The sequence below is a fragment of the Cupressus sempervirens genome, chromosome 5 (assembly GCF_028749045.1).
Source record: "Cupressus sempervirens isolate cs-2001-9-10 chromosome 5, ASM2874904v1, whole genome shotgun sequence".
Taxonomy (NCBI): Eukaryota; Viridiplantae; Streptophyta; class Pinopsida; order Cupressales; family Cupressaceae; genus Cupressus; species Cupressus sempervirens.
The window spans coordinates 481,996,739-482,068,827 of NC_143122.1; the positions used below are offsets into that span (position 1 = coordinate 481,996,739).

At 37.2% G+C, this 72,089-nt stretch overlaps 1 protein-coding gene across 1 annotated transcript; it reads right to left on the reverse strand.

The window, feature by feature from the left end:
- Positions 1-1,879: 1,879 nt before the first annotated feature.
- LOC149556844 (large ribosomal subunit protein eL42) lies at positions 1,880-50,381 on the reverse strand. Its single transcript, XM_089831433.1, has 5 exons — positions 50,250-50,381; positions 25,377-25,488; positions 25,218-25,285; positions 2,320-2,394; positions 1,880-2,172 (listed from the first exon to the last, which is right to left on the reverse strand). The coding sequence occupies exons 1-5, from the start codon at positions 50,250-50,252 to the stop codon at positions 2,113-2,115; spliced, it is 318 nt and encodes a 105-aa protein (XP_089687559.1). The 5' UTR covers positions 50,253-50,381; the 3' UTR covers positions 1,880-2,112.
- Between the last annotated feature and the right edge of the window lie 21,708 nt (positions 50,382-72,089).

Consider the following 72,089-nt stretch of genomic DNA (forward strand, 5'->3'; position numbering starts at 1 on the left):
GTGGTATGCAACACCACCTGACCATGTAAAACCCTTGTCCACTGCACCATTCTAGTGGAGATAGTCCCACAACCAAAAAAACGAACATACACAAGGAAGTAATAGATCTATAAATTTACCAAACATGATACACGCACTCTGCCAGTAGCAACTCGGCCATGTAAAAGGCAGAATGCCACAGCCATTATAAAAGCCACCATATGATCATCAAACTAAAGCCTGTGTTGAAACCCATAATGCCATTATTCAATATATGAGTTCCACCGTGTCTAGCTGTTTTCTAGAGACAGTAAGATTCAGGTGATTACAGCCTTACTATCGATTATGAAAATTGCTTAGAAAGGAAAACCTTTGGACCTCTATGGTTCTACTTATCATTTAAAAATTATGGTGCTTACAAGAAATACTCAGGTGATGCAAGGGCTGGTAGAGTCGCAATAAATCATGATGGCAAAGCTGTTTTTAGAATATGCAAGGGTTTGGGCAAGATTTCAAACAATGTTACTGAGTTTTCAGCTCAAAGCCTGAAAATTGCACTCTCAAAAGAAAAGAAAATTTTGACAAATTATGGTGATTTGACATTGGCCATTAAGTCATGAAAAGAACTTGAAGGTGGACAATCTTGTGCTAGATATTCTCATGCAAGATATAACAAAATTGTGCACAGGTTTCCTATCATAGTGAATTAACATATCAAGAAATATGGCTGATTCTCTTGCCAATCAAGGTATTAAATTGAGCCTGGAGTGGCGGACCAGGGGTTTCTTCTCTCTCATTATGGCTGTTTCTGTTTGTAGTGTGTACCGTTCTTTTCTTCCTCCCCATCTATAGCTCTACTCCTTGGGTTGGGGATTTTTGTACACTTTCTACAAAGTTAATGTGATGCATTTTCTCTGCAAAAATATCAGTAATGGACTTGCAAATTATCAAAATACAACTATTTCAATTTGAAATTAAACATCCAAACCCTTCAAATATTGTCTCTAGCAAAACAGTTCTGAAAAGAACATGGTTAGCAGATTATTCAAGCATGAAATCCTAATGATGCATTCAAACTCAAATAGAATTATCTTTCCGAAAGCACCTGTGATCTCAAGATTCAAACATGATATTGTGAGGGTAGGAAACAAACTAGGTGATCTGTAACAATCCCCCAGGTGCAAAATAGCATTACGTACTTTCAAGTTTCATGTCTGACATTTGCGATGTGCAAAAATATCATATATAAGGTGTTTCCTAGTAAATTTGTTGAGTTATAAAAGCCTGAAAGATTTGTCTAAACCTCAGAAAATATAGCTCCTATTGTATGATAGGCCTTTCTAAATCTGATTTTGAGATCAGTGTCAAAATGTAGCATGCATGAGTCCTTTCTAAATCTGATTTTGAGATCAGTGTCAAAATGTAGCATGCATATTCTTGCAAGAAAATTTAGACCCTGTAATATTGTCTCAAAATCAGGCAAGTTATAAACAAGTGCAACCTTAAGAAATTTTGTATTTTATTGGAATATAAAGATCTACTTTGTATCGTACATACTGAGATATAGAATTCATTTTTTACCAACTTCAATAGGCAAACTGTAAGTAATCCATAAAATCACATGCTTAATCATCAATGGTTCATAACAAGTGCTTTTGAACTCAAGACACAGGAACAGGAACAAATTATCAAATCGAATATATTTTCAGAATATCATATAAGCCATTTTAAACCAATTTCCTTGCAGTCATTCTAGATATTATAATCTCATGTGCTGAAACATCATTAGCTGATAAGGTGTCTTTCAAATCATACACAGGCCTGAGAACAAATAATTTGATCATATAGAATCTCATACATTCCATTCATTTCACATCTCACAGTGCAAAAATCAACCAAGGAAAGAGCAATCCAAAGTTTTTTTATTGTAAAAAGCTCATAAGTTGTTTTGTACTATGCTACAAACCATTGTCAGCAGAAATTAGCAACCAGACATTTTGAGAAGATTAACTGCTTTAACAATAAATATAATGATCATGACGATTGATAAACTGCATCATACATGTCGCTTGAATATATAAGCTAGGCTAGGCTGATGAAATCATTTCAATATTAACTAGCAGCTGAATGCACCTAAAAGAGAGAAGTGCCCTTTCCTTTCTTGTCTCCACCAATCTCAAAATGTTTGCAGCGCTGTAAAGAACGTTATAGAGGAATTCAACTTAGGGATTAACAGTTACAGATATCAAAGCAGTAAAATGTAGAGATTTCCAACAAAACCAAAAAAACAAAGACCAGGAAGTATTAAATGATAGTACTATCTCAAATATCAAATAAAACCTTGATTGGATGTTGGGAAACATGTTTGCATGATTGACACTGCAGCCTCAGCACAATCTTCTTCGTAGTCTTGGCCTGCAAAGGCAACAAAAACAGCACTTTAAAACAGTTGCCCAAGGTATGCAGAGTGTCAAATTTGAACTGTACAAAAGGTGTGCTTCAAATACTTCACATGCTATAAACAAAAAAAAAGCCAAGCTGTTCAATATTCCAATTCCTTTGAGGAAAAATTCAGAATACCAATTGGAATATAACATGTACGTACACACATTTTATAATTAACTTTTATGTGTAAAGTCCATTTCTCGTATGTGACCGATTGTTTAGCCATTAGCTTATTTTTTAAAGTTTTCTCATAACCAAATTGGTATTGGAAAAGAGGTTATAATGTAAATAATTTAATTGTAAAACAACTACTTTTCAATATTTTAAATCGCAGCTTACATTTAATTATTTAAACAAAAAAGTTAAAAAGTGTGTCACTAGGCTAAAGTCTAAAGATGATGGAAAGTGGGCATAAAGACACTTTATGCAAAAACGCAATGGAAAATGCAAAGCAATACTTTCAAGAGGATCAATAAAAAAAAGTTATTTTTAAAAAAGAGTATTTGAGTCTTAGAAGAAGTGTTGCTGGTTATTTATCATTTTCATTTGCTCCAAGCAAGAATGTGAGTACGTCACATCTTTTTAAGGATGAAAAATGATAGTGGCAATCCCTTTAAGTACGAAAAGATGATTTTTGGAACCACTGGATAGGGAGACAAGGGTACCTTGCACCCTAATATCATGCTCACTATCATCATCGTTGTCCACATCAGAAAAAACCTCAATAAGATATGCCTTACCCTTACCAAGCACACCTATGACTAGGTTCCCAAGGTTCTTCGCAATGAAAACAAAGATTCTTCCTTCTTAACTCTTTTCCTCCCTTAGATGGCATGAACTTGGGCAAATTAGGAGCCTTCACATCCAATTCATCATCTGATTTCTAATACCTAAAGTTCTTCTTGTGTGACTAACAAAAGGGTGTGACTTCAAGATCAAGAGCTAACCCAATGTCCTCATCCAATGCATTAGGCATATGTATCTTGACCAATTGCTTCAATCTGTCACTCAATCCTTCTATAAAGACCGTTGTGGCTCTTTCCTATGGCATATCCAGGACCATTACGAAATGTTTTTGGAACTCACTGATGCAAATCTCCACATGTCCTACCCGCTTCAGCTGGGCACAGGGAATTGGGCTTTGCGTAGTGTAATAACCCGACTTGGTTATAACTTTAGATAACATCAATTTTCTTCATTATTCAATATTGACATTTTGTCAAACAATTGGCGAACAGTTCAGCTATCACTGTATATATGATGTCTAAATTTTAATGCACAATGCTAGAATGAGTAATGAGCTATTCACCATTACAAGCTTCAGAAATTTTCCATAGATAAATATTTGATGCTGATATATATTATTGCCTTATGAGATAGTATATTCTAAAAATATAACTGTCTATCAGCCATGCCATACAAATAACAACTACTGAAAATTTCACTATTGATTTCAGACTTTATGAAATGGAACAAGAACAACTAACATTGACTATTTTTTAGCACAAAATGGAGAACCTGATATAGACTTCAATGTATATTAGTGTAACATGGGGATGCATCCCCCCACCAAAACCAGGCCACACTCGAGACGGGGGGACAGCATTTCGAAGTCTTGGGCGGCACCACTCAGAGCGCCACCTCCACCGGAGACGTCTCCATGTCCCCTGTGGGTGCGGGGGGGCGTGAGAGGGGACGCCGGGAAGTCTCTAGCCGCAACAAGATGGGAAACATTAAAAAAAAAAAAAAATAAGGCATTATTTTTTTTTTTTTTTTGGTTCTATTTATGTTATAATGGGATGTGGGGCCCATTCCTTCCTCCTTTGTTCAAAAGCCTTCTATTCTTTATTTTTATTCACATTTGCATTTCTATATTTGAAGACTGATATATAATATAAATTTAAAATTATATAATTTGCTACTTTCATTTGTTAATGTTCAATGTTCATTGTTTGTCATTTGATCATGAATCATGATGTTCTAGTTCAAAATTTCAATGCAATGTTCAATGTTTAAATTTTTTACATCTTTATATCTTATATTGTGTAATTGTAGTATATCTTTTCATAACTAGCATTTTAAGTACCATATATATAGTATACACACCCTTGCTCCCCCCGCCACCCCCCCGTCCCCCGTTGTCGTCCCCTTGTCGTCCCCAAACCAAGGCCCCCTCTGTCCCCCCGTCCCACAGGGCAGTGTATCTATGATGTATATATTACCCAATGGAGTTTGAATTTCTTGAAATCATTTGAATTATAATGCCAAACACACACCTCTAGACGGGTCCAATTCTCACACAGGCTAAATATGCAGCCCCATGTGACCTCCCTAACTGGCCATGATCTGCCTATATAGTACCACCAATGCAGTATTAATTTGCCCCCTTTGTCCGGACAGAATTTGCAGCCCAAATTACCAATGTTGGGCCTTGGAAATCTAACGCAACCTTCCAAATTTAATGCAGCTCCCCTAAATGGTTAATGACAGGCCTGCGAGATCAATGAGCAATCAATTTTGTATGTTGTCTAGCTCTAAACGCAGCCACGTCTGGTATGTATAAGGGGAGTGATTCCCTTTAATTAATTATGCTAAATTTGTCACCCCCAGCAAGCTCGATTCACAACAAGATCCTCCGATTCAACAGCAGGTGATTCAATTCTCAGCCAACCTATGAAACATCAACAACTCCTTAGGCACAGTAAATTACAGTAGGAGAGATAAGGCAAATTATTTACCTCAGCACAATTTGCAACACAACCAAACTCAGAATTCTCGGAATTATAATTCCAATCTCCCAACCACAAGTAATTACAGTAACGAGATTAAACCAATGTCCCTTAATTAATTATGCTGAATTTGTCACCCCCAGCAAGATCGATTCACAACAAGATCCTCCAATTCAACAGCAGATGATTCAATTCTCACCCAACCAATGAAACATCAACAACTCCTTAGCCACAATAAATTACAGTAGGATAGATAAGGAAAATTGTTTACCTCAACACAATTTGCAACACAACCTAACTCAGAATTCTCAGTACTATAATTCCAATCTCCCAGTCACAGGTAATCACAATAAGGAGATTAAATCAATGTCCCTTAATTAATTATGCTGAATTTGCCACCCCCAGCAAGCTCAATTCACAACAAGATCCTCCAATTCAACAGCAAGTGATTCAATTCTCAGCCAACCGATGAAACATAAACAACTCCTTAGGCACAGTAAATTACAGAAGGAGGGATAAGGCAAATTTGTTAACCTCAGCACAATTTGCAACACAACCAAACTCATGGAATTATAATTCCAATCTCTAGTCGCAAGTAATCACAATAAGGAGATTAAACCAATGAAACCACTATCCAAGCGTACTTTTTCCAATGAAATGAGCTCATATTTATAAAGCTTTGTTGATAAAAGTTTTCAAAAGAACTCAACTTCAGAAACTGTGAAAGTTTCCCCAAATGAACTTAGCTCTTGAAACTTTCCAACACATAATCACTTTAAATATTTATTACTTGGCTTAGGCATATAATAAATGGCCCCTTTCAATGACGACTCAACCCTCAACTTAAGTGAAATTATGAAGTTATAACTTTATAATAAACCATTCTATTATTTAAATATAATTTGGCCACTAAAAATATAATAACTCCCAAAATATTCATCATTTAAATATGTCATCTGAAATAGGAGTCGCACATTATTTCTCCATGTGACCAAATGCACTTACCAAAATTAGAAAGGGTTCATCTCAATCAACACCTGACTTACCACAAATAATAAACACACAAATCTAAGCCCAAATGAAGTCCAATATGAGCCAAACGCATACCAACCTGTAGCTTACTGAATTGTGGAGAAAATAAGACCCTCCCAAGCCAAGCCACTACCTCAAAAGACCCTCTATTCACGATAATTAGCCTATATGGATCACAATAATAGGCTAATCTCTCAAACTCCACAGCTAGCAAAAATGGGGACATTACATGTAGTTTTATTATCTTATTATTCTAAAGCAATTTTTGTTTCTTGCTTGAATTTATTTCCCTAGTGGAGATCAAGTTATGAAGTACAATGCTTTGTCTCCACTGGTTTTAAAGAGCCAATAGCATAAAATTAAGTCTTGCATGTGGTTTTTTATAACAGAAAAAAGAATAGAACCATAACAAAAGCTTCATACGAATGAATCATGGTATGATCCTAGGAAACAAGTCCATGGTGTCACCAGTCATATGCTACTCCCTCCAAGTGCATGGTAGCAAACTGTATTGCCTTTTCCTCTTCCATAGGCTTGACTGTCAAGAATGTGTCTAACTTATAAACCCATGAGCTTGTATTCCTTCATTTCTATTGAAATTCGGTATACAATTTTTTTTCAAAGCATCATTATATTCCACAGGCTGAGTGCCCTGCCTATAACTTGACCTTGAGGGTCTCATGCTTGGCCTTTCCAAATGGTTTTAAGCCTTGTCCTTATGCTGTTTCATTGACTGATTTAAGTTCATTAGCTGTCTTACATCAGCTGAAAGTTGCATATTTTCATCTCGAACCACCATAATGTCATATGCGATGTGTATCTCTTCCAACTCTACCTCTGGAATTGACAAGGTAAAAATGTGGGACATAAGGATTGATCCAACATTGTATCCACTGTCCTCACAACATTGGAAGTTACTTTGTCTTAGTCCCCATGTCCGGCTTTGCTTCTCCTGCGTTGACTACTAGATCTTTTTTATCATGTACGATCAACTCTTCAGTTATCACATAGCTGTGATTATTCTATCCTAAAATTGTTGCAACATTAGTTGTTGTTGTTAGACAAAAACTCTCAGGAATCATTCTGCTCTTCTTTCTCCCATCTTTTTTCTAACTGGTTTTCTTCCAGTCCCCTCAACTTGTCCATATGAACTCCTTGTATTGTACCTGTGCAGTTCAAACCCTCTGGAGTGCATAGAACCACCTTATACTGACATGTATTGGATAAGAAGCAGAAGCAACCATAATTTCTAACATGCAATAGATAAAACTAACATGCAAAATGAAAAATTCAGACACAACTGCAAATCAATCACATGCAACTGAAAGAGTTGGCATGCAATTGAAACCCTCATACGGTAGTAGGGTCATTGTGTTCTACTACAACTGAAATAGTCTAAAACCTACTCAAACTACTATTATTATTTTTAAAAGGAATTGTTCAACGACAACAAAGGTCGGATCTATAATCCCAAATACATGAATAATTCATCTCGTGATGAACAATAACTAATGAAATCTCTATGGAATCCAGGAAATTAGTTATATAGTTTGTATTTGCAAATAGTCAATGTTAATTAGAACATAATCATTATATTGATTTTCTTGCTTTAAACAATGGTGTCTCAACTTGAGGCAGACCTCAAAATGGCTGTTTTTTGGTGTACAAACCCTTATTCAAGCTTCAATGAAGAATTACCAGGCTGTGAATTGTTAAAAGGCTTCTTTAATTTGATTGGAAGAGAAATCCATAATGAAGGCCCAAATCAAATACTACCAGAACAGCTATGTTTGTGCAGTTTGCTTCAACAGTTCCACAACAAGCTGCTGATAAAAAACACTAATAACCTGTGCTAGGGTTGCATCCAGAACAGCTGCTGCTACAGTGGTTTCGTCTAGTACCAGTTACACAAATTATAGAGAGAAAAAATTGTTAAATTATCAACCAGAATAAATAAGATGCCATAATTGGAATACAAATAAGACTCTAACTAACAGATAACACACAAAAGTTATCCTGGGAAAAACCCTCCTGCTTGAGGGAAACAACCCAGCCCATAAAATTGATGTCTTTATTTAGATTCTCAAATCAAATACAAAAAAACTCTTGCTTATGATTGAAAAGGACAAAAGGACATAAAGAGGGCAAGATTCTTATAAACAATGAAAATGAAAAGGTATTTTGCACCGCTCTTGAACAGCAAATCCAAATGTACCATGACATCACGAATCTCAATGAAAACAATCATAAGAAAAACCACATCAGCAGCAGCTCATTGATCCCACTAATTCAAAAAGTGCTAAAGGGTTGTAAGAGAACAAGAATAAAGAAGAGCATCTCAAACACCTTTCCGGCTAACCCCATGGTATGACAAAGAATGCAAGGCCACAAAAAGAAACCTTAAAGGGAGAAAGGAAAACAAAACAATCATAAGAGAATACAAACAGCTGATCAAATCCAAAAAAGAAAAATATGAAATTAACCGAAGGAAGGAGCTAATCATGTTAGGAAAGCATAATCCTAAAGGTTTTTGGAGGAAGTTACAAGCAGCTAGAAAACATGTTGAAAATAAAATTATGGACTCCCAATGGTTAAAATATGTAAAAATTCTTTACGAGAGATGGGAGGGTGAAATTTCACTTCACACAATTAGCAGCTCGGCTGAACTATTCTCTGATGAAGCCATTACTCTAGGGATAAGGAGATTAGCGAGCGGAAAAGCTTGGGATATTGATGGGCTGCAGGCTGAATTTCTAAAGTGGAGGACAGATTTGTTGGCTCCGCACATCAAGAACATTTTTAAAAAGGTCACACAAGGCTGCTTTCCCACGAAATGGACCACCACCATAGTTATCCCTCTTCATAGAAGCGGGGATGTCAACAATCCTTCCAACTACCGAACCATCGTGGTGAACCCCTTAATAAGCATGCTCTACAGGAGTATGAGAGCGTAGAATCAGTGGATGGGCAGAAAAAAAAGGAAAAAGAGCAACAGGTCAAGTGGGTTTCAGACCAAAATACTCCACCATTAATCACTGCATTACCCTACGATATCTCATCGAGAAAGTGTGGGATAAACAAGGAGAAGAGGCTTTTTGCTGCTTTGTTGACTTTAAGAAAGCTTTTGACACCATTCCTAGGGATAAATTATGAAATAGGATGGAAGAATTGGAGGTCCCAATAGAGTACAGGGTAGTTGTTTATAAGCTTTGTGCACAGGTTAATGTGAAAATCAGAACCAAAGTGGGCATGTCAAAATGTTTTGGCAGCGACAGAGGGGTCAAACAGGGGTGCCCTTTATCTCCTACCTTGTTTGGCCTCTATATTGACAAGTTAGAGGAATGGCTAAACAATGCCAATGGAGAGGGAATTCATCTGGCTGATTATGTGATTAGATTACTTCTTTATGCTAATGACCTTATTCTCATTGGGTAACTTAGAAACCTTTTGCACAGAGGTAGGGATGGAGATCAACACATCTAAGAACAAGATCATGGTCTTTTCGTTGAGGAAAAGAAAACAACAACGCACTTTCATATTTAATAGCAAAGTTTTAGAGATTGTAGAAGAATACAAGTATCTGGGGATTGATTTCTATTACCAGCTAAGTTGGGAAACATGCAGATCAAAAAAGATACAAGGGGGATGGAAGGCATCTTATCTCCTTCAGAACAGGTGCAGGACAGCGGGGTTATAGGATTGGAAGACTAAGAAAACCCTCTGTTGGTTCCCAAAACCGCAGATTGAAAATCCAAGAGCTTGCCACTTCTTTGATAGGACTTCTCAATCAGTTCTGGCCAACAAACGGAAATCACTTAGATTCCCCTGCACTTCGAGCTCCGCTATACCCAAGCGGGTAAACCTTCACCTTGAACACTGACTACTCAATTCAAGGGTTTTCTATAGCGAATTTAAACTTTACGAGTTCCTCGGCTGGCAAGGTCCTTGAACTCGATCAGAATGAAACTGAAACTAGATGTTGAATACTTGATAATTGAATGTTTTGTATAAATTTTGTTAATAATGAATTTGATGCTTGCAGGAGGAATGTGTAGATTTTCTAACTTCAATAAAAAGACCAGTGCCTTTGCTTATCCGGGCGATAGAGTCAACTTCAGAGAATTTTTACATACAACTTCATAATGTTCAATGCATTTGTACTGCCGACAATTTTGATAATCCAGATGCGACAAACCAATTATAATGCAATCTTAAATTAGTCCAGATTGAATTTTAACTCCACTGAGACAAACTAGACACAGCTGCAAAAACAATTAAATATTTCATAACACCTATGATGATCAAATTTAAAATGTTAATTGACCATGTCCACTTATCTGATAACAAAATCATATACAAAATTTTAAAATATAATTATAAAAGACGATTCCCCTGTGGTTTAAATCTCTACGCCATTAAAGGTAAACATAGGACATTTTTATTTTATTTAAAAATAAAATAATAGACTTTATTACAAAATCATAATATTTCCCTTATCTCTCCATACAATAAAATAAATATATTATACTTCTCTCTAATTGAAAAAAATGTTCCGATTGAATTATTACTCCTCACCACCGCTCCATATTTATATTTGAATATATAAAAGAAAATGACTTTACATAATAAAGTCACATCTTTTCCAAAGTAAACAATTTTTCATAATCATAGTTTTAACTCTATCAAACAAATTTTATAATATTACCCAAAGTAACAAGAATCGGAATCGGATCGGAATCGGCAAGGCCGAATCAAATCGTGAATCGGCCATGAATCGGAATCGAATCGGCCATGAATCGGAAAATTTTAAAAACCCTTGAAATTTAGTGAGTAACTTATTTCATAAACCCTTTATCGCTGATTCGATTCACCGATTCATAAAAAATCGTTTGGCTTGAATCGAATCGCCGAATCGCGTGAATCGCATGAATCGCCGTGATTCTTGGAACTATGATATTACCATCTGCTATATTTTTATTTCCTCAATTTATGATGCGATCAAATACTATTGTATTGGGATAATGCATAATTTTGTCACGTTTGATTCTGATCCATTCCGTTGGCACATAGATAAAGATGCGGCAAAACATAGGCATCTTCCTTCATTCGACACTGGTCTTAACCCAATCCTCGACGCCTCTGGTTGCCGCTAAAATGTATCTCCTTTACAAAGCCCTTCAAAGCTATAAAACTCCTGATGACGCTGAATCCTCAAAAAAGATTCGCTTTGTCCACTCGTGTGGTTCCTTGATGTTATACTGGTTTGATGGGTCGAATCTCCATGGAAGTGTTCCAAGCATGAAATTTGAAGCCGTCATTCCTTTACCATTCCAAAATATTCAAATGGAACTCGAAGATCCTCTGGCCTATTTCCACGAGCAATATTTCACACAAGGCGAGCGGTGGGAAAAAGCAAGCATTGATTTCTAAACCTATCAATACGTCTTCAAACATATCTGTCACTTTTGAAGAATTTCCATCTCTGAATATCGTTGTGGGTGCTGGTTGTTCCAACGTATACTCTAAATATCGCTGGCTTCTTGCACAAGGAATTCTCATGACAATGACATCAAATTGATGAATAGATGAACACTTCTCCTCCACTTTGTTTTTTTATCAGGATTTCTAACCTTGATAGATGAAAAAATGTAATCGCCATTCACCACTATACGCTCCTTTTGTATCTGGGCCTTTTTCCCAATAACAGATTTATATGTTTATTCCTGTGTGTTTTGTATCTCATTCCTCAGAATACATCTTTAAATCATTATTGTACATTCATATGTATTTTTTGAAACTGTCTTGTTCCCCTGTCAATTTGTTATTCTGCAGGTCTGCATAAGATTACTTATATTGATTCATTTCAATCCTTGACTAATCCCATTCATCAATATGAATGTCTTCTGCACGTTCAATATTCTTTTGTAATCTCTGGATCTCAAGGCAGAAATGAAGAATACTTCCAAATTATGGCCTTTACACTCTTAATTCTCGGGCACATCAACATCTTCTGATAATTCACTCAATCCTTTCATAATGCTCCTTTCCTCATATAATTTGATCTCTTATAATCATCAGCATATGGCATGAGAACTCTTGTCATTGGTACACAACATAAAAAATGAAAAGATATGAAAATATATAAGAATGGAGCTTCTAAAATTTGGGCTCCATCACCCTCTTTGGGTTGTTGGTGATTCTGGTTATTTTGTATGGCAACGAGACATGGGGGAGCAACGTATCAAACCATAAATGGCGGCAAATTGAAAGAATTCAAAAGCACTTCATTACAACTAATCTCAAAATCAAATCAACAATTCCTTTCGAGATTATTTTGGCAAAGGCAGGCATGTTTCTGGTTATTTTGTATGGCAGCGAGGTATGGGGGAGCAGCATATCAAATCATAAATGGCGGCAAATTGAAAGAATTCAAAAGCACTTCATTACAACTAATCTCAAAATCAAATAAACAGTTCCTTACGAGATTATTTTGGCAGAGGCAAGCATGTTCCCAGTGGAGGCCTCGGCAATTGTTAGATTGTTGAACTATCTAAAAAAATTGGGTAAAATGGAGGCACATTGCTGGCCTAGTAAGGTGATTGATAGAGAGCTTGTCTATCGGAAGAGGACATGGAAGAAACAAAACGAAAATGGTTCAACAAGTGGAACACTGACTACCAAGAGTGCCTGGAAAACAATTTAGAAATATTAAAAAAATGGGCGGCAGAAATATCATATCTGCCATGTGGAAAAATCAGTTAGAGCGAAAAAAAGCTTATTATGTCAAAGAATTTAACCCCACATGCGAGCATGACAACAAAGAGTATTTAGGAGCCAAGATCAAAGGAAAGGCAAAAATCTTAATCACCCAACTGAGATCTAGATCACACCGCTTGAGATATGAAACTAGCAAATGGAAGGTCCCTAAGGAAAAGTGGGAGGACAGAATTTGTAGAGATTTCGCAATGAGGGAGAGGTCGGAAAAAAGTGTCACTATGTGAAGGATCGCATTGCATACGAAGAACATTCGCAACCAGCACAAAGAAACTTTAAATGTGAACAGCATAAAAGAGCTTTTCGAAGGACCAAGACTCCTCAAGGGAGCCATCTTACTAATGCAGATCCACAACAAAAGGGACAGCCTGGAGAAATCGCAGTAGACTGAATAAGGGGTCTTATGTTGGTCCCTTAGACTTATGGTCTCGTGGACATCATTAAAATTCTTTCATTTCATCATTGATGTCTACAAAGCGATTCAAACAATAATACTGATTTACTCTCAAGTCTCTAACAATTTTCAAAAGGATAAATCTCCTACAACAGAATTTGTTCACACAATACAAATCCCTGCTCAAATATTCTGAGAACCTTTAAAAAGCAAAAAGAAACATTAGAAAACTCTCTCCTAAATAACAAACACTGCCACAAAAGAATAATTTTCTCCAGAACAACACCTAGATCAAATGAACTAAAAAACAATGAACTCAGAGTCTACAGAAAATATCAATACTAAAGCCTATATAGGCACGACTAGAATGACGAACAATATTGCCCATCAAAATTCCCATACTCTTGAATTCCAACATCAAATACCAAGAGTCACCATTATTGCATACGAAGAGACAAAAATGGCATCAAGAAGCTAGACGATATCAATACATGCTAACAATGAGCCACGTCAGATAATACAGACACATTGTCATCTCTGTTGGTGCCATGTCAAGTGACTTGATAATAATAGAGGTTGCAAATGGGGTTGCAAGCTTTGGGTTTAACCATGGAGGAAACTCCGTAGTTAAGCGCGCTCAAGCTGGAGTAATACTGGGATGGGTGACATCCGGGGAAGTCCCGGTGCTTCACCCCTATGAGCATCACTTAGATTCAATGAGTGTTAAGTGTTCCATTTATTCCCGTGAGAGATGGATTCATGTTGAATCACTACTCATGAAACATGGGTCAATGAGTTTGACTCAAAATCACACAATTAAATCATGATAGCAATATCACAATTTGACTTGCTGTGGAAATTATCTCCTACTTATCAATAGTAGAGGTGCAAAAAATAAAGTCTCTTCTGCAGATGCAATAATATGACACGAACATGATGTTGAAAATTATACACAGCGGTACAAAATAACCGATGTCCAACAATGCAAGAATGAGATATATGACAATGCCTCCACATCATCACGATACATAAAAAGATTAACAGTAGGAAACTCTGCAAATAGAACTATATCATCTTCGAATCTGCACTTGTATAGAAACAAGAAGATTGCAGATAGTATAGGGTGTATTTCTGAGAAGAACACAACGCAGATAAGCTCTAAGAAACTGAAAGGATCAATATAGATAAGAATGATTTCTCTCGCAACTACCAAAACGTTAACAAAATAACAAAATCATGAACTTGAAATGAATACTTTTCTCCCATCGAACTCCTTATAAATAAAATGCTTTCTCAAAAAGTTGTGATCCCCTCACAAAATCCTTGATTTCTGGCGGTTTCCAAATTAACATCACCCATCACAAAGATTTTGCCTAGTAATAAAAAATATGGGTAACTTAAGGTGGTCCCCACTTTAGAACATAACAATAACTAAATACAAATAACTTATAATCTTAAAAAATGGAAGCCCACCACATATTTCTTTGTTGGTGTGGTTTTTTTTTATTATCCTTGTTGATTGCTTTATCTGGGATTTTGGCTTGCTGTTTGTGTCAACTTCTTTTGTTCCTGGTATTTGTGGATCTTGAGGTTTGGTCTTGGGCTCTCAGATTTTCTTTACTGGTGAGCTCAGGTAGGATGTTTGGCATTCTTTGTTCGGCCATCTCTCCTTCCCTTCTTGTGTTTTGTCTTTGTCCTGTGCCTTTTGTGGCTGTGTTTATTTGAGGACCCACGCTTTGCACATCGCTTTATTTTGTAGCCTTTTTCTAGTTGGGAGATTTGGTCTCTCTCATTGCTCTGTTGTTTGCTTCATGTTGGTGTGAGGGTGGCTTGTATACTGTCGACCTTCTAGTGTTAGATGTTTGCATTGGTCTTCCTTTCCCTGTTTTATTTTTCACCCTGCAATATGTCTTCTTCATGTGTGGTGTCACTATCAGGTGCCTTGGCCTCTTAACTCTTTTTCAAGGTTTTAGCTGCCTGGTACAAAGATGCTTAAGTGAAGTATAAAGGATAAAAAGAATTTTAATTATCTCTATGTTCTCAGCCGAGGTATGAGCTTGTAGGTATCCCAGAACTCTCTCTGAGGAATGTAACGGCTTGATTTCAAAAAGTCTATTCAGAAATGTATCTTATGAGTTTTTGTATTGGCAAAATTGTTAAGACATAGACCATATAAAAAGAGGAGATTGTATATCAGAAATACCCATGATGGTATACTTGTGTAATATGTTGTGAGGGAAGAAATGCCTTCACAAAGACCAATTCTATGACATAAAGCTTCCAACTGAACTATATCAAAAACACACTGTAATGGGAGGTACACCTCCCAAAGTCCCTATTTATGGGCATTGTATGAGTATGCGAGACGTAAAGTCCTAGGGTAGACCAAGGCTTTTCTTCCCCATTCGCTTTCCCTAATGAACGGCACTTTGAATGGGTGAAATGTAAAATATTTTATATTTAATAAAAAGGCTTAGCCAATTATCGATCAAAAAAAAGGCAGCCCACCACATATGATTATTATTTTATTCCATTATTTTAATTATGCACATGCTAGGCAAAAGGGGGACATTACATCTATGTATTGAGCCTTTAAATATTTAGAAGTGAAATATGAAGTGCCCAGGACAAGGTGAAGCTTCTAACAAAAAAAATATGAATATTATATATGAGGTGTTTTATTTATAGTTTTATTGGCAATTTTATACACACACACAGTGTTCCAGATGGGTTTCGAAGACGGGTACAAAGGGCCTAATTTTGGTAAGCACAGTGGGATGGCAGTCTAGGGATGGTGTTGTAAAAACTATATATACTATACATAGGGTGCTTGAAATGTTAGTTATGAAAAGACGTACAAGTAAAATAGCAAGATTTCAAATGCCAAATTGTCAATAGAACTAAGAATACTAAATAAAATTTCAATTTGACAAATGAAATTGTAAAATTGATGAAAGGAAGATTTCTCTCATATCAAAAATATCAATAGATGATTACAATGAAAGGCATGACATCAAAACAAGTACAAGAATTATTCAAAAAATCGTAATTTAAAAAAAAAATCACCTTATGGGTCATTGGGCAACAAGCAACGTCTATAAATCTCTGGGATAGTTGATGAATGTCTGAACATACTGACAACATCCCCAGGACATTGTGTCATCCCTGCATTTTGGTGGCAGTGAGAGGGCACACCTTCCCTATCCCCCCCTCCCAAGAACGCAAGGGATCGGAGGACAAGACATGTCCATATACATATATGTATGTACCCATACCCAAATCACTTACTTAGGATGTGTTTTCCATGTTTAGTAAAATGGAAATATTTGACACATTTTGAGGAAGTTTTGATTGCTATCTATGTTACTGATTTTATTTCTTTTTGAAGATTTTAACATGTTCCAAGGGGTTGTTTAGATTTGTGGGTCATACCATTAATATATTACGGAAGTAATTGGTAAATACTTACTTGTTATTAACAAAAACTGAGAGGTCTAAATATACAAAAGAATAAAGAGATGTTTCCTTAGGAAACTATCAAAAAGAATAGAGATATTCTATTCTAACAGATAAATCTAAAAAAACGAAAGTTAACTAAAGCTAACTAGACATTTACAATAGATCATCATTTACTAATAATAGACAATTATCCATTATTGCAATACCCTCCCTTAATGGTTAATCTATCTAGAACAGCAAGCTGTCCTCTGAATTTGACAAACTTATCAGGACCAAGAGGTTTGGTGAGAATGTTTGCAATCTGATCTGTGGTAGGAACATACTACAAATCTCTAGTCTCGTCTTCAACCAGTTGTCGTATGTAATGACAATGAACATCCACATGCTTGGTTCATTCATGGGAGACTAGATTTCATGCTAACTTGATAACGCCTTCGTTATCAACAAACAGAGTAGTCGATCTTGCAGGTGACATCTGCATATCCCCAAGCATCTGACAAAGCCAAAAAGCTCCACGTGTTGCCTTAACAGTCCCTCTGTAGAGGAGAGAGAAATTGTTTGTTGCTTCTTACTAGTCCATGTGACCGCACTGAATCCCAAACTGAACACATATCCAGAAGTTGACTTTTTATCATTAACAGAGCTTGCCCAATCTGAATTTGTCAACCTACCAAGTTTAGGAGTAGAACTTTGAGAGTACAGAAGTCCATAATCTGAAATGCCCTTCACATAACAAAGCACACGCTTTGCTTCCATCCAACGATCAGCCTTAGGAGTTGTCATAAAGCGTGAAATATAGCTGACTGTGAAGCTAATATCTAGCCTAGTAGTAGAGAGGTAGATGAGGTTGTCTACTAGTTGCCTGTATATAGTATCATCAATGGAAGAAGACTCAGACTTTGCTGATAACTCTCCTTTCTCCATACATGTAGATGCAGGCTTGCAATCCTATATACGAAATTAGTCTAACAGGGCCCTGGCATATTTGGACTGAGAGATGAATATACCAGAAGATTGTTGCCAAACTTCAACACATAGGCAATAATGCATGAGCCCAAGGTCAGTCATATCAAAAGATTGGCATAAATTCTATTTGATTCCCTGAATCAAAGATGTCGAACTACCAGTAATGATCAGAGCATCCACATAAATAACCAGAAGGATGATGTCACTATCAATAGTCTTGATATATAGATTTGAGTCTGAAGAACTCCTCTTGAAGCCTTGATCACTGAGGTACTTATCAATTTTTATGTACCATGCCCGAGGGGCCTGCTTCAAGCCATAAAGGGTTTTTACCAATCTAAGAACTTGATGGTCTTTACCAGCAACCTTGAAACCAAGAGGCTGCGTCATGTAGACCTCTTCATGGAGATCACCATTCAAGAAAGCACTCTTGACGTCCATTTGATGAACCTTCCAGCCAAACTGTGTTGCCATGGCTAGGACTAATCTGATGGTGCTCATCTTTGCAATAGGAGCAACGGTCTCCTCATAATCAATGCCCTAACGCTAAGAAAAGCCCACGGCACTAAACAAGCTTTATACTTGTCCAAAGTACCATCCGATTTGTATTTGATTTTATAAACCCATTTGCAGCCAATGGATTTCTTCCTTGGTGGAAGATCAAAAAGGACCTAGCTTTTGTTCTTCAACAGGCTCTGGTGTTCAAATTGCATGGCCTATTCCCACTCTGGAATTCCTTTAGCCTCATAATATATTTGAGGTTCAAATACACTGTGAATGTTGGCCATGAGAGCAAAGTTAACAAAATCTGTAGTTTTGCTCTATTTCCAAGCAATTCTCCCATCAATGAGCTCATCATCACGAAGATCAGTAAGTGTCTTAGCACACCACTTAGGCTAGATAGGAGAATGACCAACATGAGTATCAGGAGATGCATGATGATCAAGTTCCTCATCACAAGAATCTAGATCAAACTCAAGTGAAGCATCTACAAAGTGAGGTGATCCTGCAAGAGAAGCCCGAGGTATCTGTACAAGTATCACTAGTATTACTGGAGCTGCAGGAGCACTTCTGGAGCCCTCCCATCAGGTGGACCTAATGGAAGCCGAACTCCCAAATCATGAGCTTGCATAGGCTGGTCTATTGGATAAGGAACAGGAGAAACAGGCTTGAAAGGTCCTTGCTACTCATCAAAGACTACATCACGACTGTAGATGAGACGAGATGTCTCAACATCGATCAGGCGATAGGTTTTGTGAAGACTGCAATATTCAGCAAGCATGAGTTTCTGACTCTTGGCATCCAACTTGGTGCGTGACGCATCAAGGATCCAAACAAAAGCAAGGGAGCCAAAAACCTTTAGGTGACTAACCCTGGGCTTGCACCCTAACCAAGCCTCTTCAGAAGTTCTACCTTTGACCGCCACTGTGGGTGACCGATTCAACAGATAAATTGCAGTGTTAACTGCTTCTGCCCAAAACTGCTTCGGAACATGTCTGTGTTCAAGCATGAATCGAGTCATCTCAATGATTGTCCTATTCCGACATTCAACTACACTGTTTTGTTGTGGCATGTGGGGTGTGGTTAACTGGCGTTTGATGCCATGTGTATCCAAGAAGCTCCCCCCATTGTCAAAATCTAAGAGTAATAATAGATTTCCAAGACTCTTTTTCAACTAAAGGTTTAAACTTTTGAAATACAGAAAATGCATCTAATTTCTTTTGAAGGAAATACACCCACATTTTTCTATTGAAATCGTCAACAAACAATAGAAAATACCTAGACCTAAGAACAGGAGGAGTGGCCATAAGGCCGCAGATATCGGCATGACCAAGCTGAAGTACTTGAGAAGCTTGCCATGAGTCGCCACTGGTGAAAGGTGTGCGATGTTGCTTCCCAGTTTGGCATGCGTTACAAACTCCAAGCTGTCAAATCTGAATCTCTGACAATCCAAGAACAAGCTCATCCTGAGCAAGCTGTGAGAGATAATGCACGTTTAAGTGCCCATATTGTTGATGCCAAAGTGTGCTGACAGAAGACCGCCAAGCAGCCATAAGCTAAGTCCTGAGAATCACCAGAATCAGTAAGTCTGAAAAGACCATGATCCTCAAGACCCACTACAACAGTAGACTTAGTTGCCCCATGAGTGATGGTGCACTGATGTGAATTGAAGGTGACATCCAAGTGTGGAGAGTGTCACAGTATCTTATTGACTTAGTTCCATCCCTAGAATGTAGTACACATCAAGGAATATGTGATTCCTCCCAACAGACTAAATTTGAATGTTGCCTTTACCAACAACCGTGTACTCTTCTCCGCCACAAAAAATAACAGGGTCTGAATAAGGCTGGTAGTTAGTAAACCAATCTTTGGGATGAGTGAAATGATGAGAGGCACCTGATTCAATGTACCAGGCAGGCGACTTCACATGATCTGCAAGTCTTTTAGCCATGAAGGCATAAAAGGCAGATTCCCCCTGATCAATGTGCTATGCAGTGTTCACTTTGGGCTATGAACCTAATTGCTTAGAATGTGCAACTAAGCGTTACCGACATTCAACCTTCATGTGTCCAAATTTGTGACAATAGTTGCAATGAATGTTCTTCTTTCGAGAACCATCTGATGCTGGAGCAAATGACTTCTGTTGAGATGGCTACTAAAACTTGCCTTTATCCTTCTAAAAGGATTTTGCAGCAAAGACTTGCTCTGTGGAGGTGGAACTAGAGCTGCTACTGAATTGTTGTTTCCACTGATCTTGCTGAAGCAGCAGGGTGCAAAGATCATTGAACTTCAAATCAACACCAAAAGATGTGATGTTGAGTCTTGATAAAATGCTCATAGGATTTTGGTAAATTCCGAAGAGCGATAACCACAATATCTTCTTCCTCCATCTTGCGACCGATGACAAGTAACTAATCACGGATTTCTTGAATTCAATTTAAGTGTGCCTGGAGTGAGTTGCGCAATAAAAAACAGAGTGTTTCTTCATAAAGAAAGCTCTACTTTTGTCAAAAGTCTCGTGAAGACCTTTGAGATTTGTCCAAATCTCGGCAGCTATCTTGTCGAATGGAATATGAGAAAGCTGATCATCAGCCACAGATAATTTGAGAAGCATCACTGTCTCTCGATTATTCAAATCTCATGTATCTTGATCAGAACCAAGAGCAGTCGGACATTTTGTAACACCCAGAACAAGTTGATCAGTGTTCCGATATTCAAAAATTGCAATAATCCGCTGCTTCCATGTGCCATAATTTGGACCTTAGAATTTGGAGTTGTGCTCGAGCAAAATGTTTGTCGGAGATGCCATGGACCGTTTTTCAATGAAAAACGGTGAAAAATCTGTGAATGCACATTCTTCGAGGAAAAAATGGAAGACCCAAAAAAACAGAGAGTGACCCAAAAGAGAGCTCGAAAAACTCAGAAGGAATATGTTGTCATTTTCTGAATTTGTTGGCTTGAAAATCAAGGCACGAAAAATGAAGCACCTAGAAAAATCGGGCAACAACCCAATTGAGCTCTCAAAAAACCCACCAAGAATCTCTGATCAAATTTTTTTCAAGCCCAAAAATTAGGGTTTCAAAAAACCCTAGTTAGCAGCCATTAATGGTCAAAATTGCAGAAAAAAGGTGTTTTGCAGGCAGAAAAATGGCTGATTTTATTCAAAACAGGAGTGTTTTGGCTGAGACAGAGAGGATGAGGAAACAGCACCAAAAACACCCCAAGAAATCACTGATTTGCAAATTTTCGATTTTTAGAAAAAAGTCCAAGAAAAATACGCCTATTTTTCAGACGAATTCACAGATCTTTGTCTCTGAAACCCTAGCCATGACTAGGTCTTGAAGAACGTAAAAGACTTCAAAAAGAATTTCAAAAAATTTTGAAGCAGATAATTTCGAAAGAAATTATAAAAAATTCGAAAAAAATTTAAGTCTAGGCTCTGATCCCATATTATGGAAGTAATTGGTAAATACTTGCTTGTTATTAACAGAGACCGAGAGGTCTATATATACAAAAGAATAAAGCGATGTTTCCTTAGGAAACTATCAAAAAGAACAGAAATATTCTATTCTAACAGATAAATCTAAAAAAGCGAAAGCTAACTAGATATTTACAATAGATTACCATTAACTAATAATAGACAATTATCTATTATTGTAATATAATACCTGGCTGTATCATGACAATGTTGAAATGTGGGGGATGTGAAGCAGCTCTATTTTATGAGCTCATCCTATTTCATTGGGCTTATGATACCAAACCATTAAAAAGATCAAAATAAAGATTTTCATGAGTTACTGTATGAAATTTATAACTTCTGTAAAAGTAGCATTGATCCCAGTTTCCAACCTGCAATTAGCCTGATTTCTATTTCAATAAAATATTAAATTGTTTCCAAGTATTGGGGGTTCAGGGTATGCATGATTTTGGGAAGTACATCACTTCATACTTGTTGAGGACTGTGAGCAAGTTTGTGTTGGATTTCTAAGTGTTTCATATTACTGATCAGACCTGACTATGAGTATCAGTCACAGAGGCAGTTTCACATTGTAATTTAGTTTGTGAGGAGCTTGGGCAATCTACATCAGCTTGGCCACGTGCATGTCAATGTATTTTCAGTAAATGCCTATAGAGCAGGTTGCTGTCTGTGCTTTCTGAGCATATTGAGTTGATCATTGTACTTATAGCAATTTATAATTTTGATCAGAACAATAAGTCAACTTAATTTAACAATATACTTCATTTTTATGCCCTTCTTCATGCCCATCTTGTAAGCCTTGGATGGTAGTACTGTCAGAGAAATATATTTGTATCCATTTTGTTTTGTTGAGCTGGATGATTTGCCAACTGCATATCATGCTGATATAGGTCTTGGTCAACTCACTGTAACACCCCATGTATTTCATCGGCCCTCTCAAGCAATGAACAAACAACTGTAAGCAACCATTTTGGTTTGAACCAGCTTAGCCATTCTGCCAATCGCTTGCATTAACACATGGCGTTCCATTTGAGTAGTGTTGATTGAGGTTGGTTGTGTCCCCTACCTGCTATGGTCAGCTTGGTGCCATTTCATTCTGTTTGCATACACTATAGATGGTGATGCGGTTAAAGCACTATATGATCTCACTTTGCCCACTCCAAGATCTGAGTGATCAACTTATGAAGGAATTGCATATACATTTTGTATTCAAAAAAAATCAAAAAACTTGTAGGGCGGTTTGTTACAAAATGTATTTGCACTAGAATTAAAATCTGAATCTAAGAGAGATTATGCATCAACGTAAATGAAGCTCAAAGAAGAATATAAACTATAAACAAACCAAAATTACTATTCTAATTCGGAACAAAACTGCTACAAAGCGGGTTTCTAAAATAGAATTTTCTGATGACCAAAATGTGCAATTCGGCCCACAAAACTTAGGTGATATCCAAATCTCAAATTTTTATATTTATTTCAAAGCCTAGAGTTTCACAATATTCTCTTCAACTTTACCCATTTCAAAGGTTGATACTTCTTGTCAGAAAAGATATGAGGTGATATCGGAAGCACCAGAGAAAGGGTGGATCAAAAAGTAAACTTTGATGGATCAGCAAAAGGAAATCTGGGTCCATCAGGGGCTGGATGTGTAACCAGAGATTCTATGGGCAACATCCAGGCCATGGAGTCAAAAAAATACTTGAAGAATGTACCAACAATGAGGCTGGAGCACAGGCAGTGCTTTTGGCTGTAAAATGGCCAAGAGTATTCAAGCGGAACGCCTGCATTTGGAAGGAGACTCACAAAATATAATCAATGCTATAGCCACGGGCAACTCACATGTATGGAAGATCACAAATAACATTTCCATCATAACTAAAAAGCTGATGTGTTTCTGCAATATCAAAGTATCCCATGTCTATTGAGAGTGCAACACCTTGGCAGATTCCCTATCCAAGGTGGCTACCACCTTCTCCCGTCCAAAATGCAACGCTGACACAGGTGGTACACTCGGTCAGGAGACGACCAGGCAAATGCAATGACTGATTGATGACGTTGGTTGATGACGCAGAGAGACAACGGTATATTTGAAATTCCAGTGGCTGAGTACATTGGTATTGTGTTGAGGTGGCAGGCATTGCATGCCAAGGAATGTGGGCAAAGATTCGGCACAATTGAGAAGACAGTGATTTATTGTTCACTCTGCATGGAGGAAAGTATAGATGTAGTAGCAACCATTGAGCATTTGCATTTCATTTGGTTGTAGCATATGGTGAAAGTTCGCAGATGGAGGCAAACTTCAGCTTCAAGACATCCAAACAGCAGATGGCCAGCTGGGGTCAAGTCTCCACAGCGAGGCTGAAGCATGCATTCACAACGGACGACCTGTTCTTCATGATTATGCTGTAAGGTCTACTGGGCATTGACTATTTGATTGCCACCTACAAATTTCGAATCAGCGCATATATCTTCTACTTTTTGTGCTTTAAGGCTTGAATTTTCAACCATTGATGAAGTGTGGAAGGAGGTGAATAGGTGTGTGAAGAAAGAATGGAGATGGTTCAATGCCTTGCTGCAATATGTAGTGCCTTGTCAGGGTTTTAATACTGACCAAGGAGACTGCATTCATGTACCAGGGTACCTGCCAAACTTGCTCCCTCCCATAACCTGGAGAGATGAGTTGAACAAGGGAGCAAGGAAATGGATGCCCAAAAGATGTGACAAATTATCTGTACCTAAACAACAGCAGGGAGATGGTCATTGTCTCAGATCAAAGTATAGTTGAGTTTGACAAATCCGCTCTCAAGTACCAGCTCGCAAATTATTGGAGAGCTCCAGCAGTCGGTAATGGCAGTGGGCAAGACATTGGTGAACCGGAGACGGTGGCTAGATGAAGAAGACCAAGCAAAGGTGCTCCAAGGGTTGCTCAGGGAAAGAGAGGAAGACCAAGCATGCGGGGGGGGGGGGGAGCAGTGGTAGGCAGCGAGCAGGAAGAGACCCGATGAGCATTGCAGAAAGGAATTGTGCCGAACACCAAGATGCAGAATGTGGTGAAGTCAGTCCATCATGCCCTCAGGTGTGATCTTTCTTTTTTGGTTCTGTGTTTTTGGTTTTCTATATAAATGTCCATCAATAGATGCAAACACTGGTATTTTTTGCTGCAAGCGTTGATGCTCTCTTTTTATGCATATGGTGTAATGGGGGAACTTTTCTGGTTTAGGATTTGGTCGTATACTGTATAGGCAGGGGTAGGAATTTTTTGCAGTACACAATTGCATAAAAGGTAGAGGCATGGATATAATGTATTTTCAGAAACTGTGCAGGTATGTTGTGAAGAGCAGCATGCAGAGCCCATGGGGCTGAATCATCCTTTCCGAAATTTGAATTTTATATTTACAAACTCTATCATTAATAATAATAAAATATAACTTTACGGATCAAAAATATATATTCTCTTCACCTTTTTGTGGAAAACAGGCTTAGTTTGACCTCCATATCCTGATTGTTTCCTGTCATAACGTCTCTTTCCTGGGAAAGAAAGACCATCAGATGTTATAATTAGACAAATTAAAGAAGTTTGTTCCACTTCCTTCAAGTGTTTTCATCAACAACGGCTCACCTTGGGCAGCAAGACTATCTTTTCCCTTCTTGTACTGAGTTACCTTGTGTAAGGTGTGCTTTCTGCAAGCCTTATTCTTGCAGAAAGTCTTCTTAGTCTTTGGTACGTTCACCTGCAAGAATGATAAATATTAAGAAATGTCCACAAGTGCCATTTGATATTTCAGAAAGACGCAAGGTTGAGTTATTCTTAAATTGAACAATTTATTAAAAAGAAAAATTTCGAATCATATGCAATCCAAAAAACACTTCTAGCATGCATGCATTGTGAACTGCAGAGAATATTATCACCAATTCTTTGATGAGATCTTTGAAAAAAAAATTATACTGACAATATCTCCCTCTGTAAGATGAAATTTTATAAACTACGACTGAGATTTAAAATGCAATGTTGTGAATATCAAAAGGCCAGGTTGCTGGTTCTAATATGGGGAGGGGTATGGGTATGAGGCTCAGGTATGCTGGTACAGTAAGGTTGACTACAGTACAGATGAGTATGGCTGTACCTCATAATTTGTAAAAAGAAAAGACTTGTAGTTCATTAGTTCATGTCTAGTCGAATGTAAATACAGATTGTAAAATCAATATTCAATACTATTAATCTTCATATTGCTCTCCATAGAGAGCACTGAAGAAAACATTTAGTTCAACTCCATTTGAACCACAATGAGTTATGACACTTCCACTAGCCAAGTCCTTTGCAGAAGCTGTTTCAATCTAAAGATACTTTTGGCTTGTGCAACAATAGCAAGCTTACATCCCAATTCCTCATCACCCCCTCATTTTAATATAAGTTTACTATGTGATAAGAGTTCCCAGTAACTACTGGGGGTCTGGGAGTGGAGAGGCCAATGGGATTAAGGAGACATGGCCTCTCATGGGGATCTAGAGGAACCGCCCATCATGGGGGTTCTAGGGGCATTCCTTCAGCAAGGTCAAATGGCAGCAACCCTCATGGATTCCAAAGCAGCAGCCCTAGCACATTTCTTGTTGGTAAAGAAGCAAAGCCCCTGCCACCAAGTCCAAATTAAGGCCTTCGAAATCACAAAAAACCTACATGGCATGTGCAATTTTCACAATTTTATCGCTTAAGTGCAAAATTTGGTGTTTGGCACTCTTTGGTTATTAAAAAATTAAAAAGATTTGCTTTTGTTTTATCTTTGTGCAGCTCTTGGTAACCCTAAGTTTGCCTAGGATCCTGCCAAAGCACCATGGACAAACCCAAACTGCTCTAGTCACATAGCAACTCTCCAACTGGTTTAATACCAGACCACAACATTAAGGTGTGTACCGTACAACACAGACAAAAAGCAATTTTAAATCTGATTTTTAAATATATAGCCAAGCAATTACTTTTCTCACAAAACACCGTGTAACTAAGAAAAAACTAACAGCAACCTAAAATTTGCTCGAGACTGAATCATAAGACATGTCTCGAAATTCCTCCTGAAATTCAATTGTAATTTGTCTCTTAAGCGGAAGCTTTACTCAAACCAATGTCAAATGTGTAACTCACTTCAGCTTGATTCAACTAACCAATGAAGCTTTGCCATCACCTCCTTGTCATCCTCTTCTTTTCTCACTCTTTCTCTGGGTGCTTCAATTTTTACATCCACTTCAACCATAAACCAAAAATCCCAAACAAGCAATAACTGTTTTTTGTTTGCAAAAGAGGAAGACGGTAATCATTGACTGACTATAAAAGGACCTACAAAGGGCTATATTTTAATGGAGAATATCAAAATCCACAGTTGGAAACATCCTAGGCTCCATGACTAACCATTTCAGACAAAATAAATATAAACGGCCACAAAAAATAGTAAAAAATATCATCCATCAAATTTTGTAAAACCAACACATCATAGCCCTACAAGGGACCCTAAGGATTTCATCATAAAGTAGCCATCTATTGAAGTGAACAAGCTTCATCACCTAATTCATTCTTCTTAGGTCCCATTCACCCTAGCATGCTTAGGTCATGTGTCTTTTTGTGTTTCAAGTCATAGGATAAAGATACATGTCATCAAATAGTTTAATCCTATCTTTTTGAATTTAATGAAATCTGAAGCTTCATAGTAAATCAATTGCTTTTGTTTTCTGTGATAGGGTGTTTTAATTGCAAGTAATTCTCAAAGAGTTGTGGGTATCTGTTAATCAACTCCAGCACCATCATCAACAACCACAGGTAGAAAGTTGTCAGGCTCCATGACTACCACTTAAGGTTTAATTTTGTTTTAATTTGATCAAGCAAAAAGTATCAGGAGTGCACCAGAGCATGGAGAATGAAGAATGGACGAAAGAGAAACAAGGACTGGAATAAGAAAGCAGATTTCCAAGGATAAGCAATAGGGAATTGGAAGAGAAATTGAAAGCAATGAAGAGAAATGGAGAGGCAACTAGAATGTGTGTAGATTGACTGATTGTGAGAATACATACCCCTTCAAAATGTTGGGCCTGCTGTAGTCATTGCCATTTGTGTGGGTTTTGCCTTAAAATAGAGATAGAATGTAATCTTCCTTTATCAAGAGATTACTTTCATAGAACATAACAAAAAAGATTAGGAGGAAATCAAATTAGATTCAGAAACCCCAAATAATTCAAGCGCTGAGAATTATTTTAAGCATGTTTCCATGGAAGTTTAAACAAGAGGACAAAAAGACAGATTTCAAGGACGGCAATTTCTATTCTCAAATTTCAGGGAAGGCAGGGAACTCAAATAACATATTATTAATATATTAGAAAAATCAATACAAAAATAGTACTATAAAATGCAATTTTTAGACAGGTTTCAAGCACGGCAATTTCTATTCTCAAATATCAGGGATGGTGGGGGCCAACAATAACATATTATTATTATGACACAAATAACATATTATTATTATATTAGATAGTCAAAGTGAAAGTAGTATTAAAAAAAGCAATTTTAAAATTTATTATTGACAGCAAATATAAAATATTATTTATAACTGTATTAACAGAAAATTTAGAAAAATCATATCAGAAAGTATCAATAAAATTATTGCATAAATTTCCCTATTATGGGGTAATCAAGTAAGTTAATAATTGGATCGTTGGGAATTTATGAAGCTCAACTTTAATAGTGAAACAAAAAGGAATGCAAGATTTGCTACTTCATAGCGGTATTGTGATCACACACTCAAGGTATCACAAAGATGCCTCTAACAAAATCCACCAATGTGTCTAAAGCGTTTGCTGCTTTTTGAAGATTTAGAAACTGCAAAATCAATTAATTGCCAGTTTTAAAGGTAGGAGATTTCCATGTCCTTATGGATAGTTGCATCAAGTCTTCTAAAAAATTAGAAGCTGAAAAATATAACTGAATAAGTCCATTTGATAGGACAATGCTTTGTAGATTATCTATTTTTAACTAAACCGCTGCTACAAGGATAATAATGGAGCAGTGAATCAACTGGGATAATGTGGGTGTTTCTCAAATGCCTTGCTTGGCTTAAGTAAGGTTGTATCCGAATTGATGGCTGTAAAGGATAAAATGGGATCCACTATCTCCTTTTACAATTGGGAATCAAGAGGAAGAAACCAAACCCACGAAGTAGATCCGGCTTAAGCCACTAAGGGGAAATGGCTAAAGCACAGGACCTCAACCTTGCAAGTGTTGAAGATTGTAGCTGCGATAGAGATCTTTATCTCTCAAAATCTGGGCGTTATTACCGTTATTGTCATCTTCAGCTGAAAATGACACTTAAGTTAATTTGTAATATTAAATGTAAATGACGTGTCATTCACATGCATTGAGGCATAAATATTCGAAGAGTTATAACTAATTATAGGAGTCATGGGAATCTCAAGAGAAGAGTCTATCCTATTGTTATATATTCGCATCAAGCAAAGGATATTGTACACTTGAACATTTCATTTATCAATAAAGGTATTTTTTTGTTATGTGGCTGGGTTTTTCCCTTCATTCTTGAAGGGTTTTCCCAGGATATTTCTGGTGTTTATTGGTTCATTTTTTACTCTTATTGTTGTTTATCTCCATTGATTTCTGGGCTCAAGATTTAACATGGTATCAGAGCATAGTTGTGATAACAGCAATGAAAGGAATCTATGTTTTAATTATTTTGCCTCTGGTTGTGTCTTGTTCTGTCGCATGCATATATTATGATAAGGGTTTTATCCCTGTTGAGAATCTGGAAATGCTTTACCACCCTGCTTCGTGTGTGCAAGAGCATACCTATTTTCTGCCTGCCATGACTATGTTGGGCACTTGGGTTGTGGGCTTTATGTTTTGCCTCTGTGGGCTTTATGTTTTGCCTCAATTTTATGAGGCATGCGGTTGCATTGATCAGAGAGGAGAGAGCTTGACTTTTGCATGACCAAATCGATCATGCTCAAAGACTCAGGCAACAGTCTTGTTATCGGTATCTTTGTCCTTGCATGATTTTGTTGAGTTGGTTTTCTTTGTTATTTTTTTCGGGCTTGGCTTCATTGTATTTTGTGGCTTCCACTTTCATAACTTCTATCAGCTATAATGTCTGGTTGGAGCGTTAAGTTTTTTTTTGTTTTTATCATCTGCCGACAGTGGTTTGGGTGTCAAATGACAATAACAATCATGTTAGTAGCTTCATATGCAATCTAAGATATTTTATTATGTGTTGTATGTGATCGCTGCCACAGACTTCGATTTTGATTTTATTGTCGGTTCCTAATTTCTAGCTTGAGTTGGCATATCAAAAGCAACGCCATTGGATGGTGCAGCGATATTAAGGAGGTGTTCTTAAAGTCGATAAAGAATTTAAAACTGCATGTGTTTTTCTTATCGTATTGAAGGCAGGATACTCAAGGAGTTAGAGTGTGAGCCTGCTTGTTCATGCAGGAAAGCCAAAGTCTCTTTCAGGAGTTTCTTTTGTGCGATATTTTTTAGTCTTCAGATTATAAAGACTGGAACGTTTTTTTTGGTCGGCAAGTAATTTATTAAAAGATTTTCTTTTGCATATTTTCATTTTGGGCTATTCAAACGATAGATCATATGAACTGACAGATGCTTAAATGTTCAACATTGAGGATGTCGAGTCCTTCTTGCGATTGATTCACATCCATTCATTGCTTTGTTTCATAGAGTGCCAACATCAATGTCAGCTTAGTTGGCATGTATTATGATCAAAACAATATTTTTTAAGTGGTAAGATACCAGTATTGACAGAGATGCTCGGATCTGTTCCCATCGATTCAAGCTTGGAGATTTATTTATTTTTCCGTTGGTATCTCAACTACATCCCCAGGTTGGTTGGAATTTTTTGTGAAAGTGGAGGTATGTATGTCTATCTAGCAGTTTCCTTATATATTAAAAGGTATTTCTGGAAAATTCAGTCTCACGTTCAGGTTGAGTATAGTCGGTATCAATGGGAAAATAGCCATTGATCGATCTTAGATATGATCTCAACTGCTAATGTTCTGACCATTATTTTTATCAGTTTGTACTTCTCTGCCTTATTTCCACCTTTTTTTTGCATTGGGTTTTAAGGCAGCAGGAATCACGCGGACAATGTCTGCGTGTAATCTTCTCACAACCATTAAAGTATGTGTTGATCATTATACTGGAATCACGAGGAGAATGTCTCTGTATAATCATTTATTACAGTACAGTCCTTTTGAACCTTTGCTGATTGGATCAATGCCCAAAGAAAAATTCTGAATGCTGACTTTCAGAATGAGTATTGTTCAAGTTGGCTCGATGTGATCAAGCTGACACGACCTGCTCTCATAAGTACTTTGTGATAATATCTTTGTTAGAAATATTTTATGCTTTTAATCAGAAATAGTGATTACTTTTCAGTATTAATGATTATATCTCTTGATTACTGGGTATACATAGTGTTTGTCTTAGCAGTGATATTTGTGATTGATTAAACTTTCATGATCGCAAGACATTATATGCAGATGGGAACACTCCTTAAGACTGATTTGATATTCATCTTCAAAGGGAGGTTGCATGACATGACTGAAATCAATCAGTTATGACCGGAGGGAGTTGTTCTTGATTGAGAGGGAGTTTTCATTAAAACCTTGTTTTCTTTTACATTCTTTGGTATAGTAGTTTTTTTGACACTTGTGTTGGAAAAGAGTTTCAAATATGATTTTATGTGTGAAATCAACAAATAAGATTGTAAGATCAGCTTTGATAACTCCTTCACTATGCGATAGTGAACATCATGTTGAGAGAGTCCATGATGTCATCACATTGAGAGATTCCATGATGGGAGTTGGATGTCATGTTGAGAGATTCCATGACAGTTCACATTGAGAGAGTCCATGAATAGAGGCTTAGCTGCGAGTCTTACAAATCTGTCATGTTGAGAGATTCCATGATTAGTAAACAATGAGTAATTGTTACACGTTTTCATGTTGAGTGATTCCATGATTAGTAAACAATGAGTAATTGTTACAAGTTTTCTTGTTGAGAAATTCCATGAATTTTACAGGATCTATATGATGAGATTTTATCATTGACATTTTGGTTGTAGTCTTGTGTGATTATTCAGCTAAAGATCTCTCTATGGCTAAGAGGAAGTGTTAAAGATTGTAGCTGCGATAGATATCTTTATCTCTTGAAAGCTGGACGTTATTACCGTTATTGTCATCTTCAACTGAAAAGGACACTTCCGTTAATTTGTAATATTAAATGTAAATGGCATGTGTCATTCACATGCATTGAGGCATAAGTATTTGAAGAGTTATAATTAATTATAGGAGTTATGGGAATCTCAAGAGACCTTTGGTTATAATGTGAAGAGTCTCTCCTGTTGTTATATGTTCGCATCAAGCAAAGGATATTGTACACTTGAACATTTCATTATCAATAAAGGTATTTTTTTGTTGTGTGGCTGGGTTTTTCCCTTCATTCTCGAAGGGTTTTCCTAGGATATTTTTGGTGTTTATTGGTTCATTTTTTACTCCTTATTGTTGTTTATCTCCATTGATTTCTGGGCTCAAGATTTAACAGCAAGTTTGGTGGGCTCTCCATGGCTTTGATCCCCAAGTTATGAAGATGTGTGAAAATGTATCTAATCTACAAAGGAAGAGAGTAAGGGATTGGAATGACAAATTGGGACAGATGCTTACCAAGATATAAACTTGGAAACGGGTTGTCAAACTTTGTCTGAAACTGAAACTGTCCAAGATCTGCAGTGTACACCCTCGGATCTGCAACCCAAAAAATCAGGAAACCTAAGGATAGGGACGACTTCCTAGGTCTAGGTCGAGATTGGGTAAGGGGCGAGATGAGCTAAGGGTCGACATGGAGGGTCCAGGTCTACTTAAGCCTAGACCTAGCTCAAAACTGGAATTGGGTTTCTAAGATTTCTAATTCTAGGTAAGGGACGAGACTGGTTCAAGGTTGAGGTCGACCTTGACCTGCTCTGCACAAAATCTAAAGCTTTGAAGCTCCACCTGCAACCCAAGACCTTAGATCTACAAATCCAATCCTTGTTGAAATGAGGGCTGAGATGAGGTAGGAGCTGAGATGGAGGGTCTAGGTCGACTTGGGCTTAGACTTGGCTCAAAACTGGAATTGAGTTCCAAAGAATTTTAGTTTTGGGTAAGGGGCGAGATAGGGTTGAGGTCAAGGTTGACTTTGACCTTAGACCTTAGGTAAGGACTGAGATGAGGTAGGGATCAAGATGGAGGCTCCAAGTCGACTTACGCCTAGACTTGGCTCAAAACTAGAATGGTGATCTTGAGAATTCTAGTTCTCAATAAGGGACGAGATGGGGTGAAGGTAGAGGTGGACCTTGACCTATTTTGCACAAAATCTAAAACTTTGAAGCTCCACCTACAACCTAAGACCTTAGATTTGCAAATGCAATCCTTGCACTTGTAAATAGGCTCTTACACACAATAGAGGGAGAAATTTTGTTTGTGGGGAGGCGCTTGCCTCAGTCCAACCTTGTTTGAGGAATCAACCTTAAATTGAAATAAATATTGATAATAGAATGCTAACATGTAGTAGAATCAAATATAACAATGCAGAATATCATAGCAATGGTGACGCAATCAATTTTGATATGTGATCGACTATGTTAATGCACTAGCTTTGACTCAACAAAAAAAACAAAAGGTTTTGATATGTGATCAACTATGTTAATGCACTAGCTTTGACTCAACAGTAAAAACAAAAAGAAATCATGAAAAAGAAAACGTCATATATTAAAGTGCTTGCAATATGTCTCAATGACGAATGCTTGTATGAATGTAGATCTCCTCCTTGATGGCCAAACTCCAAAATGAAGCTAGATCTAGGAGGAAATATGCATGATGGTTGTTAAAAATCTTGAATGCTTGAATGAAAAATGCCTTGCTTGCTTGAAAACTCCTTGAATGCACATTGAGAGCTTGAGCATGGATAGCTTACGTGGAATTTGGATGCTTGTGGATATGGGATATGGATGATCAAATGAGGAGAGAAGATTTTCTTTTGTAACGATTTCAGAGCAAGCCCCAAGAATGGCCAACTCAGGAGAGCATAAAACTCCAATATTTCACATCAGGCCCCAAATTTCGTCGAGAAACACCTAGGTAAGTGGTGACCTCATCCCTTACTACCTGGGTAAGTGAAAACCTCGCTCTTGACCTACAAGTGATGGGCTCTAGACCCAAAAAAACATTGCAGGAACGGAGGAAAAAGGTGATGTATACGGGGGAAACAGTCAGAAATACATTTGAAGAATGATTTATGTGGTTGGGTGAATAAAGGGGAAGCTATGCATGGAGAATGGTCCCAACATAGAGTTTAGACCAGGATGGGAAGAAGAAAGGACCTTAATTTAAGAAATTAAATGCAAAAGGAAGGTCCATATATATCACCACACTATAGAGGGCTAAAAGGTTCTAAATGGAAGTGCTTCCATTTTACGACGTTACAATGGAAAACTAAACTACTTTGAAGAAAGGTCTGTTGTATCCTACACTATCATCTAATCCCATTTTCCAATCTCCTTTATGATAACTTCCATTCTTTCCATTTTAATTTGCCCCTTTCAAGACAACTAAAAGTGTAAGAGCATTGGAAGTAAAACATCCCTTCAAATTATAAGGGGATCTAAACCTACTCTAGCTAGTACGATATAGACAACGTATATAGTTATAGATATTATAGAAGATCTCTCTAAAGTTATTGCATACATGGACATAACTAACAATCTGCCTATCTTTTTGCCGTAGGTATGAGCATAAGACTAGTAACAGCTGTTGTCTCAAAAGCAAGATTTTCAAATTATAACAATGAGTATCTACACACAAAAAAAAACTGCAACTTCAATGCTAAAGCAAAGAATTGTGCTATTTATGATAAACAAATGCTAATAGGAAAAACCAACTTCAGCACAAGTTTGTGAATAGCTAAAAATGAATAAACACACATGTCAATCAGAAGACGATCCCTTAACTTAGCATGACCCTATGTGGCATGATATTAATATCACTCACACTTTTAACTGTCTCTTCCATGGTGAACATGACTTGTTAAACTCTTAGAATATCCCATGTGTTGCCTAAAAGTCAGCCAAAGTCAAAGCGTTTACAGCATCTTTTAAAGCAAAAAAACCTTGTTTTTCAACCAAAAACCATCAATTCAACCCCTTAATGTTGGTCTTGCCCTTGAAAACATCATGTCTACCCAAACAATGTAGAGTTTGCCTCCAAAAGGGGCAAATGATACTATTGCCTCTATCTCGTGACTCTTTGCATGAGCACACTTTTTCTCAATGTTGGCATTTAACTTAACATAGGTGCTCTTCTTAAGTTCAGAAACTTGTTTGTTTCTATTTTAAACCTAAACCTAATCTTGCTTTACTATAGCAGCCTGATTTTGAATTATTATTAAAGAACAATTAAGAGCACCTGATTGTCAATCCTTTATACAACCATTGCAAAAAAGTTATAGCTCTGATTCTAGACAGCAGTAGTTTCCGTTTTCACTGGTTAAAGAGGTTCCAAAGTTGAAGGAGAAGCATACCAAAAGCTGGATTCAAGGACACACTTAAACATCAAATTTCCTATGTTTTAGATATCTTTAATTCTCCTTACAGAATTTTAATGCAATTTGATGTTGTTAGTTTTACACTTCTAGTTTCGAATTTATTGATTCATTATAACAATAGTTTGTAGTATAGATTCGATTAGATCTCATTACAATTTAAAATCCATTTCAGACTTTGCCTATTAACGGGGTAACGAAGATTGATCTTCCTAATAATCCTCGGGCTGGAGTAATGCACAAGTAGTGTGAACTGCTCCTGATCCAATATGGATTAGGATCAATTTTGATAGGGCATCAAAAGTAAACTCAGAAACAAGCAATATGGGCTGTAAGGTCAGAGATCACAATGGAAAAATCCTTAAGCAAAAAAATGTAAAATTAGGAGTTATCACCAACAATGAGGTAAAATTTAAGGCAGCTCTGATTGGATTGCGATGCAGAAGGGAGCTTTGGTGTCCTTGAGTGCATTTGGAAGGGGACTCATTAATAACAATAAATGCCATAGACAAACATCAACTCTTACAGAACTGCATAAAACCAATATGGAATCTGATGGAGAGTTAAAAAAATTCACATATATATAGAGAAGGCAACTTGAAGGCGGGTGAACTCGCAAAATCGGCCACAGAACAATGAGAAAGCTATTGACATATTGAAAAAGAGCAGCGGTAGAAGTAGAAAGAGACAATGATGATAGCAATAGAAAAGTATACTTGGTAAGTGAGCCCGGAAAGCAGGTACTCATTGTCTTTAAGTCTCAAATATGGAAGAACAGGACGTCCCCATATCTGAATGAACCTCGAAAGATCTAGTGAACATGAAAAGGATAGGTGACACCTCGAAGGTTTGGAAGGAGTAGAATTAAGTGTGGGCAAGATTGATAGAGGCAGTTAATTTGGGATATGGGAAGGCAAGGAATTGGACAATGGTAATTAATAAAGGAATAAAGTATATGACACACAGATTGATAATAAGAGCCACAAGAATATGTAATATGAAATGATGGTGCAGCAATACAAAGCTAATAACGCTCTTTAAATAGAGAATGCAACATTACTAAAAGACATTGAGAAAGTTATGCTCTCTTTGAATTCTAAGGTGAGATATATTACGAGGTAATTGGTAAATACTTGCTTATTAATAACAGAGACCGAAAGGTCAATTTATACAAAAGGAAGAGACGATGTTTCCTTAGGAAACGATCGTAAAGAATCGAAACATTCTATTCCAGAGAAAGCAAAAAACGAAAGCAAACTAAAGCTAAAGATATTTACAAGATAACCATTAACTAATAATAGACGTCTTATCTATTATTGTAATACCCTCCCTTAATGGTTAATCTATCTAACACACCAAGCTGTCCTCTGAATTTGACAAACTTATCAGGACCAAGAGGCTTGGTGAGAATGTCTGCAGTCTGATCTGAGGTAGGAACATATTGCAGATCTATAGTCCCGTCTTCAACCAGCTGTCGTATGTAATGACAATGAACATCCACATGCTTGGTTCGTTCATGGAAGACTGGATTTCGTGCTAACTTGATAACGCCTTCGTTATCAACAAACAGAGTAGTCGGTCCTGCTGGTGACATCTGCATATCCCCAAGCATCCGACGAAGCCAGACAGCTTCACATCCTGCCTTAACAGTCCCTCTATATTCAGCCTCTATAGAAGAGAGAGAAACTGCCTGTTGCTTCTTGCCGGTCCATGTGACTGCACCGGATCCCAAACTGAACACATATCCAGATGTTGACTTTTTATCATCAACAGAGCCTGCCCAATCTAAATCTGTGAACCCACTGAGTTTAGGATTAGAACTCCAAGAATACAAAAGTCCATAATCAGAAGTGCCCTTCACATAACGAAGCACACGCTTTGCTGCCATCCAATGATCAGCCTTAAGAGCTGTCATAAAGCGTGAAATATAGCTGACTGCGAAGCTGATATCAAGCCTAGTAGCAAATAGGTAGATGAGGCTGCCTACTAGTTGCCTATACGTAGTATCATCAACGGAAGGAGAATCAGACTTGGCTGATAACTTGAGACCTTTCTCCATAGGTGTAGATGCAGGTTTGCAATCCTGCATTCGGAATTTGTCTAACAAGGCTCTGGCATATTTGGACTGAGAGATGAATATACCAGAAGACTGTTGCCAAACTTCAACACCTAAGCAATAATGCATGAGCCCAAGGTCAGTCATATCAAAAGACTGGCATAAGTGTTGTTTGATTCCCTGAATCAAAGATGCCGAACTGCCAGTGATGATTAGATCATCCACATAGATAACCAGAAGGATGATGTCACTGTCAGTAGTCTTGATGTACAGATTTGAGTCTGAAGAACTCCTCTTGAAGCCTTGATCACTGAGGTACGTATCAATCTTGATGTACCATGCCCGAGGGGCCTGCTTCAAACCATAGAGAGCTTTTACCAATCTGAGAACCTGATGGTCTTTACCAGCAACCTTGAAACCAGGAGGCTGCGTCATGTAGACCTCTTCATGGAGATCACCATTCAGGAAAGCACTCTTTACGTCCATATGATGGACCTTCCAGCCAAACTGTGCTGCCATGGCTAAGACTAATCTGATGGTGCTCATCTTTGCAGTAGGAGCAAAGGTCTCCTCATAATCAATGCCCTGACGCTAAGAAAAGCCCTTTGCCACTAAACGAGCTTTGTACTTATCCTAAGTACCATCTGATTTGTATTTGATTTTGTAGACCCATTTGCAGCTAATGGGTTTCTTCCTGGGGGAAGATCAAAAAGGACCCAAGTGTTGTTCTTCAGCAGGCTCTAGTGTTCAGATTGCATGGCCTGTTCCCACTCTGGAATTCCTTTAGCCTCGGAATATGTTTGAGGTTCAAACACACTGTGAATGTTGGCCATAAGAGCAAAGTTAACAGAATCTATAGTTTTGCTCTTTTTTCGAGTAGTTCTCCCATCAATGAGCTCATCATCATGAAGATCAGCAAGTGTCTTAGCCCACCACTTAGGCCGGAGAGGAGAATGACCAACAGTAGTACTAGGAGATGCTTGATCAGCAGGATCCTGATCAGAAGAATCTGGATCAAACTCAGGTGAAGCATCTTCAAAACGAGGTGATCCTGCAGGAGAAGCCGGAGGTAGCTGTACAGGTATCACTGGCAAGACTGGAGCTGTAGGAGCTACTGGAGCCCTCCCATTAGGTGGACCTAATGGAAGCCGAACTCCCAAATCATGAACCTGCATAGGCTGGTCTGCTGGATCAGGAACAGGAGAAACAGGCATGAATGGTCCTGGCTGCTCATCAAAGACTACATCGCGGCTGTATATGAGACGAGATGTCTCAACATCAATAAGGCGGTAGGCTTTGTGAAGACTGCTATATCTAGCAAGCATCAGTTTCTGACTCTTGGCATCCAACTTGGTGCGTGAAGCATCAGGGATCCAAACAAAAGCAAGAGAGCCAAAAACCTTCAGGTGACTGATTCTGGGCTTGCGACCTGACCAGGCCTCTTCTGGAGTTTTACCTTTGACCGCCACTGTGGGTGACCGGTTCAATAGATAAACTGCAGTGTTAACTGCTTCTGCCCAAAAACGCTTCGAAACATGTCTATGTTCGAGCATGGAACGAGCCATCTCGGTGATTGTCCTGTTCCGACGTTCAACTACATTGTTCTGTTGTGGCGTGTGGGGTGTGGTGAATTGGCGTTGGATGCCATGTGTATCCAAGAAGCTGGAGAAAACATTAGAACAAAATTCCCCCCCATTGTCTGATCTAAGAGTAATAATAGATTTCCCAAACTCTTTTTCAACTAAGGGTTTAAACTTCTGAAATACAATAAATGCATCGGATTTCTTTTTAAGGAAATACACCCACATTTTTCTACTGAAATCATCTACAAACAACAGAAAATACTTGTACCCAAGAATAGAAGGAGTGGCCATAGGGCCGCAGATATCAGCATGAACAAGCTGAAGTACTTGAGAAGCTCGCCAAGAATCGCCACTGGGGAAAGGTGTGCGATGTTGCTTCCCAGCTTGACATGCGTCACAAACTCCAAGGTGTTGGGTTTGAATCTCTGGCAAACCAAGAACAAGCTCATCCCGAGCAAGTTGTGAGAGATAATGCACATTTAAGTGCCCATATCGCTGATGCCAAAGTGTGCTGATGGAAGATCGCTGAGCAGCCATAGCTAAGTCCTGAGAATCACCAGAATCAGTAAGTCTGAAAAGACCATGACCCTCAAGACCAACTGCAATAGTAGACTTAGTCGCCCGATCAGTGATGGTGCACTGATGTGAACTGAAGGTGACTGCCAAGTGTGGAGAATGTCGCAGCAACTGACTGACCGAGAGTAGATTTAGTTCCATCCCTGGAACGTAGTACACATCAAGGAATATGAGCTTCCTCCCAACAGACTGAATTTGAATGTTGCCTTTACCAACAACCGTGTACTCTTCTCCACCACCAAAGATAACAGAATCTGAATAAGGCTGGTAGTCAATAAACCAATCTCTGCGGTGAGTGAAATGTCGAGAGGCACCTGAATCAATGTACCAGGCAGATGACTGTACATGATCTGCGGGTCTTTTAGCCATGAAAGCGTAAAAGGCTGATTCTGCCTGCTCAGTGTGGTCTGCACTGTTCGCTTTGAGTTGTGAACCTGATTGCTTAGACTGGGCAGCTAAGCGTTTCCGACATGCAACCTTCATGTGACCATACTTGTGGCAATAGTTGCATTGAATGTTCTTCTTTTTGGTACCATCGGATGCTGGAGCAGAAGACTTCTGCTGAGATGGTTGCTGAAACTTGCCCTTATCCTTCTGAAAGGATTTCGCAGCAAAGGCTTGCTCAGTGGAGGTGGAACTGAAGCTGCTACCGAACTGTTGTTTCCACCGATCTTGCTGAAGTAGCAGGGTGCAGAGATCAGTGAACTTTAGATCAACACCAGTAGATGTGATGTTGAGAGTCTCGATAAAATGCTCATAGGAATTTGGTAAACTCCGAAGAGTGATTACCACAATATCCTCTTCCTCCATCTTGCGACTGATGGCAAGTAACTGATCACGGATTTCCTGAATCCGATTCAGGTGTGCCTGGAGCGAGGTGCGCTCATCCATGACAATAGAAAACAAAGTGTTTTTCAGAAAGAAGGCTCTGCTCTTGTCGGAAGTCTCATGAAGACCTTTTAGATGTGTCCAGATTTCGGCCGCTGTCTTGCCGGATGGAATCTGAGAAAGTTGGTCATCAGCTACGGATAGTTTGAGAAGCATTACTGCCTCTCGAATGTTCAGATCCCATGTATCTTGATCAGGACCCGGAGAAGTCGGACGCTGCTTAACACCCAGAACAAGTTGATCGGTGTTTCGATATTCGAAGATTGCGATGATGCGCTGCTTCCAGGTTCCATAATTGCGACCATTGAATTTGGAATTATGCTCGAGCAGAATATTTGTCAGAGATGCCATGGCACGTTTTTCAATGAAAATTTGTGAAAATCTGTGGAGGCACGTTCTTCGAGGCAAAATACGGAAGACCCAGAAGAATCAGAGAATGACCCAAAAGAGAGCTCGAAAAACCCAAAAGGAATCTGCTGTTGTTTTTTGAATCTGCTGGCTCAAAAATTGAGGCACAAAAATCGAGGCACCCAGAAAAAACGGACGACAACCCAGTTGAGCTCTCGAAAAACCCACCAAGAATTTGTAAACAAAAAAAATTTTGGACCCCAAAAATTAGGGTTTCGAAAAATAAGGCCCTAGCTGAAAAAAGCTTGAAAAAACTTCAGATTTCTTGATGAAAAATGGTCGAATATGCTTCCCAGAGCACGATGACATACTGAGACGGCTAAGAGCATGAAGATTTGATACAAAAACATGCAGATTTTCACCCCAAAAATGCGAGTCTCCAAAAAATGGCCACGATTTCCACGCGATTTGCAGACCCGTAATTCGGGAATTTCTCCAAGCAGAAAAACCCTAGGTGGGTTTTGGAGAAATTAGCTGAAATAATTTTGGAAAAATTTAAACAAATAATTTCAAGAAGAAATTATAAATTTTTCCGAAAAAATTTAAGTATTTAGCTCTGATACCATATTACGAGGTAATTGGTAAATACTTGCTTATTAATAACAGAGACCGAAAGGTCAATTTATACAAAAGGAAGAGACGATGTTTCCTTAGGAAACGATCGTAAAGAATAGAAACATTCTATTCCAGAGAAAGCAAAAAACGAAAGCAAACTAAAGCTAAAGATATTTACAAGATAACCATTAACTAATAATAGACGTCTTATCTATTATTGTAATAAGATAGATGTCAAAGAAATGGATGCAACATTCTGACAAGTTACCAAGAAGAGACGAATGGCATTCTTGGGAAGGTCTATGAGAGGAGATTGAGATATGCCTTCCAGTCCGATCATGACCTGGTGATCCATGAATTCAAATGGTGTTAGGAGAGGAGTTTTTTTGGACTAATCACTATTACTAGGTAAACTCAGCCATATCGGCCATGTTTCTGACTACTCTGCTAAATGCAGGGGAATCCAAAGAAATGGCAAATGCGCTTTGCCAAGGCCTGGTGCAAGAGTCATTTCTGGATGAAACTAGGGAAGAATTTGACAAGTTGAATGGAAGACAAATTTGTAACCAAAGAACTACTATGCAATCTCGATGGAAGGGTAATTGAAAGGCTCCCCCCTTATCATCTCTGTCATGTACACCACTATTCCACATCGAGGGTAGGTTGTTCAAAGGAGTCTAATGTTTGTGAAGAAAACATTGGACTTGGTGGCTTCAAAGTTCAATGTGCAGAATTAGGCAAAATGTGGACCAAAATGTCCAATGAAGGAAAGGAGCGTTGTTGGGGAGGCTGCACAAAACAAGGGTGGAAGGCATGCCCTCAATTTTCAATAAGATGCTTGGTGACTATGTTTGTTAAAGTAGTAGAATACAAATAGAAGCAGGTTGAAATATAACTTAATTAAAAGTACGTTGCTATATAAGAGAACAAAATGTCTAAATTTTAACACGGAACAGACAAATATATAGAGGAATTTTTTTTATGCCTAGAGAGTTGTGGATTGGGATATCCTGGTTAGACCAACAGGTATGGCTACTCGTATATGTAATTTTTGCTATTATATTAATATGGATGAGTGCAACCCCTTAGCCGTGATATGGGCAATCCAAAAGAAATCATTCAAAAGTTATACTTTTAAGTTGAATATTTCCAATATCATTGCTGATCATTTACTAAACATATTGTTCGAAAAGTTATAAAATGTTTCATAAAAAGTTTGTCATGGAGATTAAGTTGCAAAAAATTCTTAGCTTCAATCTATCAAAGAAAATTGCTTCACATCTAGATCTACAATCTACAATGCATGGTGAGGAAATGAATTTTGCATATGCTTTCTCCACAAGTGAAGTCTTGTGATGTTGCATAGAGCTTTATGGATGAATCAGGTACCCTTCTAATTGGCTAAGTCACAACAAAGGCTCATCTGCTAAAATTTCTTTCCAATCACCTTCTTGCATTGACGATTTATAAAAAAACAAATGTAATGAATTGACCCTCTATTTAGGCAATTTTACATAATGCCAACTTGTTCATCTTTGCAACACTCTCGGATGAACGGGTTGTATTATACATGAAAGAGGAGTTTATGACTTTATGGACAGTTACTTTCTACCTTCAAGGCATAACAGTTATAGATAGATACGTAGCTTACATTTAATTTTTTATTATTTACATTTTTTATATTATCAAAATATTATTACATAATATTTAGTGTTTTTCGATATATTAATAATATTATATCAACATTACATAATATATTCAAATATTTATTATTAATATTGATATGTATGTTGGGCATGAGCCCATAGCACAAAAGTGGTTGCAAACCCTATCGTGAGGGGCATCTCAAGTTAAAATCCTTGAAGGAGACTTTAGGAAGAAGTGTGGCGCAAACATAGGTGCAAAGAGGTTGATGTTCAGTCTAAAGGAGTGAGGAGTACGCATAGGGAGTGCAATGACGTATATGCTAAGGAACTTAAGGTGGCAAAGTATGGGTCACTAGCAGTGGTAGGAAAAACAGTGATATGACACGGTGGATGCCCTGGCGGATGGTGTAGCACAAGGAGAAGAGGTGAAGATTGGTGTACAAAAGTAAAGGTTATGACTAGTGTATTGGAGGGGACCAAGGGATGTGGTAGTGAGTCATAAGGTGGCAATAATTGGAGTGCGAATGGATTTGGAGTATGGTATACAATGGAGAGCTAGAGAAGGTAGTTTAAAATAGAATGACAATCAAGGAGGTGTCAATACCTCGGCAGCCATAATATTACCGTAGGGATGAGGTCCCCATTGGTTTAAAGTTCTAGTAAAAAGTGATTACCGATCAAAATATCTATATTGATGTGTATATTATTAAAAGTATATTAACATGTATAATATTAATATTAATGCATGTATCATAAAAGTTAATAAATATATTAATTTATTTAACTAATTGTAATTGCCACTATTGGCATGAGGCAAGAGCCTACAACACAACAGTAAATTGTGAGCCTCTTATCTGGGAGGTCTTGGGTTTGAATCTAAATGAGCTTAACTAATATTCATAATAATTAATCACAACAGAACAATAATAATTAACCTTGGCTTCAGCCCCTTACCGATCAAAAAAAATTGCCACTATTGGCATGATGTAATGGTTAAGTTGTGTTGTTCACACTCTTGCTATTAAGGTTCAACCCCATTATCCAGTGTTATCATTGAGTGGTCATGTTGGGGATGATATCCCCCATTTGTGACCTCGCTGATTCTTAGTTTCATGTCAAAAGCATTTACTGGTAAAAATATAAAATGGAATTATTATTAAAAACCCACAACTGCAATTGGTCTTCAGTATAAAATATAACTAGAACAATAAAAGTTGCACACAATCCAATTCAATTGCTCAAAAAAAAAAGTTGAAAAGATGTTCAAAAGTTTGCAATTTTGTTTGGAGGACACTCACAATAGACGTAATTCATGCAACATCTCTAGCAAATATGTTGAAGATGTTGTGCATGAGGTGGAGGATGTGCAGGTTCAACTTCTAGAGGACCAACAAATTAAACCATATTGGCGATTGGCAAATGTACTAGTAAGAAGTTGAGCTTAGCATGGTTACATAAAGAATGGTTTTTGGGGCTCGCAAGAATGTGAGCAATCAAGTCCATAATTATACTTCCCTGTCCTTATCAAACTTCAAAAAATCCAAGTGCTCCTCCCTCAATTCTACTTAAAGCTTCAACGCTAGCTTATCCTAAACACGTGTTCACAAATTGGTGTTTGATGCTCTTTATGGTGAGTGTCAAATTTTCCCGTACTTTTGCTTGGGGGCATCTCTTCTCCCTTAATGGCTAATCTTACTCCTACCTATCCTCAAGGAATGTGTTTTTTTTATTTTTCCTCAAAAGAAACAAGCATTTCTTCAAAGGGTGAGTCTGTGGAGAGCTTCAATGAGTTTGACTTCTCTAGATGGATACTAGCTTCTTGGCCTGAGATTGACCTTCCTTCTTTCTCGCCCTTCTAAAAGGCTTATTTCTCATTCAATTCAACTCAAAGGAAGATGAGAAATTTGTATGGAATCAAGGGTCACAGTTCTATGTAAGATCTATATTGTTCTTGTATTGGTGGTTCCCTTATTTTGATCCAACAAAGGTGAACTTTACAAATGTTCCTTTTTAGATCAAATGAATCACCCTCTACTTTGTACACTACCAAAAAAATATTAAGATGCCAATATAAAAAGATTGTTTCCTCCGTGAGAATGGATCCAGATCAGGAATGTCCTTCTCGCGTCTATGTCTGGGTGTGGAGTACTATGTTGATTTGAAAGGTCTACTCTTTGCATGTATCCAAAAAGAGCCTTCAATTGGAGAAAGTGTTAATGTTAGATTGCCAAAAACTATTAAGATGCCAATATAAGAAGGTCGTAAGGATCCAGATCAGGGATGTCCTAGCACCTATGTCAAGGTGTGTAGCACCATGTTGATTTTAAAGGTCTACACTTTGCATGTATCCATGGGGAGACTTCATTTGGAGAAAGTGTTAATGTTTTGAACCAAAATAGCATCCCATAAACTAAATAGAAACTCAAAAAAATATATACATACTACTAACACAATTAATTACCTTGGGAAAACCCTTGTACTTGAGTGGAAAACCCAAACACACCCAAAATATATCCTTTTATTCAGATCTTAATATCAACACAATTCTTGCTTATGATTGATGTCTAAAACACAATCAATCAATAAGATTGTTTATTCTCCGATCTTGTACTTGACTATGAATGACAGAAAAACAAGAGATATGAGAATCTCTTCAATTCTTCTCAAAAGAGACTTCCAAAGTACATATAGACAAATATAAATGCATTGAACATGCTTAATGAAGCTAAGAGCTCATAATCAATAACTTCAAAAACATTTGACTCAATAATAATTACAATTCTTCACTCAACATGAATAATAATAAGCCAAGTTTGATTTTTCAAAAATAACCAAGGAGATCTCTCGAAAGTTAAAAAGATTATATCAAAGACAAATTGCATGCCATTATGGAACAACACGATACCACAAATATGAAATTGACGCTTCAAGAATAAACTAATGGTAACAAGGATCAATGATACCCAAGAATTGACGCCAACAAGGAAAGGATCAATGAAGTTCATAATAAAAATTCACGTTCCATTAAGCAATGATAACTCTATTAACATAACATAGACAATACCAATGCCATGTGAGCACTCATCTACACTAAGAATAAACTCCATTGAATGGAAGAAGGCAACACAAGAAACTGAAAAACATCAAACAGTGGTAGCTTAGGAAGAACAAAAGCCAAGATCTTTCACAATTCGAGCCCAACCTAAAGTAAAACAAAACCATTACAAATGAAAAGGAAGCAAAGCTACAATTCATCATTTATAATGTCTTTCAAAGAAGATCATACATTAATCAGATGTATAATTCTCTCACAGCTACATGAACTTCAACTCTCCCGCTTAGCAAGAGAGAGATTCTTCATAACCAACATAAGGAGCTCCAACAGAAAATGTCAATAAGAACCTCAACACAAATAATATTGTCATCTCAGTGTAGCATTCAGCAATGCTACTCCCTAAGATTAGAAGAACATAAAAATGTCATGTAATCTCCCACATGACATCCACCATGGCTACTCCCACATGGTGGAACAAGGGATTCCACCTCAAACTTCACTCACAAAGAAGAATGCATTAACAAGAAATTTCAGCTCAAAGTTCTCTTGCAGAGAACTCTATAACAATGGATTTCACCTCGAACTTCTCTCACAAAAAAGAACTTATTATCAAGAGATTGCACCTTGAACTTATCTCGCAGAGAAGAACTCATTCACAAGGGATTGCACCTCGAACTTCTCGCAAAGAACTTGTTAATAAGGGATTGTACCTCAAGCTTCTCTAGCAAAAAAGAACTCATTGTCAAGGGATTGCACCTCAAACTTCTCTCGCAAAGAAGAACTAGTTAATAAGGGATTACACCTCACACTTCTCTCGCATAAAAGAACTCATTATCAAGGGATTACACCTCGAACTTATATTGTTGAGAAGAACTCATAAACAAGGGATTGCAACTTAAACTTCTCTTGCAAATAAGAACTCGTTAATAAGGGATCGCACCTCAAACTTGTCTCGCAGAGAACTCATTAACAAGGGATTGCACCTTGAACTTCTGTTGCAGAGAAGAACTCATTAACAAAGGATTGCACCTCGAACTTCCTTGCAGAGAAGATCTCACTAGATTATATGTATAAAAATCACTGAAGCTAAGACTCTCTCATCCCAGACTCTCTCTCAACAAGGACAACATTCCCATTGCTTTGATTATCACAATAAAAGAGTTGATTACAATGATTGACCAAACAAACAACTTTTGCAATCACACTACTACACGAGCTTGTTGATCCCCTGCAAAGAACTCGGCACTCTCCCTCTACTACACAAGCTCCCTCTGAATTTGATTTATGCAACTAAATAGTCTCCCTCTAAATGTCATTTCTTCCTCTTCGAAGAAACTAGTCGCAATGATAGTTTATATAGATTTTTCCTCTTTAATGAAGTTATGTGCCATCAATTCAATCCCATGACTACAAGCATCATCCCCATGTTCATTTCTACAACCTGTGTGACTTTGCATGAAATTTCTCATCCTCTCATTCCTTCTCGATCCACCTTGGAAACGTCTCTTCATGGCCTAAATTTCCTTGCAATACATCAATAGGTCTTTCGCTATCACATAGTTATAGTGCAGGTAGACTAAAAAAACGAAACATATCCTTCCAGATAAAAAGCTTAATTAGAGATTCTACCCTCCAAGGCTCTTCAAACACTCTCATACGAACCCCTCATTGCATCAGCATATTCGACATGCATTAGAAATCATGATTCTTTATGAATCCAAATGTCTTATTTTGGTTCAAATTGTTTCCTTAGACCCCCTCTAATACCAAATTAATGTTTTAAACCAAAATAGCCTCACGTGCAATAAATAGAAACTCGGTAAAATATACAAAGAAATAACACAATTATTTATCCTAAGGAAAACCCTCCTACTCAGGGGAAAAACCCAATCACACCCAAAATGTTCCTCTATTCATATCTCAAAATTAATACAATAAAATAGTTCTTGCTTATGATTGATGTCTTCAACACAATCAATCAATAAGATCGTTTATTCTCAATTCTTTTACTTGACTATGAGACAGAATAATAAGAGATACAAGAATCTCCTCAATTCTTCTCAAAAGAAGAGACTTCCAAAATACATATACATAAATACACATACATTAAACACGTTGAAAGAAGCTAAGAGCTCATAATAAAAAATTTAAAAACTTCTAACCTTATAATAAGTTCCAATTTCTTCACACGGTATAAATAATAATAAGCCACATTTGATTTTTCGTAAAATAATCAGGGAGACCTCTCAGAAGTTGAAAAAGTCTCGCAATTAAGACAAATTACCATATTGGTTTAACATAATACCACAAATATGAAACCAACAATGATAAGGCTCAATGATAACCAAGAGTTGACACCAACAAGGCAAGGACCAATGAAGCTCATAATAAAATTCCCATTTCATAAAGTAACAATTACTCTAACAACATAATATAGACAACATCGGTGCCTTGTCAACACTCATTGACGCCAAGAATAAACTCCTTCGAATGCAAGAAGGCAACACAACAAAACAAAGAAACATCGAACAGCTTTAGCTTAGGAAGAACGAAAGCCAAGAACTTTCACCATTCGAGCCCAGCTTGAAGTAAAATAGAACAATTACAAAGAGTGTGAAAGATTTGAACCAAGATCAAAACAAATGAATAGGAAGCGAAGTTGCAATCCATCATTAAAATAGTCTTTCAAAGAAGATCATGACTATAATCAAAGGTATAATTCTCGTATAGTTCTCTCGTATACAAGAACTTCAACAAAAAGTGTGGATGTTTTTTCACCTTTCTCTAGCATTTCTTTAACTACCTCCCTAAAAGATGTCCCAAAGGCTGGAAAAGAAATTTCAAAGAAGTTGAATATTATCCTCTAGTCCTTGTAAGGAGGAGATAAGAGCATCCTTCTATGGGATCTTTAGTTGGCTCAAGAGGTTTTGTTCACTGTGAGTGACTTAGGCATGGAGGGTTTTGTTCACTGTGAGTGAAAGCCCAATAAGCACAAGAAGAAGAAATTATACATAGAGAAGCTACAGTTGGAAGCTCACGAAGCAACTGGGGAGGACACCCAATGGACAATAGAGCACATCCTTTCCCATCAGATCTACAGGTTGGTATCTGTATGCTCAAGTCTACTTTTTATTTGCTTTGAGAACAACAGTTTTGGAGATTTCTACCTCTTGGGATGGAGGGATTGCTCTTGGGGTGGTTTTTAGCTTAGTGATGAAAATTGTGCCTTATTGTCTGCTTGTTCCTTTGATGTATTTATTTCACTGAGATTTGTGTGATCTTTGACCGACAAGCAGGATGACAGAACCTGAAAATCTTAAGATTTTTCTCCTAAATTTTCTGCCTCCTAGAGGTTAATCTTGATGGACGAATATTCAAGTAAGACAATTTTGTGAGGTTTGACAGGCAGGATATGTGAAAATGTAAAACTTGAGATTTGTCTGCTATATTTACTGTCTTCTGTATGCTTTCGGCTGTGTTAAGACAACAGCATTTAGATTATAATTTAATTTGTTTGGTATTTTCCTTTGGCCTGGAATGGCCACTTAGGTTTCCGCTAAGCCAGAAGTTTTATGTATAGTGGAAAAAGAAAAATAATCTGAAGATAAAACTACAAGATTATCAAAATCTCTGGGAAATATCATTGGAAATTTGCTGCAGTGTCTTAATTCTTATCATTCTAATTCAATATATTTTCTTGATTACGAGAAACCTTTTTAACCAGTACTTTACAAAACAACGGTTAAACAATGAGATGCAATAACGGAAAGATTGAATAGCGCTTGGACAAAATACGCAGAAAATAATTACAAGTTGGATCTCAACGAAAGTACAACTATATTCCTAATTGAAGTAGGCAAAAAATCATTGCAGTGCAATACTAATAAAATACACCAAGCATGTCTCGACGGTTTTACGAGGACAGACAGATTACTAGGTATATAACCAAAACATATGCGCACAAGTAGCCCTTAAGGAAAATACAAAGGATTAAAAACATTCATCTGATGGCATTCAAAGCATGAAAACAGCGCTGGGTAAACAGCAAAGCATCCATTGTTTTAGCTGATAGCAGCAAACGAAACACATACGCACCATGATTGCCTTTGTACCCCACGCTAGCAATCCTCACAGATGTTCTCTCCTTTCCTTCGCCCTCGAACAGCCAACACATGGGGGTTTAGGGCTTCCACTAAATATTATTTAAGCTACAAGGACTGCCTCACTTTAAGAAAAAATTATAATTATAAAAAATTATTTAAAAAAATTAAGAATAATATCGCTTTACATAAATTATGTAAGACTAAATAGATGCATTAAGCTAAATGCAAATTTATCAAGAGAACATAGCTTAAACTAATTACTTAAATTTTTGAAAGATAAATGTATAAACTATTGTAGCTTTTGATGTATAAGATTCAATCATGATGTTACAAATTTATTTTTATTAAAATTTTGAGATTTGCATTTAAATTTGATCATGTATTTTTTTTTTTTTTTTTAATATAAATTTGATATTATAGTTGACTTCAAATGATATGTTTTAGAGAGTATATTCGAATTAAAATATTATTTTTGGGTAGGATTTCTAAGTGTTCATAATGAAAGTGGAGTGATTCAATAGTGACAAAATCTATTGGTTACAAGTAGATTTTAGTAGTCATATAAACTATTTACATAAAAGTTGTGTACTCAAAAAATGGAGAAGCAAAGAGGGCATCGATGGTTTTGAGGAGCAATATTTTTACAAAGGGTTTAATCAAAATACATACATCAAAAATTGGGTCTCCAGACAAGCATGGTGATCACCAAAGCAAGTATGAGCAACATTACAAAAGGTAGGTGAGGGGAGTTCTTAGAAATTTTCTACAAATGGAGGGAAAGAAAAGGGCCCTAATCCAAGTAGATGGGCTTTTTTGAGGATTTTGAGCAAAAACAATGATGACTTGAAGAAGATCAAAGGGAAAGTATAGAGGCTCAAAGATCCTTTTGTTCCTGATCAAGTCGCCAAGGAGAAGTTGGTGGATGTGGATAATAGGGTGGTCATGATGAGAATAGGTTTTGTGGAGAGGAAAAGCAATATCAACATCTACAAGGAGAGAGTCTTCTTTATGACATGGGGGGGTGAGTGGTTGATTTTTTTCTAAATTTGAAAATGGTGTGAAGAGAACTGGGATTCTCATTTTACTCCCTCAAATGCTTGTCAAAAGATTTCTACTTGGTCATTGTAGGTAGTATGCATGAGAAACTATGGGTCATTTATAATGGGCTTTTCATGATGGGAGAGAAAGGGTTTTTTATTAAAGAATGGATGCTAGACTTTAATCCAAAGTAAGCAATTATGAAGGGAGTTGCTAATTTGGGTGAAACTTTATGACCTTTGGCATGAATGTAATTGGTATGAGGGCATTAAAGATTATAGGGGACAAGTTGGGGAAGTTTGTTAAATCAGTTGAGGCCATAGTAAAAACAAATCATAGCATGTGCATGAGGATTTGTATCATACATGAGGATTTGTATCACTTGGAGACTCCACCCTCCACTCCCTCACGCTATAGAGATTTGGTTGTGTAAGGGCATATGGTAGAAATGTATCAAAGTAGATGAGATTATGGAACAATGCAAGAAATGTAGAGAGTGGGCTCATAAGACAGGGGAGTGTTTAGCATATTAAAAAGGCAAGGGTTTTGTGTAGAATGTGCTAGAAGATAAGCTTCTAGTTATGTCAAAGGATCATGGTGTGGTGGTATCTTTAAAGTAATCAACGAAGGGGAATGGCCACAGAGGAAAGGCCTATAAGTGGTAATAAATTTGTACAAGAGAAAGAGGAGCTAGCATCTAAAGAGCAACATCAAGTTTGATTGGTATAGATGCCTTTAAAAAGTCATAAGAAAAGGGTCTTAACATCTCTCTAAATAGTGGGGTCGACCTTTGTAAGCTAGATAAGAAGATGAATTTGTCTAATCCTAATGATCATCAAATGGTTAACTCAACCTCTATGCAAGCCCAGAGGAAGAGGTATTTTGGGTAAAGTGAATTAAGGGAACAACATTATGGTGGGAGGTGGAAGATTGGACAAGTTTGTTGAAAATGTAGAAGTTATGAGAGATGGGCTTAGTGGAGGAGAAGTTGGAGGAGATTCCACTGTGACATTTAAGGATATAAGATATCCCTAATGAAGGAGAATAAGGACTCCCAAAGTTGGGGTTGCTTGGGAAAGGATGGACACCTTTTCTTATAAGAAGAAGAGGACTTGTTAGGCTTCAAAGAATAGGTGGGGATTATAGACAAACAAACTCATAGTTAGCATAAATCAAAATCCAAGAAGTCTAATACAAGAATTAAGAAAACTAAAGGCATAAATTATACTCAAGAAGTGGTGGAGATGACAAGGAATATAAAGGACCAAACCAGGTAGAGATATGGGAGAGATTTGTTCTCTATTGGGTAGCAATTTGCCCCTTGCATTGAATGTAAGGAGTTTGAATGCCCTTTAGAAGCATTGCCTAATCAAAAGGTTTCTTGATAAAGAGAAACCAAACATGATATGTTTGATGAAAACAAAGTTGAAGTAGGAAGACAAAGAGACATTTTTTGTTAGAGAATGGGTTTGGAAAGGGATCTGTGTTGGCTAAATAAGATCCTTAAGAGGTCTAGTGATGCAGTCATGAATGGAAGGACCTCAAAGACATATGTCCAATCATGATACACGAGTAGAAACAATGGAAAATGATAATATATTAAGTGAACAATGATAGATCTAATTTTATTCAAGTAGAAATCCAATTATGGTTAGTTGGCAACATGCATGCCTTCATACATGTCAGGCTACAACACGTTGTTAGAATATATAGTCCAACAATATAACTGAGAGGGGGGGGAGGGGGTTGGGCGAGGGTTTGAATCAGTTATCCAACTAATATCACAATTATCAACCTTATTAAACTTTAACCATATGAGCAATATAATCATAAACCATAACAAGATATACACAATTAACACCAAATATGTTAATTAGGGAAACCCTTGATCAAAGGGAAAACCCTAGTGGGGATGGTACGTGTAATCACCTAAAAATGGTCATCTAGACTATTAGCCCCCTTCTCAGCACTTTGGCTAAATTAATTAATCATTTACCTAGACCAAATTGCTAATAATCAATTAATTTGATTATAACCTATAGTTTGACTATGTTATCCTAAGTTTGTTATTTGATTAAAAGAATATGTCCCCTTTTAATTAAATAAAAGACCCCATTCTTCTAACCCACTTAAAGTGCACACATAAAGTCCTTTTCCTATTTTCTCAATTAAAAGAAAAGGCTTTTGAGACTTTTTTGTCTTATGTGACAAGTCAACTTATATTCTATTGGTTGACTTATGTGTGCACATGGATTCCCCCTCATTTTCAAATTCAACCATTGATCATCCACCGTCTTCATCTTGATCTCCACCGTCAGTACGACTTTAAAAGAGAGAGCTATCTCCTTCCCAAAGGATCCACACTCCCGAGTATTGTTATGCTGCAGGATTTTCATTGGAGTGCTTGAGAGCTTCTTGTGGAGTGTATCATCTTCTTGTTTCCATCTTTTACATTCATGGCATTTTGTTGCATTGCATCTTAGCTTAGCTTGCACGTAGTGTAGTTCCTTTTTTGCAAGTAGCTTAGAACACATAGTTCAATTCAGATGGCTGTAATATTTCCATGTGTGTAGCTTAGTTGCATTGTGCATTCCATTTTAGCATAGTGCATTTTGCATTGCATGCATCAAAGGTTCTATGACATTTGCATTCTTGCTCTTGCTCAAAGAATCTCTCATTTCATGGTTTACTAGCAAAGGCTACATCTCTAAGGCTCAGCTGAGAGCCATTTTGTGTTCATTGTATGCTTTTGCACTCCATGATTAGGGAGCTCTAAACCGGCATTCAAGCTTTCCAACCCATGGAAAACCTTGGATAGAAGGGTTTGGAGAAGTGCACTCTTTTTGGTGTACATTTTTGGCATCCACCGTGGGGCTAGAAGCAAGTTTCTAGCTCCATTTTCTTGCTTGCATTTTTATTACATTACCATTTCTAGTTTTTTTACAGCAAATTCTTGGATCTAATCAAGTGGTTTTGCATGTTTCTTACTTTGGTTTTAAGGCTAACCTTTGTGCAGATTTGTTTGAAGGCCAAAACCCTAGTTTTGAAAGATTTGAGCATATCTTCCAAACCTCTTTGAGTTTGGATCTGAATTTTTTTTTTCAAGTTGGGAATGCATCACACATGTCGCAGTCCAATTTTTAGATCATTTTGACTTGATTTGCATCGGTTATGAAATTTTCTTCTTTTTTTTCATAAAAAGTCATTTTTGGTCGCAAATCAGCATTTTTTTTCAGAAAAAATTACATTTTTGAAAAGCTCTTTAAATTCTAGAGGTGGTCCATTCTTTTTAGTTTGAATTTAGAGGTCATATTAGGGCCCAAAAACTCGATTTGATAAATCTAGTTTATTTTGACAAAATGGGTCCCTAGGGCACAAATGAAGAGATTTTTTTGAATTTCTTGCATTTTTGGAAAGCTCTCTGGCTTTTACTAGGGGTCTATTCTTTGAACTTCTATTTTTGGATCTAAAATCATAGAAAACAAATCCAATCTTGTCGACTAGGTCAAAAGCAAAAAGTAAAATTGAGAGCATTTGTGATTAACTTGCACTTTCTTTGCATATACTTGGTTGGAAAATAACTTGGATTTTTTGAGGCAACTAACCACTTTGTGTTGCAGGTCTTACTTGGTTATTATGCTCTAACCTTGGTTGTTTTGTAGGGAGTTTCTCATTTCATTTCTAAATAGAACGCATGTCAAAGCTTCAAATGTGCAAGGGCTACTGACACTTATTTGTAGGGTTGCCCAAAGCATAAAAACCAAAACAACAAAATGCTTGTTCTTTCCTTTCATTTTTAAGTGTGGCATTATACTAGTTGCTTTCATTTATTAGGCACATTAAACTTGTAAATGGGATTCCTTGGTGATAGGAGAGTATGCTCTTCAACCTTGCGGTGAATCAAAAATCTTGACCCACCTCTGGATTTCGAAAGCAAGTGGGTAATTAACTCTTCTTGGTGTGTTTGGGTGAAGCAATTGGAATAGGAGATTATGCTCTTCACCCTTGAGGTGAATCAGAAATCTTGACCTCCAAAAGTTGATCCGCTCAATGTTTAGTTAGAATCCTTTAGTGGGCTTACTCTCGGACAACCTGAGAAGAGCGACCCAAGTGGGGATAAGCAAATTACCTGGCTATTCCAACTCACTATAATCTCAAGGCTATCAAGGACACAAAATCTTGGTAGACATAGCACTTGTCTTACCTAGTGTGATTGCTTGTGGGATTGCAACCATGAGGAGATCACTAGGGAGGAATGCTTAAGGTACTTGTGTGGTCGCGAGACCAGTTACTCATCTCAAGGTGAGGTGTCATGTCTCAAGAGCAAGAGGAGTGTTATGAACGAAACCCTTTTTAAACACCCTAAGTTAGTGGCTACCCTATTTTGCCACTCAACTTCTTGGTGCAAGGATCAATCCTAGTGGATTACTCGGATCACCCCAAGATTTTACACTCACCATATGTGTTCCCTTGGTTGTGCTTATGACACTTCCATGACAAAGCCAATATCTCTTGTGGGAAACCAATTGATGTGAGGTCAAGGAGCATCAAGTGTGGGCCAAGTTGTTGAGTAATGAACCATGACTTCTAAGTAGATATTGTTTGATGTGTTCTCGAATGTGCTAGACCTGTGGAAATCTTTGGAACATGCACATGACGATAGTTCTAGGGCTTTCTTTTAAGACCTCACATATGCTTGTATCATGCAAGGTTGCTTTGTCCCTTGCTTGATTGTTTGAAGACTACTCCATGTGTCACTATCTTGCTTGGAAAGAAATTGCTTTTGAACATCAAATTTGCTAAGCTATCAACTATTGTCAAACTTTGTCAACCAAGTCAAAGCATCAAGTCTTAACATTTTTCTTATGTTGCTTGCTAAGGGGAGTCTCATCATTTTATTTTTCTTTTCTATGTCTCTAGTGCTTGAACATGCTTAAAGTGGCTCTTTGGTCTTACTGCTCTTGGTCTTTCTATCTTCATGGTCTATGTCCTCTTGCTAGTTATCATTTTGTTGAAATGGTTACCTTGATTTCTTGACTGCACTCTTAGGTTGGGAAAGGTGTTCACTCGTCACCCTGCTTGCTCTACCTACTTGGCTATTTGCCTTCTTGCCTAGATCTTGACTTGAGTCACTAGTGTTGTAAGTTTCTTAGACACTTTCTTGACAAGTCACTTTACTCTATCTTTACTATTTTGGCAAGTGAACACTGTACCTCTTTGGTTTGGACATCAAGTTATCTTGTGTCACCTTATTAGCTTCCTCTAGTCTCCTTCATGCTTGATTATTTGTCTACCACTATGGTATTCAAAGCTTATGCTACCAAACCTCAACCAAATATAGATGATCATGATATCCTCCATGCCACTAAAAACTTTCAATACCTACATGCGTAATACAAAGAACTAGAAGAGACAAATGATCTTTCTTACCTTCATTTCTCTAAGCACATGATAGAAATGAAGTCTAAACTTGAGAAAAGGTTAGAGGAGAAGATTGCATTCTTAAATGATTCTCCCTTAAGACCTTTACATACACATGGGTCATTTTCTTCACAGTCTACATATTCTACTCCAAGACATCAAATGTCTTCATCTTTTAGATCTAAAGACCTCCTTAGAGAGAAAGAAAGTGATACCTGCTTTAAGCCTATTCCAAGATACCATGATGGACCTAACTTTGACCATGACAATGATGAAGACATGGATGCATGCCGTTCATTGAGAAACAAAAAAAGGACTCTAGACATACTTTTGATAGAGCTTTTGCTCCCTTGGAAGATTCTTATGATGACACTTTGCAAATACTTCTTGGCACCAAGCTCATCACGTTACCAAAGTCTAGCTCATATGGAAACCCATTCTTGGATATCTATAGTGCTTATCCCAACATAATGAGCATAGTACTTCAGATTGCATTGAGCTAAAACATAAACTCCAAGATCTTATTGATAATGGGATTTTTGATACCTCTAATGACTCATGTGACGAGGATACTTTTCTTGAGAAAGATCATATTAACAAACCTATGTCTAGTGATGGTTTCCTTGATACATCCAATTCTTCCAACACTCATGCACCTCCTAATACTTCAAATCTTTCTAACATGCCTCTATCAAATAAAGAACCTTATGCTTTTCACGAACACTATGCCTATCCTCAAGGACTACCTCTAAAAGAAACTCAAGCTAACCTTCACTTTGTTGCAAACCTTTTCCATGCTACTAAGCCTAAATATCCAAGCACTACTCCATTCACTCTTCATTCTCCCTTGTCCTTAGAAGTGGCTCCTTGTCAAGAGGAGTCTTAAAAAGAAAAAGCTATAAATGTCAAGAAAGATCAAGATCAAGCACCCTTTCATCTTCTTCAAAATTTCACCCCTCCATATCCTATGTCTTTTCCATCCCCCAAGTATGATGAAGATAACACTCCCATTATCTCCCTTGAGCTTACTGAAAATTATGAGAAAAGTTCTCTTCCTATGCTATCCAAAGCTGCTTGTCAAGATGAAAGCATCCCCTCATGTTCTACTTCTCCATATCCACTTCAAAATTGTGCTCAAGCTTCAAGTGCTCCTATTAAAAATGGTATTCCTATCAAAGCTACTCATGAGTCTATTGATGGCTTTGACCATGTTGCTCACTCTAAAGATCTTAATATCCCTTTCCACTATCCATTTGCATATCCTAATTCTATCCTTGGTCCTCATCCATCAAAGAAAAAGCCTTCAAACCTTCCATCTATATCAGGACCTTATGTTCCTTCATCTCCTACATTTTCTACTCCTAGCTCTCCCATCATGCCTCAAGATCAACAAAGACACTCATCCTTGATGAATTTCCACCCATCTATCCATCTAAACCGGTCATATCATCCTTATTCATCCACAAATCCCAAGTCCTTTGGAAGTGAGAATAAACATAAGAATCCATTGAAAAATAAAGATCACTATGTCCCATCTAATATACATGTGAATGCTAAGAAGGAAAATGCACAAAAGAGACCACAAAGGTCCACTATGAAAAAAGTTAAATCAAAGAAAATATGGGTTCCTAAACCCATTATTGAAGAAATGTGTTTTGAAGTATCCAAAGGAAAATCTAAAGCTATATGGATTCCCAAGTCTCTTTTGAAAGACTTGAATATTGAAAATACTTCAAAGTTGACATTCAGGCTTCCGAAGGCTTCCATTCTATCTTCTTCCAAAAATATTCCAAAGCCTTCCACTCCACTTTTTTCCAAATCTCTTCTACCACCTCATACATCTAAACCTCAAGCTATTTCATCTATGATTCCTCCATCATTCCAATACCCTTCAAGGTGTGTGTCAACGTTGATCTTGTCCAATATTTCAACTACCCTCATGAAATCCTCTAAAGCTTACATTTACTTTCTATACATGAACTCTTATCCTCAATATATTTTGCCTACTACCATTTCTCTTTCATCACCCTATCAACATCTTTGAGCATACCTTTCTATGGTCTTGGCTTATCATGACTTATCTTTCCTATAGGAGCACTATCTACATTCAAAAAGCTTGAGCTCTTTCTAAAAAATTTATAAAAAAAAAAAAGCAAAAAAGAAAAAGAAAAAAATGAAAATGTGCTTGGTGAAAACCACTTCTTGTGGCACCTTGGTAGCAAAAGTAACAAGAAATAAAATTCATCCTATGGTGAAAACTAATTCTTGTGGCACCTTGGATAAGTACCATGATGAAAACCTAGTAAATAGGCATCATGCGTAATTCTTCCATCATCCATCTATTCCCTCTTCTCTCTTTGATCTTGACAATGTTGAGCTATCCTTGCATATTGGCTATCTTATCCCAAGATTCTCTATTGTGCTTTCTCATTCACTCATAGCCTCCATTATGAGCTTTATTCTTATTGCTCTATCCCATCACTATCCTATCTAGTTGACCCCTTGGTCTTGATCACAATAAATAAAGCATGGTTCTCATAGGTCTCTTGACATGGCTACTCTTTTAGACTACGCGCTTTCATGCTATCTTGCTTATTAGCTTCCATTGCTCATGCCATATGCTATCTCACTTGTTCGCTTCACTGCTTATCCTACATGCTATCTTGCTCATTACTTCCATTGCTCATCGAAAACATACTTCATCTGACTATTTCACCTCTTTCCCTAGCTTGGGTACTCTTGAGGAGTCAGTCCTTCAGGATCACTTTCACTTGCTTCATACTCCTTTCTTATATGTCTTTGCTTATCTACCATCTCGTTGCTCCATCATGTCTTATACCTTGCTAAACATTGGGAGAAAATGATGTGATCTTGCTTGAAATCTCTAAAGCATTCTAAAAAATCCTAAAAATTAGAAAAAATCCTAAAACAAATGATCATCTTAGTGAAAACCTAGCAATAGGTGCTTTGATGTATCACCAAAAAAATAAAAAATACAAAAAAATTGAAAAAAGTCCTAAAAAAATTTGTCAAGTGGTGAAAACTTGGAAACAGGCGCTACTTAAGACCCTTGCACCTATGTCTATCAGTCTTATTCACTCATTTCGCTAACCCATTTCCTAGCTTGGAATTGTTTCTTGTCCTTGTCTCGAGGGCATAGCTACTTAGCCTATTGAGGTTTCCTTGTGCATTAAGGTTTTCTTTAGCAACTCCCAAAACAGTGTTTCTCAACACTACCCCCCACCTTGACATCAAGTGTTTCTCAACACTTTTTAGATAGTTTACCTACAATCTCCGATGTCGCAATATTTCTCATTATCAGAATCAAGTCTTGAAGAAATGGCCCAGTGACTTACACACATGCACTTTAACACTTAAACGACTGAGCCCTATTGATCTTTATCTACTTTGTGTGATGTCTATGATGATTTCTTTGCTATATGTTCCCTCCCTAATAGTCTTTCAAGGATTTCATTGACTAGAAGACTAGGGGCATTGGGGCATGTTTTCTTGATTTTTGCTTGTGGATATACTTTATTTTGTCTATAGTGTTTTAAGCGTTTCATGCTTGTCATATTTTGACACTTTGACTAATAAATATATCATCCTTGACTGTTTTCGCAAGACCACACTTGAGGGTTATCCTGGCGTTTATGCCTTGATACAGGTGCAATCTTGCTCTACTAAACTTAGGGAATCTAATCACGTAGTCATCTTGACTTCTATGTCTTTGATGCTTAGATTGGATTTCCACATATCTATCTGATATCTATCATATTCATATCTTCATGGTTATGCTAGTGATGGTTGTATGATCCTATGATGTCCCTAATAAATTCTCAATGATGAAATTAGAGTCTAAAGGTTATGTGTTTCTTACTGGTAAACCACATTGCATATTAGTGTGCATTTTAGGTTCTTTTTTAGTTTAATCTTGCATTCCTGCACGTGGGGAGAACTCTCTCTTCATCTTTTTGTGGACATATCGGTTAACTACTCTAACATCCTTCTTTTCTTTCTTTATCATGTCTTTCACCTTCTTGATCTTTCATTTTCATCTCAATCTTGCTATCCTGTCATCACAAGGGGTTAATCTAAACATCACATTTGATCTATCCAAGTGTCACATATTTTCAAAAACATAAAAAGTCTATACCATACACATGAGAGCTAACAACATCATACATAAGAGAGACACATGAGCATAAACACATACATGAGCTGAAGACAGAAACAGAAACATCATAGGGATACTAAAATGCTAAAACATCCATTTGAGACAAGTACAAAAGATTGCCAATTGAATCTAGTATCTCATATATATATATATATATATATATATATATATATATATATATATATATATATATATATATATATATATATATATCTCAATATGTCACATTATATATACAAAAGAATGAGATCCAAAATCTGGATATCCGTCTCAAAAATACATGATGTACAATCAAAACTGTCATGATCAACCTATGACTAACTACCACCCTCTGCAACAGGTGGAGGTGGTGGACCTGGTGGTGGAGCCTATCTCCAATTTGTTGGTTATACTGCACCCTCAAATCTATCGGCCTGCTTAGATTGGTCAAGAAGTCCTTGCCTTGGGGGTACCACACCCCTATAGGCGGCATAATAATATGCGACCCATGCACCATGATGTGTTGCCTCTCACCTCGTCAAGTCCCGCTCTCTCTGGAGCTCATTAGCTCGTGCTTTCTCATCTGTCAACTACTAGTCCTGCATCGCAATTGCCACTCGAGTTGTCTGAAGCTCTGCCTCCAAGGAACGAATCCTAGCATCCCGATCATCACCCTCGGCTAGCTGCTCTGCCTACCCTCCACCCTCACCGCTCACCTCTACCTCAATGGCACCTCCTCCTCCTCCTCCTCTATCTCCCTTACAGCCTGTGCCCGCATCCTCCTCTGCCTTGATCGGGATCCCTCTCCCACCTCCATCTATCTCACATCCCTGCCTCCACTTCTACCTCTGCCTCCACCACCTCCATGTCCCCCTCCTATAGGTAGCGCATCAAGCTCAATAAATTGCGGGAATGGGTGTCTCTACATCTCATATAAATATCCAGGATCTGCCCCTGCATCTGCCACATCTAGGCAATAATTTGAGGGAGTTGCTACCAGAGCCACTGTATCTCGTACTATTGTCTGATAGTCCAACATCGATAACCACCCTAGTGCCTCATCCGAGCATATCCGAGCATAGGTGGTAGTCTCCACCGGTATCCCCTGTCGCTCTGCAAACTGTCGCCATACTTGGCTGATCATGAACCGCTCTACTATATCTGTGCTCTGACCCACCATTGGCCTGTTATACCTCATATAATCTAACTCCCATGAATCAGACCATCTGTAGCACTCTCGGTACAACCGCCATGTGAACATCATCAGCTCATCAAACACCCACCAATAGTAGGTCACATCCCCACTATGTCTCTTGGGGATAAAATCTCTATACCCAAAAATGTAGGGTTGGCTTCGCTCTCATGGCTGCACCCGTGGTTGGATCACAACAATGTGCTCCCAAGCCCAGATTTGTGCTAGCACTGTGTCGCATGCCCATGAGCCACCTCCATGATACACTATCTCATGAAGCTTGTGATACATCTCTGCTAGTATCGCTAGCCCCCATGCCATCTTGCGTGGCTATGAAACTAGATCAAACACCAATCAACCCCATCCTAGTGGGAAGCCCTTCTAGCCTTGGTCTATCACCGGGCTTGGGCTATCAATGAACATAACAAGCTCGAAAAAGGGAAATCATCTCCGTACTTGGTAATCAATCTCTCCTAGCCCAAATGTCGATCTAAGATGGTCACATCCTGAAACAACTGTTGCATTGTGCTCATCCCTCTATCAAGCTCTAATCATAGTACACCTATGACATCATCAAAGCTTGGCACTAGTATACTCAACATCAACAACCAAAATTGCTAACACATGATCAAGAACTATTAATTAAGCAACTTACCAGCTCGCTATGGCATGGCACTCGAAGAATCTGATACACATCCTCTAATGTAATCGAGGCCTCTCCACTCAGTAAATGGAAAGTGTTATACTCGTTGTGCCACCGCTCAGCCAGCGCAGTTAGTAATCCATGGTTTGCCTGTATATGGGGCATCCGTATGACCCATCGCAAACCCATTGCAGATATGGCAGCCTGCTCATCATTGCTCAAATAATCTACAACACGTAACCCCACCACTTTAGGGGCTCTGATATGTAACGCTGGAAATACCTCCTGTCAACGCAAAACATAAAAACATTAGTAACATCTCAAAAACATGATCATAATGCAAAAAATTCACAAAAACATGCCAAAACAAAGTTGTGCAATACTTTTTTTAACTACAGGCGATACAATTTGCTAGAACTTTTGTTGCATGACACTTTTTCTAAGGGCGTGCGATACAATTCTGTCGTGCGACGTTTTGCACTGGCTAGAGCGACATATGGGTATGTCCCAAGCGACAGTTTATATAACATGAGTGCAATACTATTTCAAAAAAATAATGTTGCACAACATTTACTAAGGTAGTTGTGCGATACTTTTTAAGTATCATGTGATATTTTGCACAAAAACCCTTTTTATGTGCAAAAAAGTACATAAAAATCTCAAAAGCATGACAAAAAGAGGTTACTTACTGGTGCCTCATACTACTCTGGCTGGTTGTGCAACTGGTTGCACTCGAAATGATGTTGGTGAAGAGGAATGTTCACCAATGCCATGATGCTCTCTGGACCACTCAAAAGCTCTCACCAAATCACAAAAGACAAAATGAATTTGAAAATGACACTTGGGCCCCTTTTATAGCTTTTGACCTAATTTTTGAACCTCTCAAAATTGCACAAAAATTGCACCCTTGGCTAATTTCGACGTCTTAGATCCATTTTTGGGATCAAAATCAAAATCCAAGTTCATTTTGATGGTCAAAATTGCATTTTAAAATTTCACCTTCTTTTGAGCAGTTAGTTGACCTTCTGAGGTCCAATCTTCGAATCATTGCTGGGGCATCTTCATTTCTTCGTGTCTTCATCATTTCCATGCTTCATATCTACTCAAATTCACCTTTTCATGTCTAAAGTCACTTCTCTACTCGATTTGACCTAATTTTAATGCTTTATCCTTCGTGGTCAACTTTGGTCAAACTAGGGCATTCTATCAATTTCTTATAGTCACTCTTTGGTTCTAATCACTTATCTGTCATCTTGGAAATTTCTTTATCTCGCTTTATTCATATCTAGCTCATTTCTGCATCCCCTTTTCCTCATTTTGATTTTGATCCCGAGGGGGGTAGAAATACTTTATCACTGCTTTCTACAATTATCTATTTCTTAGGAGCATTTGAGTGATCTTTTCATTTGCTTTCAGTCTATCTACTTTGCAAGGTGCTAGCATTCTTCTTGAATTTTGACATCATCTTTTTCCTAATGTTTAGTACTATTGCTATTAGGCTGTACATTCAAGATTTGCTATCTCTTTCTGCATTTTGTTCTTCAGAATCAGATATTCATATCCATCACTGCCTACTTGGCTTCTGTTTTCTTTGATGTAATGTGTTCCTAGATCGATCACACATTAGTCAAAGAGGGGCAAATGTAATCACCTAAAAATGGTCGTCTAGACTATTAGCCCCCTTCTCAGCACTTTGGCTAAATTAATTAATCATTTACCTAGACCAAATTGCTAATAATCAATTACTTTGATTATAACCTATAGTTTGACTATGCTATCCTAAGTTCATTATTTGATTAGAAGAATGTGTCCCCTTTTAATTAAATAAAAGACCCCATTTTTCTAACCCACTTAAAGTGCACACATAAAGTCCTTTTCCTATTTTCTCAATTAAAAGAAAATGCTTTTGAGACTTTTTTGTCTTATGTGACAAGTCAACTTATATTGTATTGGTTGACTTATGTGTGCACATGGATTCCCCCTCATTTTCAAATTCAATAGTTGATCATCCACCATCTTCATCTTGATCTCCACCATCTGTACAACTTTAAAAGAGAGAGTTTTCTCCTTCCCAAAGGATCCATCTTTTGAGTATTGTTATGTTGCAGGTTTTCTAGCAAGTTTCTTAGAGCTTTGAGGAGAACTTCCATTTCTTGTCTTCATTCTCTCATTCCATCATGTTAGAATAGGATCCTATGGCATTCTTATCACAGTTGCATGTTAGTATAATTTCTTTGCAATAACTTAAATCACATAGTTTAATTAGTTGGTTGGTAATGCTCTCATTCATGCTTAGAATAGTTGCACCTTGCATATTCATTTTGGTGTAGTCTTCATATTTTCATTGCATCCTTGAGGAATTCATTGCAGACACTTGCATTCTTGCTCTTGTCTTGAAGAACCTCTCGTTGCATGGTTTACTAGCAAGAAATATATCTCCAAAGGCTCAACTGGGAGTTTTCATACTTAAAACATACCTTCTTGCACTCTGTGGATAGGGAGCTCTAAGCCGACATCCATGCATTCCAAACTCATGGAATCGTTTGGATAGAAGGGTTTAGAGTGTGATTCTTTTAGAGTATACAGTACCCACAAGATGATGTACTAATATATATATTCCTTGTTAGAGGATGGACCCTGTTAGGAGTCTATAATGACATTCAATACATATTAGTCCCTATTAGGAGACTTTGAATCCTTGTTAGGAAATTCCAACCTTGTTAGGAGTTATGGAAGATAGTTGGACCCACTGCCCAAACAACTTTAAGGTTAAGACCAATGAACTCACTGTCCAAATGATCTCTGTATTATTCCTTGCAAAATAATAGAATTGAAATATACTTTCTTCCTCTTCCTCTATCCTATCAACCAAAATTCTACTCCTTCAGATCTTGTAACTAGATCCCAAAAATCGCATCCAATAATCCCTTGGATCGCTTACTCGCATTCAATAAACACTCTGCTCCTTTTCACACTTTGCATGTACTTCACAATGATTACACACTTACAAACAAGGAAAACAACTTTACTTTATATTGTATCTTCAAAATAATTCCTTGAGTCAGCCTTGAGGCTTTCCCAATTAATTATAATAATATAATTAATTAATTACAATTACAATATCATTGTCAGTTCACTATGTATACAAAACTTTATACATGTGATACTAGGGCTTGCACACTCATTGACGTCACTGTATGACTGTCCTCTATCACTGGTTAATTGCGCATTTCTTTATTGCATCTTAGATGTAAGATAGAAAACTCTCAGTCAATTTGTTGCAACTCCAATACACATTTGACTTAGACTATCCACACTTAACCACGTCATCAGGATGTAGTCTCGAACGTATCCTTGACTATGCATCACCAAACAATCAAACCATTGTTCGTACCAATAAGATCTATGCCTGCTACTTTGCCAATCTTCATAGACTTACTGCTATGTTGACATCAATAACAAACATAGTCATGAATGCAACATGTCAATACTCTCCAATGCTTAGGATACTCCCCTAATGTAATATCATCAGTATTCATGCTAACAATCTACCCCTTTGGAATTGATGACAACGTAGATGAAAAACATATAAGTTCCAAGAATACCAAACCAGTACTTTGTTGTTGTTGCTATCATCTTCTCAAATCCTCATCATCAATCTTAAATATTTTAGAACATTTCTATGTTCTTCATCTTCTAGATTGGCATCATGAGTTGTTCACTAAACAACTTCTTCTTCTTTAGGATCGACAACAGTTGTTCACAATTAACAACTAACTATACATATCTCCCCCATAGAGATATTCCTCTTGCTTCTTTACATGAATCTTTCTAAATCTCCCTAATAAATGCTTTGGGGATGTTTTTCATGCATATTCTCCCCCATTGACATCAATGTCAAAGGCCTTAATATTACCAAATGCCAATTGTTAAATACCAATTGTTAATACACTACTCCAAGTCTTCAACCAACTCGAGTGTCCAAAGACACTATTCAATACCAAATACCAAGAGCCCTCTATGACTCAACTCTCAGTTAGATACTTCCCCATACAGGAAACATCAACATTCAGTCTAGTCTAACAATAGTGTTGTGTACCACTAGACTGATGCACTCTCTGCATCATTTACTCTGAAGTAGGCAGGGGCATAACCCCAAGCATACCTCTTAGATACTTGAATGTATCTTTAGGTAAGGCTTCATAAAGATATATGTAATATGATCTTTAGTACTCACATACTCCAATCTAATCTCCTTTTTTGTTGCTTTCTCTCTTAGGACATGATACTTAATAGATATATGCTTAGTCTTAGAATGCAATACAAGATGCTTAGACATACTTACTATACTTGTGTTATCACAGTAAATGATAACAGGTTTTGTAAACTCAATCTCGATATCCTTCAACATCTACTTCATCCACATAACTTGATTATAGTTATTTGCTACTGCAACATACTCTTCCTCGGTTGTACTCTGTGAAATAAAATCCTATTTCTTGCTTAGCCAAGAAACTAATCTTCATCCAAGAAATAATGCTCCACCACTGGTGCTCTTTCTATCATCCATATTGCCTACCCAATCTGCATCAATATATGCACATAAAGTGAAATCACTTGATCTATCATACCAAATTCCAGAATCATGTGTTCCTTTCAAATATTTGAATATCCTCTTTACTGCTGCATAATCATACTCTTTAGGATCATCTTGAAATCTAGCTACAATTCCAATTGCATTTTCTTTATCTAGTCTAGCGTGAGTCAGATGTTACAATCCTCCAATCATGGATCTATACTTCTTTTGCTCAACTATAGGTGTCTCATCCTTGCTAGATAACTTGTGACCAATTATCATAGGTGTACCAACAGGCTTACAACTCTCTAATCCAAATCTCTTCAACAAATCTTTCAAATACTTACCTTGTGAAATAAAACTACCATCACTGTTTAGCACAATCTATTGGAAAAACTTCATTTCTCCTATCATACTCATTTCTAACTCATTCTTCATCTCTTCAGCAAACTCACCACTTTCTTCATTATTTCCTCCAAATATTATTTCATCAACAAATATTACAATGATAAATAAACCATTATCAACTTCTCTCAAATATAAGTTTCCATATGTCATACCTTTAACAAATCCAAGCTTTGTCAATACTTATCCAACCTTGCATACCAGGTTCTAGGTGCTTGTTTCAAACCATATAGGGATTTCTTTAGTCTTCATACCATCTCTTTTTCTTTTGTCAGAGGGAATCCTTTAGGTTACTCAATTTATACCTCTTCTTCTAGTTCTCCATTCAGAAAAGATGACTTGACATCCATTTGATATACTTTAAACTTCTTACTCTCTGCATAAGCTAAGAGCATTCTTACTGCTTCCATTTTGGCTACAGGGGCACAAGTCTCCTCATAATCTATGCCTTCTTGTTGTGAGTAACCCTTGCAAACAAGTATGGCCTTATTTCTCACAACTTCTCCTTGTCCATTCATCTTATTTCTAAATACCCATTTGGCTCCTATCACATTCTTGTCTTTCGATCTAAGAACTAACTCCCATGTCTCATTCTTCACAATCTAATCCAATTTTTCCTTAATTCCTTGAATCCAATGATCATCCTTACATGCTTCATCTGTGCTCTTAGGCTCAACTTGAGAAATCAGACATAATTCCTCATTAACTTTGTTCCTTGTCATCACACCTTTGTCTTTACTTTCAATTATTTGTTTTGGAGGGTGATTCTCTTTCATGTTCATGTTAGAGGTAGGACTTGACTTCTCAACTTTTATCTCATCTTTAGGTTCATATCTTGTTCTCCTCTATGCTCAACAAATAGCACATCATTCTACAGATCATTGTAAGTCTCAAAGAAAACTTCTGCAATTTGTCTAACAATTACAGAATTATCTTCTTCTTCATTTGAATTATAATCTACCATCTTTTCCTTAGTTCGAAACTTCTCATTAATCCTTGCATTTGTGCATTCAATTGTTGTCTTAGTTCTATAGTTAAAGCAATTGTATGCCTTACTTTTCAATGAATAACCAAGAAACATACCTTCATCACTTCTTAGATCAAACTTACCAATTTCATCATCTCTTTTAACATTTTCTTCCAAATATTCTAAAACACTTAATTGATGGTGAATGATCAAACAATAATTCATAAGGTGTCTTGCTCATACCTTTTCTGATTTGTACTTTGTTCAGAGTGTACACTATTGTATTGACTGCTTCTCTCCAAAATGTCTCAGAAACATCATTCTCAAACAACATCGCTCTTGCTACCTCTACTACTGATTTATTTATTCTTTCAGCAATCTCATTCTGGTCATGTGTTCTAGGTGAGGATAGTTGTCTTTTGATTCCATTTTCTTCACAAAACATATCAAACTCTCTAGAGGTGAACTCTCCTCCTCTATATGATCTCAAACACTTTATCTTAACACCAGATTCATTCTCAACTCTATTCTTAAATATCTTAAACTTCTCAAAAGCTTTAGATTTCTCTTTAAGAAAGGCTACCCACATCATTCTAATGAAATCATCAATGAAAATCATAATACCTTTCACCATAGAACCTCTTGTTCTTGAGGGATCACTTAGATTTGTGTGAACAATCTCTAGCTTCTCTGTGGTAGTGAACTTCTTGCTGGGAAAAGACACTTTCTTCCACTTATCCATAATACACTCTTTGCAAATAACATTAGTAGGCTTTGTTATCTTAGGTAAGTCTCTAACTGCAAATGTGCTACTAAATTTCACAATATTATCAAAGTTTATATGACAAAATCTCCTATGCCATAACCAACTATTATCAACTTTTGCAACCATACATGTCATTTCTATAGGATTCAAATGAAATATATTACCTTAGGATCTAGTTCTAGTTCAAATCATCTTACCATCCTTATCCTTGATAATGGAAGTTTTTTTTGTAAACTACAATTGATATCCCTTGTCCAACACTCAACAAATTATGCTTTCATCCATCAACAAAATAAACATTGTTAGTGGTAGTTCTTCCATCTAAAGTAATGGATCCAATCCCTGTAATATGAGAGGCTACATTGTTACCAACCTTAACAATACCTCCATCATAGTTCCTAAACTTAACAGACTTATTCATATCACTAGTCATGTGATGTGAACAATTCAACTTGCGAAATCAAAGCTCTTTCTTCTCTAGTTTATCTATCAAGACCATCTTCCTTGATAGCCACAAATCCCAATTCATAATCACTTTCACTTTGACCTCTCTTGTCAGATTCTTCATCTTCATTTGCATACAAATAATTTTTATCTCTTCTAGGCTTGATATTTCCCTTATAATTTCTCTCTCTTTTAGGACATTTAGATGCATAATGACCAAATTCATCACAAGTCCAACATTTAAATATTTTCTTACGATCTTTTTCTATTCTCACAAGAAGGGCTATACCTTCCTCAATCTTCTTCTCTTCATCAGATTTGCTACTACTAGCAAAATCTCCTCATGTGCTTGCACTTCTTGTCAAATTTGGTCAAACATTAAGTGCACTAAATGTTGTTTGCACTCTTGCTAGATCTCCAAACTATCTTAGATCAAATTCTACGACTTCCAATCTACCAAGCAATGTTTCCTTGGTGAAATCCTTAGTGCAGGGTATAAGTAGCTGAATCATTTGATCCACTTGCTTGAATGGTGGTGTCAAACTTTTCAAGATATTCCATATGACCTCATCTTCTTCCTTAGTTCCACCATGAGACTTGATTCCTGCAATAATCTCTAATATTCTACCAGTATATCTTCTTATAGATTCATCTTCCATCATCTTAGCATCTTGATATGCACATATCCAATTCTGTAGTCTAATTCTCTTTACATGTGTATTACCTTCAAAACTAGATTCTAATGCTTTCTAAATTTCATGAGATGTTTGAAGTGACTTTACCTAACTGTACTCATTCTCTAGAAGAGTTGATAGTAGAGCTTCTTCGGCTCTCATGTTACACATGAATAGATCTCTCTCTGCCTCACTGCATTCTTTAAGCTTTCCTTCATCGATAATTGTCTTGTTAGCTTTTGTAAAAAGCCAATAACCTAGACCCATGCACAAAAAATGAGTCTTGATCTTCTCCTTCCAATTGTCATAGCTGGTCCCATCAAATCTAAGACTATCCTTTTGAAAAGATTTTCCATTAATCTCCCAAAGTTGTTAAGCTTATCCATCAAGGACATGATGCTCTAATACCAATTGTTATAATATATAGTTTAGCAATATAACTGAGAGGGAGTGGGGGTGAATCAATTATCAACCTTATTAAATTTTAACCATATGAGCAATATAATTAGAAACCATAACAATATACTCATACACAATTAACACCAAATATGTTAACTAGGGAAACCCTTGATCAAAGGGAAAACCCCAGTGGGGATGGTACCCACAAGATGATGTACTAACATAAATATTCTTTGTTAGAGGATGGACCCTATTAGGAGTCTATAACAACATTCAATACATATTAGTCCCTGTTAGGAGACTTTGATTCCCTGTTAGGAGTTGTGGAAGACAGTTGGACCCACTATTCGAATAGCTTCAAGGTTAAGATCAATGAATTCACTATCCAAATGATCTCTGTATTATTCCTTGAAAAATAATAGAATTGAAATTTACTTTCTTCCTCTTCCTATGTCATATCAACTAGACTTTTGCTCCTTCAGATGTTGTAACTAGATCGCAAAACTCACATCCAATAATCCCTTGGATTGCTCACTCACATTCAATAAACACTCTTCTCCTTTTTGTACTTCGCATATACTTCATTATGATTACACACTTATAAACAAGGAAACAAACTTTCCTTTATACCATATTCGAAATAATTCCTTGAGTTGGCCTTGAAGCTTTTCCAATTAATTATAATAAGATAATTAATTAATTACAATTACAATAGCATTGTTGGCTCACAGTCTATACAAAACTTCATACGTGTGATACTAGGGCTTACATACTCACTAAAATCACCGTACAATTGTCCTTTGTCACTGGTTGATTGCACATTTCTTCATTGCATCTCAAATCTAAGACAACAAACAAATATTAGAACGATGTTCTCCAATACTATGTTTCTATACTACTCTTAGTAAATCAGGTATAACTTTTGAATGCCTTCGACTTAGACTCTATGCACTTAACCACGTCATCAGGATATAGTCAGGAACATATCCTTGACCATGCATCACCAAAAAATGAAACCATTGTTTGTACCAATAAGATCTTTTTTTGCTACTCTACTAGTCTTCATAGACTTATTGCTATGTTGAAATCAATGACAAACACAATCATGAATGCAACATGTAAATACTCTCCAATGCTTAGGATACTCCCCC

Excerpts from the sequence above, each read along its gene's own strand:
- LOC149556844 (XM_089831433.1), bottom strand. Across the intron at positions 25,286-25,376 it reads AGATAGTCTTGCTGCCCAAG|GAAAGAGACGTTATGACAGG; the intron begins GTGAGCCGTTGT and ends TTTCTTTCCCAG. Across the intron at positions 2,173-2,319 it reads TTTCCCAACATCCAATCAAG|CGCTGCAAACATTTTGAGAT; the intron begins GTTTTATTTGAT and ends CGTTCTTTACAG.